Source organism: Malaclemys terrapin, chromosome 11, assembly GCF_027887155.1.
Source record: "Malaclemys terrapin pileata isolate rMalTer1 chromosome 11, rMalTer1.hap1, whole genome shotgun sequence".
NCBI lineage: Eukaryota > Metazoa > Chordata > Testudines > Emydidae > Malaclemys > Malaclemys terrapin.
Window position 1 is genome coordinate 34,784,495 of NC_071515.1, and position 72,089 is coordinate 34,856,583.

A 72,089-nucleotide genomic window follows, 5' to 3' on the forward strand; every position below is an offset into this window, starting at 1 on the left:
CTAAGTATAGCTCACAGCTTCAGCAGCACTTCCTTCCAAACAATTATAGCTAGAGTCCAGCATTAGATTTAAAAAAATTCTTAGTGTTTGACTTGCTCTTTAAGAAACTATTGGAAATGGCTATGATAGTATCAGGAAAAGAAAGATAGATGAAAACAATCATTTAAAGCTATTTAAATCTTGCAAGCAGGGAAATTCCTTGCCTGGGAAAATTTTTTAGATCTTCCAACTGATTACATGGTTTGTAATTTGAAATTGAAACTCATGTCAAATAATTTAATATTAATGGGGTAACCCACAGGATGAGCTAATTTTGCCCTTTTAATAGTATTTGTGTTCTTTTTTGCTCCTTTCATTTCTGATAGTAGAATCTCCTTCTCCATGGCTTCAGCCAAAAGTATCTGCCACAACTGCTTTCTTATTGTGCAATGACCTACTGTAAACTCTAAACTTAATTACTGGAGTCTTCAAGGTTTTGGCAAGTTCCATTGCACACCACTCACCTCTCCTATGAGGCTCTAGCATCATTAGATCAGAATGAAAGGGTAAGGAGCCCCTTGTCATGTTGACTCCCAAGAGTATGCTAAGTACCTTCTCCCCTCCCCGCCCCCAGCAAGCTAAATATAGCAGCTGCAGATAGAAGCTGGTCATATTAACAACTCAGAATAATATTTACTGTGCATTTAGCCCCCTTTTTTGTTCATAAATTGTTCATGAACCAAACCTAATTTCTGGCAATGTATTTGATAATCAAGTATTTGCTGAATGAAAAGTCTTTAGCCTGTGGATCATTCATAACTGCTCCCTTGGACAATTGTTTAATCCTTCTTGATGGTTGTGGTGTTAGTCACCTGAGTCACATTGTACTTTTTCTGCTCCTGACTGGATATCTGCAGTTTCTAAAATTAGAGAATAACAAATGACAAATAGTGCATAATCCACATCCGTTAAGTGTTTGTGGACAAATTCATGCAAAATCCATTAAACTTTCTGTATGTATTAACAATTCATGGTTCTCCAGATACTTACAGGTAATGCTTTATAAATAAATGAGCAAACAATAGGACACTGTAATTGGAACATCATGTGTGAAAGTATTCAAGTATTTTCTTTAGTCAATCAGCTCTGCTTGTAGTTAACTTCTGTTTTCCTACAAGCCCTCTTGAATATGAAAACATTCAACTCCTAGTTCAAACAAAGACTAATATTCTCAAGTGAAATTTACTGTAAAATATAAATCATGCTTCATAGATTATTGTATTTCACAGATTAATATTCATTTTAAACTCTTTGGAAGGACAGGCAAAGATGACCAATGACCAACTCAGTATCTAGGGGTTGAAATCAGCTAATTTAAAAGTGTTCTCGCAAGAGTAGTGTCATGAATTAATATTAATGCTTGGAAAATTTATCAGATAAGAGTGTCACCTAGTGAGCATTTAATTAAGAGAAACACAAAATGAATGGTATTATTGATTGTTGATCTAGCAAAATTTGTCACTTAATTCCTAGTGAATTAACTCATAGACTTTAAGGTCAGAAGGGACCATCATGATAATCTAATCTGAGTTCCTGCATATTACAGGCCATAAACTTCACCATCCACTCCTGTAATAGACCCATAACCTGGCTGAGTTACTGAAGTCTTCAAATCATGGTTTAATGACTTCAAGCTACAGAGAATGGACCATGTACACTAGTTTTAAACCTGCAACTGACTGTGCCCCATGAGGCAAAGGAAGGCAAAAAACCTGCTAATCTGCCTGCTGTAGCTATTTGTGTATTTTTGCAAAATCTACCTGCATGCACTCACAATTATATCTTTGATATCTTTCTACCAGCCTGGCTTTGATGCTGCTCCTGGAACTCGCCTATCTGCTTAGGCCAGAATTGATGCTACATTGGCAGCCAATCAGCATGCAAAGCAGGGAATAATACTGAAAGGAATTAGAATTGTGCAATAAAAAGCTAAAAGTGCTGGCTCATCAGGAAAAACTATTAGAACTAAATGGACATAACCTCTCCAACCAATGTACTCATGTTGTTTTAAGAAACAGAAACCAGGAGAAAGGACCACTCCAAAATATGATTAGTTAAAATAAAATTTTTAAAAATAAGTGTGTCACAAATATTTATTCCAAAAATATTGAACGACTATGTAAATTAGTGGGTAGAACAAAATATTTGCAATTCCAGAGTATTATAAGTGGATTTGTGTTAAAAACTGAGCTTTGCAGCATTATATTATGTTCTATAAATATAAAAGATAAATAATGTTTAAGAAAGACTAATTCTCTCTTATTCTGATGTAACATCCTTCATCTTAAAGGATCCCCACAGACCCAATTGTGGAACAGTTATTCATGTTGTGAAGTACATACTCACACAAGTATAGTAGTCCCATTTATTATTGATGCTAAAGGGTGGATATGCCTAAAGCCTTTTGGAAATGGGTTTGTTTGGCTTTTTCGGAAGATTTTTGTTCCTTCTGTACAGATTGGTATGAAAGATGCTTACAATCTTATGAGTCTATGACCACAAAAATGGACCACACGTCTGGAGTCTGTACCTACTCCGCACCTTCCCTGCCTCTTTTTGCTCAACTTGCTCCTACATTTCAGTAGCAGCCCTTGTTTAACCCCTTGTGCTCAGGAGTAGCAGTTCTGACCAGCTTTTATTTAGGCCATATAGCCAGGAAGTCAAGGGGATTTGCACAACCCTTTACCCCGTCTCCACTGCACTACACATGTGTCTAGCCATGATTTGGGCCTTACTGGGAAAAAAATTCTCTTTACAAATAACAAACATTTGTCTTGGCCCAGTGTATAAAGAATATCTAGTGATGTACAATTAAGAAATAATAATAGTAATACAAACTAGGCTATCTTACGTAGCCATGCTCTTTGCTTGCAGCAACAAATGTACTAAGATGTCAGAGTAGTCATTGTGACAAGTGATTGCATAAATTATAATTGTGACATAATTTGAAATTAGTTGTTTGCTGATAAATTCTGTTATTTGGCATGAAGACACTGATATAAGATAGTCGTATGTTCAGCCATACCAATAGCTAAAATAACTATAAATTCATAGCTAGGGAGCACATGTGCTAATAAGATTTCACTGCTGTTTACATTAAATTGATTAACTTTATAATTTGGGTGATGATTATACTTTTCCTTTTTTAGAATGATAGTAACTTCAGTAACTTACAGCTATAATTCCTAGAAGAGTGAAGGTTTAAAAGATGGAAACTGGCTCTCCCAGCAGATTATATTTCTTATATTACAAAAGAATAATTTATCTGAGCCTAAATTAGAGTACACTGTATTTGTATAACGGATGCCCTTTTTTCCCCTGGGAAAGCAATTGCAAAACCATAAATTGTTTGAGAAATAACATATAGTTTACCACTAACAGCAAAAATTGTAAGTGACAGTTAGCTACTGAACATACTACCTTCTCAGATTATAGTGGTTTTATTTACAATTAAGTTTTTACAGTTTATAGGCTCCATTTTGTGTAGTATATATTCACATTCCTGGCTTGATACTTTGGCATATTTTTTGCCTCCACTTCATCAGACTTATGATTCAAGATCTAGAAGTTACTGTCTGGAGATATGGATATGCCGGTCAATTTCTCTTGGGCAGAGAGTAGGGGAGATGTGCAAGGGGCAGAGGAAGAGTGAGGAGCAGCTGGAGGAAAAAGGCTCTTCCTGCCAAAAGGAGAAGCAGGGGTAGGGGGAAGAGGCAGTGGGGAAGGCACGTTCCTTTTTTTGTTTTTCTTCGGTGGGGCCATTTGTTTGTTCATTTGTTTTTGTGCTTCGATGGCGCTCCGGACGCTTTTTTTATTTTTTGTGCTTCAGCGGCGCTCCGGCCTTTTTTTTTTTTTTTTCTTTTTTGTGCTTTGGCAGTGCTCCGGCCAGTGTATTTTTTATTTTATTTTTTTTTATGCGCTTGGGGTGGCGGGAGCCACCTTATGATCGCGTTATATCCAAATTCGCATTATCATGGAGCGTGTTATAGCGGGGTTTCCCTGTACAGGGTAAATTCGTAAATCATTCAACCTCTATATTACTGATAGAGAGATATGCATAGCTATCTGCTCCCCCAGGTATTAATCACTCACTCTGGGTTCATTAATAAACAAAAGTGATTTTATTAAATATAAAAAGTAGAATTTATGTGATTTCAAGTAATAATAGCCAAAACAAAGTAAGTTACAAATCAAAATAAAACAAAACACGCAAGTCTAAGCCTAATACTTTAAGAAACTGATTACAGGTAATATCTCACCCTCAGAGATGTTCCAATAAGCTTCTTTCACAGACTGGACTCCTTCCTAGTATGGGCCCAATCCTTTCCCCGGTAAAGTCTTTGTTAGTTCCAGAAGACATCTTAGGTGGTAAGCAGGGGTTTTCTCATGACTGGCAGCCCAGTTTGTCCTGCTCTACCCCCTTTTATAGCTTTGGCACAAGGTGGAATCTTCTGTTTGTGCTTGTCTCCATCCCCGCCTCATCAATGGACAAGTACAAGGATTAAGATGGAATCCAGTATCATGTGACATGGTCACATGTCACTGTAAGACACCCCCCCCCCCCAGTTTCCATTCTTACTGGGTTGGCCCACAGGTACATAGGAAGGTTTGCAGGTAAATAAACCATTTACAAACAATTGTCCTAGTCAATGGGAGCCATCAAGATTAAACCACCATTAATGGCCCACACTTTGCATAATTACAATAGGACCTCAGAGTTTTACTTCATATTTCTAGCTTCAGATACAAGAATGATACATGCATACAAATAGGAGGAATATATTCAGTAGTTTTTAACCTTTGTTATGATAACTTACAAGAGACCTTTGCGTAAAGCATATTCCAGTTACATCATATTCACACTCATAAGCATATTTCCATGAAACATATGGAGTGCAATGTCACAAGCAGCCTCAGCAGTTAGAGTGAAAAACTGATTAGTTACTGGTTTTCTTGTTCAGTCGTTGACAACAAGTATGGCTACTGACAGGGTGTTTTTTCTGCATCCCATCCTCTTATCCGCCACAGAGTTCAGACAATGTCTAGCAATTTTTTATACATATATATATATATATATGAAAAGGATAAATGTTCCTGATGTTATACTAATTAGTCACGGAATAATTCTTGTTATTTATCACTATCGTGAAGTATCAAGAAAAGGTTTATTTTATCTTAGTCAGAGAGAAATATCCAGATGATACAGAGCTATATGTGGTATTTTTACATGGATTTGAACTATCTAATTTAGAAGTGATTTGCAGTTTTTCATAAGTAAATGTAGCACTCGTGGATCTAAGGGTTGTTTGTTATTTATACACTGAACTAATCCAACACAGTTAACCTTCCCCATACTGCTTTGCCAAACCCTTGATGTATGGGACCCATCTTCTGGTATGGAAGGGTAGTCCCTTCCCCATGCCTTCACTGCCCTTAGCATCTCTGCAAAGACTGCCATAGTGGTTCCAACTGTCATAAAATGTATGCAATGGAGTTGCTTATTCACACGGAGCTTAACTAAGAGACCACTACATTATTTCGTATAGACCACTGAGTAGCTGTCAGATGATAAGTTTTAGTCACTAATGACCTAGACTGCTTCCAAACCAGTGTGAAAAACTCCGTTTCCCATTACCACCTTCCTGAAATATTCATATCTTTCCACCTCTTAAAAAAGATCATAAAAATGTAATAGATGGTTTGTATATTAGTTGTATGGGGACATGTGGCAGGTGGAAGCAAAGATTGAGCAAGCGTGTATATTTTTGTTCTATACCAAATGAATCATGTTATACAAAAAAAATACTCATTCACATTCTGCTCATAATGTCCACAGCTGATATTTTTACTGAGCTGTAAATAAGTACTTAAGAAGAAGAACAGCATGGGGGGGGGGGGGAACCATAAAGGAATAATGTGGCTAGCATTGCCAGATCAGAGCTGTTCCACAGTTGCCTTCAGCCAAAATCCTGTTTCTTCTCAATGTTAAATTATTATTCCTTTTATTTTTTTAACAAAAAATTCTAAAAAAAATTGTTTTAAATTGACAATAAACTTCTGTTAGATTAAATCATGAAAGAAAGAGATAAACGCAAGGGGGGATGAAATCCTGGTCCCATTAAAGTCAGTGGCAAAACTTCCATCAACTTCAGTGGGGCCAGGATTTCACCAAAGATCCCTGGGATATGAAGTGCACTCTAAGGCTGAGATTTTTCTAAGCTACCGAGACTCCAGTTCATTCGGGTACTTAACACGTGTTTAAGTTTAAGAACATGAGTAGTCCCATTTAAATCAATCTACATATTACAGTAAAGATTAAAAACTGCAGCGTCAGACAAGAACTCCTTCAACAGTCACAAACATACAAAGTAAGATTTGCTATTCTGAAGCGGTACTTGAGGGAAAGTGATCAACTAACCTATGATTAAAGTAACCAGTGATGTTCCTTTAGAGTAAATTATCAAGTGTCAGATAAAAGGAACTGGTAGCCTCAGAGAATTGTGCTCTCTAGCTTTTGATATTCCTTATTGGCTCATTACTGTTAGGCAACTATTAGGAAAGGCTTATTTTAAACTTCAGACACATTTTTAAACTTCTAACATTGTTCTTTTCATCCAAGTCTAGTTTGAACTACATTGCATATATTGCAAAATAGCAGACACAATTATCTGTTGGTGCTAAGGGCAAAAGAGGCGTTTGTTTGAGTATGGGAGATAGAAGGTCTAGTAGGAAATGGATCAACAAACCATAAAACTACAACTTTATGTTACTGTTTAGAGGTTTCAACAATTGTTAATATAATTAAAAAAATAGGAACCGTCCATTAATAGAAATTGACAAGGAAGAGATGTTAGCGAGCCTGTCTTTAGACATGTTTTGTGAAATTGGAGAGTCATTCGCATTGTAGTTACTTATCTAGGGAGAAGTACTCAGAATTGTCTTGTATCTATGTGCAACAATGATTTTATTATTTATTCTTTTCTAACCCTCCGAGTGTTCTCTGAACCACCTGCAGCCCAAAGAATCCCCCGCTCCCCTTCTTACACCATCAGTCTAAACTCTGGCCAGAGTTCCTTAGAATTAGGGAAGCCGGGATATGACTCCATCTAAAATCTACCATTGCTGCTCCTGAGTTGGCGAAAGGCAAAGCACAAGGCACTCTCTTTCCCCAGAGGGTGAATATTCTGCCTTTGCAGCCCTCTCAGAAACTCTCTACCAACAAGAAAAGGAACAAGAGCTGTCTCTCAAACTTGGAGCCCTTTCTGGTAGTGCATTGCCTCCAGGCCTCATTCCAGACCTAGCAACAAGGCCTTGCAACCTAACAGTGATGATTATCCTTGTATGTTGTTGGTAAAATCTAACAATAATCAATAAACTAGCATTGCTATTGAGGAAAAAAGCCAGATATCATCAGATACAGAGTGATATAGGAGTAGAGCTGGGAGAATAATTAATTCTGTGTATAATAACTCTTTTTCTGTTAGTGAGTTGCTTGCAAACCAAATGTTTATTTTTAAATTAATTCCTTATTTGAAATTATTCATAAAATTCATTGCAAGTGTTCAAATGTCAAAACTGAGTTGCTTTGACTGGACACACAGATCATATGATATGTTCATGTTCACCGACATGATGAATTTAATTCTTAGGATCAGGTTTCTGATATGAATACTTCTGAATACAAAATTTAAAATTTGCATTCAGTGAATATTCAACAATATTTGCGTAAAAGTCATTGTTTCCATGAACATTATTATCAATAAACTCATTTACTAAAATATTTGCAAAAAACAAACACAGAACACGATGAAAGCAAATTCATTAAAAAACTTAAATAAATGTTAGAAGAAAATATTTTTCTCTACACAGATGTATTATCAGATTGCAAAATTAATGCTTACACTGTTGTTTTAAAAGAAAAGCTAATAGGCTAACGTTGAGTTGTCTAATACAACGTATACACAAAGGGATTTATTAAGCTTGCTATTCATGATTTGACATTGTATCACTATAATGTAAAGGGGGCAATTCTCAGAGGGCCTTGTTTATACCTGGGATTTGCAAATTGTACCTCAGCAACGAAGGTGTCACTATTTAAGTAATTTAGCTTACAATGCACTTGGACAATAGTTTCCCCACAATTTGTAAAATGAGAAAAATCTATTCTCTGTGGGAAAATCCATATTTTGCAAACATCTGCATGAATTGGTCCACAGTCTAGATAACACAGCAAATTAGGATTTATTTTTAATTTGCTTTGGTGTGCATCAAGAGGATATATTTGTCTCCACATGTTTTTAACCTTCTACCTCTTTAGGTGGATGATTATAACTAGCAATAAGAAGAGGTTCTATAAGTACATTAGGAGCAAGAGGAAGACAAAGGAAAGCATGGGTCTTCTACTTAGCAGGGAAGGAGAGCTAATAACCGAAGACATCAAGAAGGCTAAGGTGTTTAATGCCTATTTTGCTTCAGCCTTCACTAAAAAGGTAATTTGTCACCAGATGTTTAACACAATTAATATTAACGACAAGGAGGAAGAAACACAAGCCAAAATAGGGAAAGAACAAGTTACATACGTTACATGTATTCAAGTTGGCAGGGTCTGATGAAAGTCACTCTAGGTACTTAAGGAATTAGCTGAGCAATCTTTGAAATAATAGTGATCATTTTTGAGAACTCAAGGAGGTTGATTGAGTTCCCAGAGGGAAAGAGTGCAGACATAATATCTACCTTTAGAAAAGAGAAAAAAGGGGAATTATAGTCCAATCAGTCAATACCTGGAAAGATACTGGAACAAATTATGAAATAATCAATTTGCAAAAATGTAGAGGATAATAGGATTATAAGTAATAGCTAGCATGTATTTGTCAAGAAAAAGTCATACCAAACCAAACTCATTTCCTTCTTTGAGAGGGTTACTGGCCTAGGGGCTAGGGCAGAAGCTGTAAACTTGATACGCTCTTATTTTAATAAGACAAGGTGGGTGAGGTAATATCTTTTATAGGACCAACCTCTGTTGGGGATAGAGACAGACTTTTTACCTATAGAGAGCTCTTCTTCAGGTCTGGGAAAGATACTCATGGTGTCACAGCTAAATACGAAAGGATCAGGGGTTGTAGCGTATTACAAATTGAATATGAGTCAACAATGGTTCAGTTGTATTGCATCAGGTGTATTAACAGAAATGTCATATGTAAGACACAGAGGTAATTGTTCTGCTGTTCAGGCCTCAACTGGAGTACTATGTCCAATTTTGGGAATCACGCTTCAGGAAAGATGTGGACAAATTGGAGAGCGTTCAAGGGAGAGTAACACAAATGCTAAAAGGTTTAAAAAACATGACCTATGAGGAAAGATTAAAAAAACCTGGGCATGTTTAGTCTTAAGAAAAGATGACTGAGTAGGAACCTGATAACTATCTTTACGTCTGTTAAAAGGTCTTATAAAGGGTACAGTGATCAATTGTTCTCCATGTCCACTGAAGGCAGGACAAGCAATAAAGGACATAATCTGCAGCAAGGGAGATTTAGGTTAGATATTAGGAAAAATATCTAACTATAAGGAGAGTTAAGCTCTGGAATAGACTTCCAAGGGAGGTTGTGGAATCTCCATCACAGGAGATTTTAAAGAAGAGGTTAGACAAACATCTGTCAGGGATGGCCTGGGTATACTTGTTCCTGCCTCAACACAGGGGGCTGGACTAGATGACCTCTCCAGGTCCCTTCCCAGCCCTACATTTCCATTATTCTACTGTTCTATGCTACCTGATTCTGAAACCTGAGACTCAAGACCAAAAACTTTGTTAACTTTTGCTGAGCATTTGAAAAAAAAAAAAATGGGATTCTTTTCAAATGAACCTGGGATAATTGTATTGTTTTGCATCAAAATTATGTAAAATTCATGCTTTCACCTAATTCTGACTGGGGATGGACCCAAAACAAATCACTGAATCTCAATAGCCTACAACTCTGGGAATTCTGGATACAGGTTCAAACTATAGTCTTTGCTTTACAGCAGTATTTCTAGTATCAGACTTTACAGATTTAAATTTAAGAAATAAGAGGCCATGTAACATCTTGAAAAATTCTGAGATCCAAAACCCAGCCTGGGTCCACATCCCAGAAATGGTCATAGCTGCAAGATGTTGCTCTGCTGCATAGCCACTGAATACTGTTGGGGCCCTGGGTGGGGAATCCTTCTGTCGCAGTCAGCTTCATAACATCCATGTGACTGCTAAACTCCTCAGCCTTATAAATTGAAGACCATGACTCAGCTATGGTAACTGGGGTGCTAAGGAATGGCATTAGGGAGATACTACCTTTCAGGATCACCAGTGGAAGAAATTATTTAATCTGAGTTATAGTAAAATAGGTTGATTAGGAGATTGAAGGCCACCCTTGTTTGTGGTCTCCACTCATTTCCATCCCATCCACAGCAGGCCATCAGTTCACAGGATTGTTTGATTTTGTGTAGGACTTGGCTATGCAGATGCTTGGAGATTACATAACCCCTTGAACCTATAGCTAGGATTCAGGATTTGGTTTTTAGTCCTTGGACTCTCTGGACTACATTGCAAGGATACAATCTGCTTAAAATAAGGGGCAGCACACAGTTGTGTTGTCAAGGAACAGACCAAGTGCTTGCTCCAGGGGAAGTAATATGCATCAACCCTTCACCTGATGCAGATTACTGACCACTCACTTTCTACTCCCCTGCAGAACAGGGGAGTAGCAGTCCGATGGAGGCTGCTCTCCCGACCACCTTGTGCCCTGGATGGAGGGAGGGAAGGGGCATACTTAAACCTGCTTACTCCCCTGTATGGACACATAGAATGGGCTATTAACTTGGGCCTTGTCTACACTTCAGGGGAGATTCTATCTAAGCTACGGAATTTTAGTTACGTGAATAACGTAACTCAAATTGATGTAGCTTAGACCTACTTACCGCAGAGTCTACACTATGTGATGTTGATGCTCTCCCATTGACTCCCCTTACTCTTCTCGATCCGGTGGAGTACAGGAGTCAACAGGAGAGCGATCTGTGGTCAATTTAATGGGTCTTCACTAGACTGCTAAATCAACCACCAATGCATCAATTGCTGCTCGTCAATCCCCCGGTAAGTGTAGACAAGCCCAAACATTGTCTACACGTGCCTACTCTTGCGGTGGTGTGGAGGGTAAGTGTAGCTATCCACCACAGTGAAAGGCTCCAGCAGCGAGGAGGCAGCGGGATACTACACTGCTAAAAATAGCAGTATAGACATGGGAGGCACTGCTTGGTCAGGTAAAGAACCGTATAGGGTATATATCCTAGGGTTCAGGCATGTAGGACACTCTACTCTGCTCTATTTGCCTAATCAGTGTCTCCCTGTCTGCAGTGCTATTTACAGTTGTGTTACCTGGGCATGCAGTGTCTGTACTCCACATGCTGCTTAAGTGTAGATGCACCCTAGGAGTAGAAAGTCAGTACAGTTATTGTTTTAGTTGATAAAATATCAGCGGGTAGTCTTATGTTAAGGTCATACATGCAAAATAGCCATTCACATGAATAGTTCATGAACTGCCTCTAGAAATACAATGCAAAGGAAACACATTTTCATCAAACAAGCTTTTTTCTTTTCTTTTATTGGAAGAGTCATTTATGCTTAAAATATTGAATTTAATAGTTTTCCCATCAAGGAACAATAATTTTGCTTTTCTAGGACAAAAATTTTTGCAGAGCTTAAATTTGTCCCCTTAACACTTCAGAAACAAATAGTAAACAACAGCAACAAAACTTTAATTTTGTTTTTCTTTTTTAATTCATGGCTAGTTTGAAGTACTAAGAATGAAGGTGCTATTCAAAGCTGACTCTGCATTAACTAGTTTCTCAACCTATTCTTTTATATTTGGAAAATGCATAGCTGCCCCCTTGAAAGACTGCGAGAGCTGGAAAAGGTATGTAAACCAACACGTATTCTCTTCTCTTATCCTAGCCTTCCTTCTCCATGTACAGCCATGCCTTTTCACAATAAAATCTTCCCATCTCTTTGGAGTCGGCTGAGTTGTTGTTTCAGTCCTCGTGGGTACCACTCGGTGACAGCTGCAGTCCATTGATTGTTAGTAAGCCTAACTATATGACAGGTATAGTAAAATGTGATGAGCCAGTTTTCAACTATAACGTTCTGCACTCCACTCTGCTGTCTGATCACTTCACTGGGGACTCAGTCGTGGATTGAAATCCCCAGAATTCTTCTTCCCATCGCCCTCTCTGTGACGAACAGCTGTTGTTTAAGATAGAAGCTCCTCTATCTTAATCAGCACCCATGTTTTGCTGCCATACAACATTGTCAGCAGCAAACTCTGACTGCACTATGGACATAACTCTGTTCGACATGCCCCTTCACATCTCGGTCAAGAAAGGTGTGAAGCAAGGAGACATGGTGTCCCTGAAACTCTTCACAGCCTACCTCAAAATGGTAATGAGGTGGATGAACTGGAAGGGTGGAATCAGTGTCAACGGAGAGCAGTTAAACCACCTCAGATTCGCGGACGAGATCATGTTGATATCAAAATTTTGTATATAAAATAAAATATTAAATAATTATGCTTTTTTGCTTTAAAATTCACTTATTTCATTGTATTTTATGTTTACTACAATGCTGAAGACTCCCGTAGTGTTATTGTATGCCTTATTTAATTAATTAGTTTGCAGTAAGTAAGTATGTATTTTTTAAAGAATGCAAGAATTATCAGGACAGGATTGTTCCTAAGACACCCGATGATTATTTCACAGTTGTACTGGTGGACAGTCAACACTTATAAAGTTTTGGTGAGGGTGTTTTTGTGGATTGAGAGTCCATAATGAAACCTGTAATACTGGGATAAATATCCCTAACTCACAGGAGTGTTGTGAGGATTAATTAGTGAATGTTTGGAAGATGCTTTGAAGATGACAAGTGTGATATAAATGCTAATTATTTATTATTACTATCTTCCTAATATGGGACAAATTTGGCTGATGTGAAACAAGGGATTGATTTCACTGAATAGAGGTAGGCACAGTAAGATCAGGCCTTTGCAAACTTCATATACATAATTTTTCCCTTGAAACTGAGTTCCTCTCTGAAATACCCCAGATATCCTCCAATCCTGGGCCTCCGCACAGCTCTGCCTGTGCACCTGCCATCTCAAGGAATGAACCAAAGCCCAGTGAAGACAAAGGGAATTTTGCCATTGTCTTCAATGAGCTTCATATAAGGTCCCAAGAAATGGGCCTTGATGCAATGTTTTGAAAAAGCTGTTCCAAGCAAACACCCGCACTCTTGCTTAAGAGCATGATCATATTGATACGGACTGTCAGGTTTTGTCAGATCATATTCTCATCATATGCAATTCCTTCTACACAATATAATGATACTATGCAAATCTATTCGGATGTGATTCTATAGCCAGTCTGGCACATTAAATACATGTGGCTTTAGCATCAACATATTACACCCTATACAGTTCTGCTGTCATGCATCCGACGAAGTGGGCATTCACCCATGAAAGCTTATGCTCCAATACATCTGTTAGTCTTAAAGGTGCCACAGGACTCTCTGTTGCCCTATACAGTTGTTACTACTGTAGAAATACCCTTCATTAGCATGCCCTCATGAAAACAGAAATATGACAGAGATTCAGATGAGAATACATTGAGCTGGGAAGTATTCACTTTATTTCATGAACAGTGTTAGCATCGTACAAGGTATTAACATGTTATAAATGTATTAGCTTATGATCAAATAATTTATCAGACACAATAGCATATAGAAGCCATGAACAAAGGATGAATATAGGCAAACAACACAGGAATGCAGGGGCAAGATTAGAAAGGCAAAGGCACAAAATGAGCTCAAACTAGCTACAGGAATAAAGGGAAACAAGAAGACTTTTTATCAATACATTAGAAGCAAGAGGAAGACCAAAGACAGGGTAGGCCCACTGCTTAGTGAAGAGGGAGAAACAGTAACAGGAAACTTGGAAATGGCAGAGATGCTTAATGACTTCTTTGTTTCGGTCTTCATCGAGAAGTCTGAAGGAATGCCTAACATAGTGAATGCTAATGGGTAGGTTTAGCAGATAAAAGAAAAAAAGAAAAGTTAAAAATCACTTAGAAAAGTTAGATGCCTGCAAGTCACCAGGGCCTGATGAAATGCATCCTAGAATACTCAAGAAGCTAATGGAGGAGGTATCTGAGCCTCTAGCTATTATCTTTGGAAAATCATGGGAGACGGGAGAGATTCCAGAAGACTGGAAAAGGGCAAATATAGTGCCCATCTATAAAAAGGGAAATAAAAACAACCCAGGAAACTACAGACCAGTTAGTTTAACTTCTGTGCCAGGGAAGATAATGGAGCAAGTAATTAAGGAAATCATCTGCAAACACTTGGAAGGTGGTAAGGTGATAGGGAACAGCCAGCATGGATTTGTAAAGAACAAATCATGTCAAACCAATCTGATAGCTTTTTTTGATAGGATAGGATAATGAGTCTTGTGGATAAGGGAGAAGCTGTGGATGTGGTATACCTAGACTTTAGTAAGGCATTTGCTACGGTCTCGCATGATATTCTTATCGATAAACTAGGCAAATCCAATTTAGATGGGGCTACTATAAGGTGGGTGCATAACTGGCTGGATAACTGTACTCAGAGAATTGTTATTAATGGTTCCCAATCCTGCTGGAAAGGTATAACGAGTGGGGTTCCGCAGGGGTCTGTTTTGGGACCGGCTCTGTTCAATATCTTCATTAATGACTTAGAGATTGGCATAGAAAGTACGCTTATTAAGTTTGCAGATGATACCAAACTGGGAGGGATTGCAACTGCTTTGGAGGACAGGGTCATAATTCAAAATGATCTGGACAAATTGGAGAAATGGGCTGAGGTAAACAGGATGAAGTTTAACAAAGACAAATGTGAAGTGCTCCACTTAGGAAGAAAAAAATCAGTTTCACACATACAGAATGGGAAGAGACTGTCTAGGAAGGAGTACGGCAGAAAGGGATCTAGGGGTTATAGTGGACCACAAGCTAAATATGAGTCAACAGTGTGATGCTGTTGCAAAAAAAGCAAACATGATTCTGGGATGTATTAACAGGTGTGTTGTGAGCAAGACACGAGAAGTCATTCTTCCGCTCTACTCTGCTCTGGTTAGGCCTCAGCTGGAGTATTGTGTCCAGTTCTGGGCACCACATTTCAAGAAAGATGTGGAGAAGTTGGAAAGGGTCCAGAGAAGAGCAACAAGAATGATTAAAGGTCTTGAGAACATGACCTATGAAGGAAGGCTGAAAGAATTGGGTTTGTTTAGTTTGGAAAAGAGAAGACTGAGAGGGGACATGATAGCAGTTTTCAGGTATCTAAAAGGGTGTCATAAGGAGGAGGGAGAAAACTTGTTCCCCTTAGCCTCTAAGGATAGAACAAGAAGCAATGGGCTTAAACTGCAGCAAGGGAGGTTTAGGTTGGACATTAGGAAAAAGTTCCTAACTGTCAAGGTGGTTAAACACTGGAATAAATTGCCTAGGGAGGTTGTGGAATCTCCATCTCTGGAGATATTTAAGAGTAGGTTAGATAAATGTCTATCAGGGATGGTCTAGATAGTATTTGGTCCTGCCATGAGGGCAGGGGACTGGACTCGATGACCTCTTGAGGTCCCTTCCAGTCCTATAATCTATGAATCTATAAACAAAGAGGAAACCTTTGCTGGAGAGTACCAGTTTACACCTGCAAATTCTAGTGTACAGGCTGTAAGCAGAACCTGGTGTGGCATTTATACGTTGTGTAGGTATCACTGCAATGTAGTGCACCAGATCTGGTCCCTGGTGATCATCCCAATTAAGCAGGGAAACATTTATCAGGGGACATGTCAATGGATTCTACTCCATGTGTGCTATCAGGAAAAGATTATGGGACCAGCTTTAACCAGGAAAATCAGAGTTAAAGTTCCTACAGCAACCTGAACTCTACCTTAGATCTGAGAAAATGGTTTCTCAATATGGGTCAAACTGTGGGTTGGCTAGCATAGCAGTGTAAGGGGGTGCTTTGCTGAACTCCCACATTGATACCATGATGCAGAGATACTACATTCCCTTCCCAGGTAGGTGGGTATGATGGAGTGGCTGTGGGCACAGCTAAGCTGGTGTGCTGGGGATCATACACAGTGCAGTGTTCTCTGTCCCCAAAGCAACAAGAATACTGAAAAGGAGACACTGGCTCCTAAAGTCACATCCTCTTCTTGGGATACTCTAGAGGCAGTGCAACAGCATGCTGCCCCATATTTAGTGTGAATTGTAAACCCATGATCTAGCCCTATGGAATCACATTAGGCTTGGCAATGTCACACATTAGCCTTATACTGGTAAAAAAAACCTTGAAATTTGTGCAAGGATATCCAAGTATTAAAAAATCACTTTCCAGTGGTGCAAGCAGAACTGTATTCAGTCTCTGGAAGTTCTGATTCTCCAGCTTAACCTGCCAACCCTTATTTCCTTTGCTGACCATGGGCAGAGTTTGGAATTATGAGAGTGAGGATGGCACCATTTATTTCACCAGTCTGAAAATTTACTATGGAAATGTATCCTGGGCACAGCAGTGGTTTTAAGTTTTCCACTAATGAATTACGTTTTTCTTTAAGTACGTTTCTACTTTTTTCCCAAAGAAATCCTTCAAAATGTAAATTTTGTAAATTTATCACAGTGATTACTCCCTAATGTTAATGGATTATTTATGGTGACATTTAAGTGACATTCATAGTGTCTGCCCAGTGCTGCACTGACTCGCGGTCCCCTCCCTCCAGATCATGGATACAAGAGTTGCTACCTTGAGATTTTGTTCTGGCATTGGACAGCTGCACTCTTCCCTTTCCACCACACCACCAGAGAGACAGATGAAAACAGAATCTCTGCACTTCCTTCACAGCACTGCATCAAAATGCTTGTCAGAATCACACGCTCTGTGGCTATGTTGGTAATTACAAGCTCCACTGGTGATATTTCCATAGGACAGTTCAGTGCACAGGGTGAAATCTGCCCCTGTGCTGAGGGCCAGCTCAAGGTCTATACACTATGTAAGCCCTATTTTGAGTTCTTAATTTAGACTTCTGGGGCATGTAGGCATTGTTCTGGCCCTTGACTTGTGGTGAATTTCACCTTCAATGAGAAAAGCATTTCATTTAAGTTATAGGACCTGATTTTTAAAAGGCAGCTTCCTCTTGTGTATGTGCACACACTTTTGGTGAACTATCACCAATATGCACAGATAAATAGATTTCAAAACTTGAGCATGCGAGTGATGGAACTTGCACAGACTAAGTGCATTTGAACACATGAGTTTTTCATGTGAAAATTCTATGGTCTGTATATGCAGGTGATAATGCACAAAAGGCATGTGCAGGTGTGCATAGAGTTGCAGAAGTATTAGCCAGTGTTGTGTAAGCAGAACCCAGCTGTGCCACCACTGAAGGTCAGGAAATGGATACAGAAGAGGATATTCTTGTGGTAAAAGAACTGGATTGGGATGAAAGCAATCTGGGTTCAAATTCCCACTCTACCACACAGCCTGTGGGCAAGTCATTTAATTGCTCTGTGCTTCAATTCCTCAGTTATATAATAGGGATAATAAAATCACCCATCTCTGCCTTGTCTCTTTAGATGGCAAGCACTCCTCATGGGGGACTGTCCGCCAAAGGGCTCCAGATCTTGGCTGAGGCCACTACTCCCTACAGTAATACAAATATAAACTATCACTAGTAGCAAGGTACAGATAGACGCAGACCAGCTGTTTAGAGCTACATGAGCTTAAAAAGGCTGTTATTTCTATTTTTAAAATATTTCTTTTTAAGTAGATAAGGCTGAGAACATATTGTCTTTTAACAACATTCATTGCTTGTTATAATTTAAAAATACCTCAGGGAGTTCACAGTTAAGTTTCTAACACTACCTGCACAATAACATTTTACCATTGCCCAGAACCAGAAACACTCAGGTAGTAATTGTATCAGTTATTAGCTATCAGCCTATATAGGTGCTCATCATTCCCTGTACTTTACTGGTGTGGAAAGGTAGGGATGAGGATCTAGGAAGCCTCTTTCTGTAACAGAAGCAGCAGGGAAGTATATCTTCATGACGCTCAAGACAGCACCAGCTAAGAGGGCCAGCTAATGAACTGACTGATGCACAATGTCCCTGAGAAGCTGTGATCTGCTGGCTAGCATACAGTGTTCAGCCCCCAGCTGCTAGCACATATGTTGCTACCAGCCAATGCCCTAGTCTGTGGCTCATGTTGCTCTAGTTCAGAACAGCCAATAAGTGTGTCCTGTGACATATCTACTCAGCTCGCTCTATGGAGCCCTGCCCAGGGCTAGCAGGACTCCTATGGCAGCCTTGCTGCGTTATCCACAGCTGGATTTAGCCAATGTACTTTTAGCCCATTACAATTTGGTAAAATATGCACAAATACAATAATTGTGAACTCAACTGCCTCATTTGTGAGGGAAAATAAAGTACTTACCATTATAAATCAGGCAGTGGGATGCAGTTTCCTGATGTGAGCATGTACACTTGAGGTTTTTATGAGTGTAGCGTTTGCAGCGATAAGTTTTATTGGCCTATTTGTAACTTTATTAATGTATTGGCTGTGATGTTTTTTACCTCATCATCAAACCAGGAAGACTTGTCATTCTTTTGGTGGGTTAGCTTTTTTCATTTGTATTGTTAAGTCACAGCAAACACTGGTTGAGGCATATTCAAATAAAATCACTCCTAATAAATATGCTGATGAATTGAATCAGTCTAAATATTTGGACCTGATCATTCCTCTATTGAATTAATTGCTAAATTTATTATGAGATTTCTTTATTCTACTACTTCCTCATATCAAGGTATCCTCTGAGAACAGATGTATTAAAATAATTCAGAGACTTTCCAAACTCTTGACTGCACCCACATTGTTCTATGTATTTTTACATTATGCAGCATTTATATGATGAGGAATATAGCTGATCAGTAGCTGTGCCATTAATAGATCACTGTCTGTGATATCTGCTGATGCTGCGAGGTCACTTTGTCACCAAATTATGAGCATTATCTGTCACTTTTATGGTTTTAGTTTAAAAAACTGACAGTGAAAGGGCAACTGCACTGAAATATTTGTCTCCATTGCTCTTTAACCTAATAATACACTCTTCTGAAACACGGAAGAGCTACATGACTTTTAAAGCCTGGGCTTATATGAACTGAGGCTGTTGAATTACTGCCAATCTGGGAAAGATGAATTATCTGAATTAAGAGATGGACAGCTTCACTGAAACTATCTGAGTTCATTACATATAACCTTTTTCAGCTGTCATACTAGAGACCAGACAGTCTTTTTCACTCTGCTTGGATTCCAAATGAGATGTCTGAGATTAAAGGCCTGTGTTGAGGAAGAGACTATTAGCATGAATAGCAGAGACATTGATGAGGATATACAATATAGTATCCAGAACAGCTATTGTTCTTGAAGCTCACAAAGTGGCTAACAGAGGGGCTATTTTTAAAAAGAAGCTACAGAGGATCTTTCTCACATGGGGGTTTGGGGAAGGAGCTTGTGATTCTAATTAAGGTCAGATGAGTATAGCCTGAGTGACCAAATGTTCTATAGGGGAAATCATGGCTTTCTAACCAGTTTAGAGTTCTTTGAAAATGTTAATGAGAGAAGGTACTGAGGGCACAGTGCCTATATTTACTTAGATTTAAAAAGCTTTCAACAGAGACCACTAACAGAGACTGTTAAGGAAAATAACCATGGTTTAGCAGCAAAATCATGCTGTAGATTAAAAACTGGTGGAGGAATGGGAAACGTATGATCATGGATCCGAGTTGTAGACCCCAGCATGCAGCATGGCCCAGCTGTGCACTGGGAATCTTTGTGGGAGCAGAGAGGGAGGAAAGAAATGGTAAATAATCAAGGGAACAAACACTAAACAGCACTCTTCCCATTTTTCAGTGCAAGTATGCTGCTAATTCACTTCAGGGGCTGAGTGCTTGCAAAACAGTCTCTAAAACTTCTGCAGAACATCTGTGCTAGGGATGGGTGGACATGGAGCATTTATTACCACTTGCGAAGAGTTTACTGCACATTACTTTTGCCAAAAGTTAAATTACAAGGGGTAAGACATGCAGGACAATTGTATGTGAAGAAATGTCATTATACCTCATTGTACTGTTGGCCAAGGTCCTGAAGAATCCAGTTCATGTTTACTCACATTATGTATTGTATGAGGTTTTGGATGATGGATCGATCCTTCCACAGGGTCCTATGGATAAGACAAGCAAAACATGCCATTCCACTGGGTTTGCATGTGAATTTTACAGGGATTAAATGAACAAAGATGCTCAGAATGTAATTTCCCCTCTACTGATTGGATATCATTGAATGAACTCATCAAATCTTTCTTTCGCCAATGCATGACTAGTTTTCTCTCATTTGTGTACTACAGTTCAGTGTGCACTGCAAAACAGTGGCCAGATTAAGATACAAAAAGAGACAGACCATAAACTTGCATATTTAATATGTAAAATTAAATTAATGAAAATTAAAAGAAAGAAGGCAAAAATTGTGGAAAAAAGGCAAAAGATTCATCAGTTATTGCAGTCCCCAGAGCAAAAGTGACATGTTTGCTGGCAATTTTTAATATAATATCCCTATTTACTCTGTTATTCATTTAACCCAGACTGTGACTGTTACTTCCCAAGCTATATTGTTGTCTGAAATACAGGCATTTTAAAAAGAAACACAAACACCTTTCACAAATAATATATGCATTGTGCCTTTTTGCTAATTGACAAATCACTATTGTGCCTATCTTTTATTTCTATTTTGTATCAATTTACTCATTCCACGATAACCATTTTATCATGATACACTGTTTACTTTACTAGATAAAACAATACAATGATTAAAATTAAAAGATATAGAAGTATGAAAAAGGCTGAGGGCCTGTTATATGTCATCACATCTTATCTTTGAAAAGAAATAACATTAGACTCGGTTGGTAGTAGAGCTAGTAAAACATTTTTGGACTGAACACTTTTCCACCAGAAAATGCTGATTTGATTAAATCTAAACATTGTGCGGAAATATGTTGATTCCATCAAAACTTTTGACAGAAACCAAACAGGCAGGCAGGTTGGTCTAGTTCCCTGCCAGCCCTAGTTTCCCATGCAGCACCTTCCTAGGCTGCCCAACTCCCTGGACAGCTGCCTTTCGGGTTTTCCTGAATCCCCAAGCTGACAGCTCCCTGGAGAATTGCACAGCACAGGGAGGCAGCCGCTGAGGGAGCCAAAATGGAATTTTTCAGAATTTTTACTCCCATAAAAAATGTAGAATTTTTTACTTTATCCTGATTTCGGACAAAACAATTTAAAAAAATAATTTCTACAGGAGGGAAATTCCATTTTCTGGGCAGCTCTAGTCAGTAGTTGGTTGGGAGACGTGCCAAAAAAAACCCAACCAACCCGACAACCCCTCGTACAACAGGACATAGTGTTGGTGCTTCAACACATAAGAACATCAGAACGGCCATACTGGGTCAGACCAATGGTCCATCTAGCCCAGTATCCTGTCTTCCAACAGTGGCCAGTGCCCCGGTGCTTCAGAGGGAGTGAACAGAACAGATAATCATCAAGTAATCCATCCCCTGTCACCAGTTCCCAGCTTCTGGCAAACAGAAGCTAGGGACACTTCAGTACGTGGTTTTGCACCCCTGCCCATCCTGGACCTATCCTCCATGAACTTATCTAGTTCTTTTTTGAACCCTGTTATAATCTTGGCCTTCACAACATCCTCTGGCAAAGAGTTCCACAGGTTGACTGTGCATTGTGTGAATAAATACTTCCTTTTGGTTTTTTTAAACCTGCTGCCTATTAATTTCATTTGGTGACCCCTAGTTCTTGTCTTATGAGAAGGAGTAAATAACGCTTCCTTATTTACTTTCTCCACACCAGTCATGATTTTATAGACCGCTATTATATCCCCCCATTAGTCGAGCCCTTTTCCTTTGGGTCAGTGCTACCCGAGGGCCAAACATGGAGCTACATCAAGGGATGCTGTACTTCTGGATTTTCTGATTGTTAGATTAAGTTGAGGCCCTGATAACTTGTAGTTATTAACAATCTGATGGTGCTTTTTGCAGGAGTAAGAGAGTTATCCCTGCTATAGTTAAACAAATTTCAAATGGGGTAAGTTGGAACTGCTGATTGCATGTCAATAGAAACAAATTTGGTTTTATATTGATCAGTGTTATTGCTCAGTGAGCATTATTCTCTGTGATGTAGATGGGAGGTTATATATATGACTGAAAATATCTGCTTAAACATCCAAATTTATTAAAATAAAAAAAATATAGAAACACATGAAAGAGCAAATGGCTAGTAATCTATAATCAGTTCAACTGATAACGTTTCCTTAATCAATTCACTCACCTGCAAGCTGTGTTCAGAGAGGGATTCATTATACCTCTTAAATTATAAGCAACAACAAAAGACTTGTAAAAATCACTTAGGGCAGGTCCGCCATAGAAGCGCTACATTGGCGCAGCTGTACCGATGCAGCTGTGCCGCTGTAGCGTATCTGGTGAAGATGAACTATGACAATGGGAGAGCATCTCCTGTCAGCATAATTACTCCACCTCAGAAAGAGGCAGAAGCTATGTAGGCAGAAGAGCGTCTCCTGCCGACACAGCACCGGTGTGAACAACGCTTAGGTCGCTGTAACTTGTGTCACTTGTGGGTGGTCTTTTTCACCCTCAGCTCCTTCATCTTTGCTCTGCACTGCAGTTTGTCCCTGTTATGCCCCTTCTCCGGCAAGCTGCTTGCAATCTGCTCGTAGATATTGAAATTCCTACGGCTGGAACGCAGCTGGCACTGCATAGCCTCCTCTCCCCAAACACTGATCAGGTCCAGTAGCTTGGCATTGCTCCAAACAGGGGATTGTTTGCTACGTGGAGCAGCCAGGGTCACCTGGCCAGATGAGTGCTCGCAACAGGAAAGGGAGTTTCAAACTTCCCGGGGCTTTACAGAGGGAGAGGCGGATGTCCATTTACCTGGCATCAAAGCAGCGGAGGTGCTGGCCAGAGTGGTCACTTTTGGAACTGTGGGATATCCTCCAGTGGCCAAAAGGTGTTTATACAGGAAGAACGTGTCTTCACTTTCACATCACCACAAAAAGAACAGCGGAAAGAACTATATGCCTCTTGTGAAGGTGGTTTTCTTTTTGCATTGAAACTTTTGAGTTTCACCACAAAAAGTCATTAACAACTGTAGATGCTCCCACTGTTTTTGCACAAAAAAGGAATATTTTGTGCTTTAAATGGCAAGTGTAGATATGCCCTTAGTGCCATCAATAGAACGCTTTCAAATCTGTTCCCAGCAAGTTTTCCAAAACCCTCACTAAAACAATAGCTAACCTCGAATATGGGAGCAAAGACTAAGACTTCTGAGAGAAATTTCCAGAATGGGTGTTGCCAAAAATCAGGGGTCCAGGAGAAGAAGGAGCTAGTATTTTTCTGAGATTTTTCTAATCTCCCAAAGGGCTTAATTTCAACTGGGTCTGAGATTTGGATTTCGGTTTTTCTCCGTTCTGCTTTTTTCCAAATTGGGTTCCAGTCCCTAAAACAACTATATCTATGGTATTAGTGATGGCTTTTTCACATGCTTTGAACAAAAGAAGTAAAAATACCAATATAAATTCCTAAGGTTCCATTGCTATGAATACAAACAGGGTTGTGTATTTATGTCAAGTGTACTTTTTCATTCAGTTAGTCAATAGAGTATAAATTCTGTTACAGATGAGTTTAGCCATTAGGTTGCTCACAAACTGACTTCATCTTACTGTTTTCCATAATATTTAATGAAAATAGTAACTCCGTATAATTCTGCTTAATCCAAAATGCACATGCTTTTCTTTGCCCTTTGACAAGGTTGGCAATCCAAACAATCGATTATTAGCACCAGCGAATGTTTTCACCAAAAGTATGTCACAGCATAAATAATGTTACAGGGATTTTGCACACAACAAGGACATATTTAGGTGGTGGCACCAATTCAGATATTTCTTTGTGGGGGGCTGTGTGTGGGGGGGGAGAATTCCAATCGCCACCATCCCACCCTCCAGCATGGACCCTGTTCCAGTTTCTCCTCATCTCTCCTCCTCCACCCCACAGGGACCCCTTGGTCAGGGAGTCTCACGCTCTCTTACCCACACAATGTGTGAACCACCAGGAGTTGAGTTCTCAGCAGAATCCACTGCACTTTGCTATACAGGAACAGACTTTCTCTGTGCCAGGTTACCTTGGGTTACCTATGTGCCTCAGATTGGATGGAGGGGCAGTCAGACCAAATTTGAATGACATTGTGACCCTGTGCACTCAGTCACAAAGCCACTCACTGACATTTGGCCTGGCCTATATGGAGAGGTGGGCTGGTCAAACTTGAGTGGCATTACGAGTGCACACCAGAGCAATGCTCTGGACCACTCTAGCAGCAGTTGTACTGATTTAGTATGGGGCCACTGCTTAAAAGTGGTTGGGCCACGTCCCCTCGGCTCTGTAGCCTATAGAATTTAGAGCATGTGCAAAAACCTTGAGGTCAGGGGTGGGGTCCAGCCCCGTTAAATGTCACCACTGGTTTCAGGGCAAAAACTCAATATATTGTGTCTGTCATTAAAATTACATTATTTTTCACATGTTGTGAACCTAAAAAACAGAGATTAAATCAGGTTTGGATAACAGGATGCCATTAAACGCTGAGCTGTAAAATGACCTACAGCTTTTTCAAGACATTAAGATGTTGGCAACCAACCAAATTCCTGCACAGACACAGCAAGGAATGTAAATGAGGCATCTTTTATTCATGAAAATTTCCAGTGATCAGAACTTGATCCCTTCCCTGGCTCAATGAGAACAATGTAATAGGTATTTTTAAGTTAATCTGGCAAACTGCTTACTGCGTGAACTACGGTATAACCCTTCATCTGGATACACAGAGGGAAAAGGAAATATTCTGATCAGCAAATTTACTACACCCTTTTCACAGTTCATAACAATGATGTAATTAACAGCAGCAACACATGAGGTTCAGACATTTTGAAATTTCCAATCAGACATGTTTTGGTTTGGTAGCCTGTTTGTTCAAATATTTTGTTTTTTTTCTACCCTGGATTTAAATAAACCTCTCTATCGCATACAAAGTATGATACAATTTTGGAACCAACTTGGATGCTCAAAAACATAGATTTAATACCCATTGAAGACAACATGGGCTTTACAAAGGCCAGAATTTGATTCTTAGACATTTTTATTTTAAGTAACACCGGCAATTTGAAATCTAGGCAGATTAAAAAATGTACTGTCCTGAATCTCCCTTCCAATTTTTGTGGTTTTACTCCAGCTCTTTCTTTTTTTCTAAGAATATTCATCCAGTTCTCTAGGTCTGATGGAAGAAGAGTTTCCATTATGGCTGGGCAGTGTGGTTCATCTTTTATAAAATCAAACCATTATATGAACCTTTAACACCACGAAGTCTGAAACAGAAACTTTCCAAAAATTCCTCTGGAGCCTTTGCAATATGGGTCAAATGGTTTTACCAATATTTATTCTTTCCTTTTGAATATCTCACTGTTTGTAGTAACTTAAAATTACTTCGGAAATAATTTTTCTACCAATGTGACTTCAGTAGTGATTCTTTTGATTTCAAACCCACTTTAGTTTGTCACATAAGGCATTGATCCGCAGTAATTAATAAATGTGCAGTTTTTCACACAGGAAGTGCTTGATCTGCAAGTCATTTTCTGAGTTCCCTTATCTGTAGCAGGGACACTGGGCTGCTCATCAGGGCACTGTGCCTAGACCTCACTGATGGGGCCCTACCTTCCTCACGTTTTGATCTTTTATAACTATCTCCCTCTGACTAGTAAAAAGAAGAACAGGAGTACTTGTGGCACCTTAGAGACTAACAAATTTATTAGAGCATAAGCTTTCGTGGACTACAGCCCACTTCTTCGGATGCATATAGAATGGAACATATAATGAGGAGATATATATACACACATACAGAGAGCATAAACAGGTGGGAGTTGTCTTACTAACTCTGAGAGGCCAATTAATTAAGAGAAAAAAAAAAAAAAAAAAAAACTTTTGAAGTGATAATCAAGCTAGCCGAGTACAGACAGTGTGATAAGAAGTGTGAGAGTACTTACAAGGGGAGATAGTCAACGTTTGTAATGGCTCAGCCATTCCCAGTCCTTATTCAAACCGGAGTTAATTGTGTCTAGTTTGCATATCAATTCTAGCTCTGCAGTCTCTCTTTGGAGTCTGTTTTTGAAGTTTTTCTGTTGTAATATAGCCACCCGCAGGTCTGTCACTGAATGACCAGACAGGTTAAAGTGTTCTCCCACTGGTTTTTGAGTATTTTGATTCCTGATGTCAGATTGGTGTCCATTAATTCTTTTGTGTAGAGACTGTCCGGTTTGGCCAATGTACATGGCAGAGGGGCAATGCCAGCAATGCCCCTCTGCCATGTACATTGGCCAAACCGGACAGTCTCTACGCAAAAGAATTAATGGACACCAATCTGACATCAGGAATCAAAATACTCAAAAACCAGTGGGAGAACACTTTAACCTGTCTGGTCATTCAGTGACAGACCTGCGGGTGGCTATATTACAACAGAAAAACTTCAAAAACAGACTCCAAAGAGAGACTGCAGAGCTAGAATTGATATGCAAACTAGACACAATTAACTCCGGTTTGAATAAGGACTGGGAATGGCTGAGCCATTACAAACGTTGACTATCTCCCCTTGTAAGTACTCTCACACTTCTTATCACACTGTCTGTACTCGGCTAGCTTGATTATCACTTCAAAAGTTTTTTTTTTTTTTTTTTTTTCTCTTAATTAATTGGCCTCTCAGAGTTAGTAAGACAACTCCCACCTGTTTATGCTCTCTGTATGTGTGTATATATATCTCCTCATTATATGTTCCATTCTATATGCATCCGAAGAAGTGGGCTGTAGTCCACGAAAGCTTATGCTCTAATAAATTTGTTAGTCTCTAAGGTGCCACAAGTACTCCTGTTCTTCTTTTTGCGGATACAGACTAACACGGCTGTTACTCTGAAACTTGTCATTATGCAAGGCCTCTGACTAGTAGATGTCATAATGCTCTGGAGAGTAGTTGCTAGCAAATTCCTGAAGCCCTGTTAATGGGATTCATCACCAATTTAACAGGAGGAAAATATTTCAAATCTATCAATTCAATATTGTTTCAATATAATCATTTTTAGAAATATTGGGAGGAATAAAGCTCTGTTTTGGGCAAGCACTTGTGTGTGTGTGCACAGAAAATGATAGGGTAGGGTTGATCCACTATATGTGCCACAGATTTTTCATCTGTGAATGACCCTAAGAGGGGAATTGTCTTTGATATGGCCTTGTTCTTTATCAGGATACTACGTGGGGGGAGGTAATAGATTTGAATTAACTTTCAAGTTGTCTTTATAGTCACCTTTTCTCTTCTGTAATTTTTTTAAAAGGCTGATTGAAAGGGATTGAACTTGAGGAAACCTTTATGGAAGCAGACTGTGTTGGTAAGCAATCTCCCTGTTCTCCATCGTCCATGTGGAGGGTGAGTGGTACTGACCGAGTTAATGGAAACCAGAGGAGGAATATTGGCCCCATCAAAGTCAAAGGGGAGTTTTGCCATTGACTTCAATGGGCCAGGATCTCAGTCTAGGTCTTGTGAATATGACTTGTCTGAGGAAGTAGGCCAAAAAATAAAGTATTGAGGTGTGTACACACACACACACACACACACAGAGTGCGTCCTCAGAGTGAAGAGAGTTAAGTTTTGTTTGCTGTTGACCTGAGCTGAGGTGGGTTTGTAAAAGCTGAAGTATATAATGTAGTAATTTATATTAACTAATGACCACAGGGAGAAATCTTAAAAGCTCTGTCACTTCTCCTACTCTTCCAAAAACTAAAATACAATAAGAAGTCTCTTGGCTATTAAAAATGGACTGAACACTACTAACCCATGGCAAAATATGCATGTACATATTATATCCATGTGCTAGGTAGGAACTGTGTCTAGCCCATCTCTAATAACTAGTTTGCTTTGTAAAGTGAATACATAATTGTTATTCATTTCAGTTTCAAAATACCAGTACAACCCCATATGCTGCTCTAGAGTATGCTCTTAACAATACAAAAATAGCTACATGATAATATATTTCAAGAAGTTCCCATATATTGAACTGTTAATTAAATACAGATCAGGGTCTGTTTACACATCCTCTTAAGAATTATCTTCCCTGTGGGTTCAGAGATCACAGCAGGTCATCCTGTTCAGCTAAGTCTCTCATGCAACATTAAACAGTGTCATTAATACAACTAAAGTCTTCCACTTCCTTTCAAGTGCGCTGGAGACCAAGATTGTCTAAAAGCAATATGATCACTTTATGCATTAGTAGTATCCTAAAACAACATTTAGCATCTCTTCGTGCCTTGTTGAAATATTCTCCCCTTCCTGATGCTATATCTTCATCCATGTATAAAAAGAGAGTACTTTTATGTAGTCAGTCAAGTTATTTTGGGGGGAGGGATAGCTCAGTGGTTTGAGCATTGGCCTGCTAAACCTAGGGTTGTGAGTTCAGTTCTTGAAGGGACCATTTAGGGAGCTGGGGCAAAAATCTGTCTGGGGACAGGTCCTGCTTTGAGCAGGGGGTTGGATTAGTATGACCTCCTGAGGTCCCTTCTAATCCTGGTATTCTATGATTTTAAAAACACAAGTTATGTCAAACAGAATAGCAAATTGACTACACAGATGGCATTAGAATCATGGAAAATGATTAAGTATGTGACAATCTAAATATCTGCAGAACTGAAAGGACCATTTGTGTAAAAGGGTGGGTTTTATTTTTAACTGACTTTGAAGCAATATTGTTGTAGCCATGTTGGTCCCAGGCTATGAGAGAGTCAAGGTGGGTAAGGTAATATCTTTTATTGAACCAAATTCTGTTGGTAAAAGAAACATGTTTTCAAGCACCACAGAGCTGTTCTGCGGGTCTCTTTCACCAACAGGATGTGGGCCCAATAAACAATATTACCTCACCCACCTTGTCTCTCTCACTGTTCTAACACAGTTTCATCTCTCTCAAGACTCGCAGGCAAGCAGCTAGGTCAAGAGGCATTCATAAGTCTATATCAGTTCCATCTAAGTCATTTGTGGAATGTTAGAAATCCAGCATCAGGACTTTTGGTTCAGACCAAGATCAAACAGTCTAGGAGGGTACTAACATTGGCATAAGGACTGAAATGGTGGCTGTACCCTCCCTGAATATTCTGCCTAAGTTTATGATTTCCAGTGGTTTTTATTACAGCTTGAGCCTCTGAAGTGCTGAGTGCCATCAACTCCTATGGAAGCTAAGTCAACAGTAGATGTTGAGCGGACTTTGCATCCTATAGGCAATCCTCAGCACCTAGCAGGATCAAGCCATGAAACGACTTGCATGCTGTGTACTCATGGAACACCCTCAAGTAAGCCATTATAGATCTGAGATACACAATCCCATAGACGGAACTGGCAGATAGTCTCCTGCTGGCTCATTTTTGCAGATGATAGCTCATGATATCTTGATTGTGAGGGTGACACTTGGATTTTTCACAAGCAACTTCCTGTAACCAAGCACTATTCTCCTGAGATGTGTTCATTTTTTTAGTCTCTGACTATTCTGAGCAAACATATTTATTTTGAAATATGGGGTGGGGATGGGGTTTTTTTGGAAGACTTAAGCCATCTAACTGTACACGCCTTCTTTCCCACCTCTGATACACATGCCTTGCCATGACCACAACCACCATGAACTATGCACCACAACCTTATTTCTGCTTCCTTTTCAGACTTCTGTACACACCCCTTATGAGGGTGTGTAGTACCGTTAGGTGGCTTAACGGACAGATGCCAGATACAATCTGACAGAAAAATATCGCTCGAAATGGCGAAGGTTTAAGGGATGCAGACCTCTTGTGTAAACTCCCACATGATCCTGTGTGGTGGTAAGTGCCATCTGCTTCAAGGCAACAGAACCACATCAGTTCCTCTGCATTCAGAGTATTGTATGCCCATTGTAGCTGGGACATTTAAAAACACTGAAACAAATACAATTGCCCCATAATCTATTAACAACTATTTTACAATACCCAAAAGTGTGCTTGGCACCCCCCAATATAAACAAGACTCAACAAGAGAGTTGCAAGACAATGGAGAGGGATTGGAGGATGGAAGAGAGCTGTGCCCTCAATAAGATCATGCAATTAGGAAAAGAGTTTATATTTTCAAATTAGGTAAACAGATAATATGAATAAATAGGAGCCTAAATGGCTCTTTTCTCATAGTCATGGAAGGGATGGAAGTTTCTAATAACACTATAAAGAGAATTCAATTGTGACTCATTGTGTGAGATCTTAGTTCCAATTTCAAAATGAAGAACTGGGGCAGATACTAGTCTTAATTTGGTGACAGATTTTTAAAACAGTTCTCCCAGGAGCGCCTGAAAGCTCTCCTAGAATATCGTTACTCTGCACTGGAAATGTCCAGTCAATAACCATAATATGGAATAAAGATCTGATGAGCATTAGAGGAATACAAGTAATACAAGCCAGTGCACAAAGTGTATTTAGACCAACAAGAGTATTACACAATGTCATGTCAAGCAAGAATGCAGAAGTATAACATCCCTTGTATGTCTCTGTTACAGAAAGGATTGTAGAATAACCACAGAATACAAAATATTGTTACCTACATCCCTCTGAACAAGCAACTTTTATCAGACACTCACATTTATTTCCCCTACACTGCATGAAAAGGCAGTTATTTTCTCCCCCACTCTTTTCAGATAAAACCACACAAAATTCGTTAATAATGCTCCTTCCTCTTTGGTTTCAATAATAAACTCTCAGGGTCCTGCAGATCAAAGGAAAGCCCAGTTGTGCTTTTTACTCTTATCATAGTAACCTCATTGACACTGAATATTCTGGATTAGCCCTCGTAGTACAAGTGCCAAATGGTGGAGCCCATGAAATGTGTGTCTTGAAATGATATGCAAGGGAAATTGTGTCTCCAGACCCTAAGATATGTTTCTTCCCCCTACCGCTTTTAATGCTTAAAATGTGTGTAATTTAAAAAGGGAAATAATGAGAATGTGCATATGAATTTTGTGGGAAATGATGGAGAGGAACATGACAGAAATGCCTTTATATATAAAAAAATAATAGTACGGTGAAAGTGTCAAATCAATAGTCCTAGATATGGAAATGATATCCTTTATTTATTCATGCAACAGAGAGTGCATACTTCCCCTAGTGTGTCTCAACACTGACCTAAAAAGACTACTTCTAGTTAGAGGGCAGCCATGTTCATTTATTCTTTGGCATCTCTGTTAAGACTGCTAGCCACGGTGCCAACTGATAAAATAATCCTTTAACAAACAATTGAGTATGACTTGGGTAGTGACTAACCCTTTCAGATTTCTGACAGACCATTAAACAAACAGGGGTTTTAGTTTGCAACAGGATATGCATTATAACTTTCATGCAGGGGTTCAAATTCATCACTGGTAAAACTCCATTTCAGTCAGTAAAGTTGCACCGGTAATAGAATTTCAAAATGTTGAAGAGTTTTACCTATTGGAGTTGTCAGGTGTATTCATTCTGAAGTATTCTTCCAGTAATCTGTTAGTCCCTAATGGCAGTCTGATATCAAGTAAAGTGTGTAGCGAGGAAGAGTGGCCTCCCTCGGACGTGGAGGGAACGCTTTAAGCCGCTTGGTGGGCGGAGCCAGGAGAACCATGCCCTGCACACTGGAAGCAGAGGGGCAGGACAGGAAGCTGAAGTATAAAAGGCTGGCCAAGTAGCTCAGTTAGGAGGGAGATGCTGAAGGAGACAAACGCTTCTTCCCTGCTGCTGGAGTGGGATGCCAAGGAGAACTGCTGCTGCCCCAGGTACCATTCTGTGCTTCCAGAGAGTCCTGACACTCCCGATGCTGTGGAGCTGCTACCGCTACCCAGGGCTGCCCAGAAGGGGGAGCAAGTGGGGCAATTTGCCCCAGGCCCTGGGCCCTGCAGGGGCCCCCACGAGAATATAGTATTCTATAGTATTGCAACTTTTTTTCAATGAAAGGGGCCCCTGAAATTGCTTTGCCCCAGGCCCCCTGAATCCTCTGGGCAGCCCTGCTGCTACCCTTGGTGGTGTATCCCGGGGAGACTGAGGATGATCCCTGAACACAGGCACACCCAAGGGGGAAAGTAGGAAGCAGCCCAGGGAATCCAGGCAACAGTCTGGTTGAGAGCAGGCCCGAAACAAGGTCAGTGTGTTGCGGGCAAATCCCTGCTGACCCAGTGGCGGACAATTCCATCACTGTTAGGGCCCTGGGCTGGGACGTGGTGGAGTTGGATGGGACCGTGTCGCCCCTGCCACCCTATCCCTGGAGTGGCAGTACTCCACCTCTTTAGGCCAGGAGGCCTGTGCACCTCACTCACCCCTAACTGAGCCCCAGAGACTGGGCTTGGAGCTACAGCTCTGCTGGGTTGCAGACCAGAGCCCAGATTGTTTGCGGCCCTGCCCCGCTTGAAGGCTGGGACCCATTGAGAACCACTAATTCCCCCCTTTTCCCTTTACTTGGAGAAGGCTCTTGCAGACCCAAACTATGAGGAGGCATGGCCTCCCTCAGATGTGGAGGGATGGCCCCACCAGTCTACAAAAGGAAAAGCAGCTTTTATGATCACACAAAAAAATCAAGTACTAGACTCTAGTCTGACCTGCACCATGCGCATTATCAACATGTACCTTAAAGTTACTCTACCTAGCATTTCAGATTAGAATGTGGCCTTACGAGCCACATTTCCAAAGTCTTACTGTAGCGCGGCAGTTACCCCGCTCCAGTGGAGAAGGCCAGGCTGATTGGGGAAGCAGCCTCAACTGGGGCCACACCTAATTAGGCCATAGCAGACCCTGTTAAAAGGGCTAATGGAGGAGCTAGGTGAGAGTCTCACTCCAGCCTGGGAGTGAGAAGGACCTAGCTGCCTGGGAGAAAAGGGTACTGGAAGCAGAGCAGTGCTGGGGAAAGGCAAGAGGAGCTAGGGAGCTCCAGCTTGGCAACTCCCCCAGCTGATGCCTTATTTAAGGCCCAAGAAGGTAGTGGGGCTGCAGAGGAGCAGCCCGGGAATAGGCAGAGGCAGCTGGTCCAACCCCCTGGCCAATGATAAGGGGCAATTACAGATGGCAGTTTGCCCCAGTGAGAGGGGGCTAGATGACAACTGGCAGTAGCCACTGACACAAGGTGGGTATAGGGGATTGGGGTCTCCCCTAGAGCGTGCAGACTGCTGTGGGGCAGAACCCCAGAGTAAGGGGCACCAGTGTCCAGGAGGGACACCGGGCCGGAGGCAGGCGAGACACTGGACAGCAGGGGGCACTCCGAGGCTGGAGATCGAGCTAATTCCCAGACTGACCAGCAGGAGGCACTGTGCTGGTGAGTCTTCGCTCACTCTGCTACCAGGGCCGGCTCCAGCATTTCTGCCACCCCAAGCAAAAAAAAAAAAAGTCGCGATCGCGATCGGCGGGGCTGGGGGTGGGGGAAAGCCACGATCGGTGGCGGCAGGTCCTTCGCTCCTACAGGGAGTGAGGGACCTGCCGCCCCCGAATTGCCACAGGTGCCGCCCCTCTCCCTTGGCCGCCCCAAGCACCTGCTTGTTAAGCTGGTGCCTGGAGCCGTCCCTGTCTGCTACACTTACCTAGGATTTTAACTGCAGTACTTGCATTTAGTTTAATGGGTGTTGCAAGGCTAACACAGAACATCCTACAATAGATAGATGAAATCTGTTTGATGCTGAAAATATAAGGCCTACGTTTCTGTAAGCAGGACAGATCATATTCTTTCAATAATGGATATCTACCTCAGTATCCAGCAGGTTAAGTCTAAATAGGGGGTAGATCCACTAAAATTGTGAGGTCTCCCCTGAGAGATTCTTCCACTTGGTCTAGGCTGCTCCTGTCAGACAATATTGTTCTCATCCTGCTAAATTAGGTAGCCAAATTTGCCCAGTCCAACCCAGTAGGTGCTGCACCCCCACCTGCTGCTCGGCCTCTGATTCACTCATGAGTCTTTGCCATCTTTCACTGTTGGACTGGAATCCCATGGATCCATTCATCCTGCTTGAATCCTCCCCTTAAAACCAGTTTGAGATAGACGGCAATGACATTCTAATCTCCATGAGCATAACTGTAAAAACATCCTAAATACTGGCTGAAAAGTAATTCTCTTCAGAACATTAATAGCGCATCCCAAAGCAAAAGTGTCTCCAGCATGATGCTTTTTCACAGTTAAAGGGCAGTAACTGAAATAAAGCCAAAGGAGGAGAGCACAACATCTGCAAAGCAGGAAGCTTATTAAATACATTTGCTTTCAAAATCAAGTCAAGTACTTTCTAAATTCTAATTAATGCCTGGTCTAAATGCACCCTCATACCTAATGTTTCCTTTTCTTAATCTGAACCATATGATGCTTCATCACACTAATCAAATAAATGAGACTTGTCACCAAATATAGAGTTTCCAAACAAAATGTACCTCCTCCTGGGTTTATTTTCCTCTTTAACCACAGTGGGCAAGAGAATCTCTTTCCTGCAAAAGTTTTGGGGGAGGTATATGCAAGCCCTTTTTTTCCTCCCGGATTTTCTATCCGCTTGTCAGATATGTATTCTACAGTCCTCTGGAATTAGCATTATGTATTATAACTTCCATAATCTAGTCTTAAAAACTAAAGTAATAATTTTAAGAATTATATTTTTTTAAGGCTGAGGAATTTGCTTTTTGTAACACCAAAGCACAGAATAAGGGGCTGATACCTCACCTATTCAGGGATAAATCAGAAGTTACTGGTGATATCAATGGAACTTCATGAGGGCAAAACCAGAAAAGTGAAAAACAGAATCAGCTTCTAAACGTGAAAATAATTTTTTAATGGTTTGAAAATAAAAACCAGTCCAAAACCCACCCAACCAAAACCAAAACGAAACAAAATGAAAATCCAAATGAAATTGCAATGAAAAGTGGAATTTTTTTACGATTCAAGTTTTCTATTTTCTGATGAACTTTGATGACAAGAATTCTCATCTGAATGAAGAACAGTTATGAACTTGATTGCTACAGAACTGTAATAGCAATGTGTTTTTTCTTGAATCCTAATCTTGTTCAAAGCACCCAACCTGAGTAGTCTCAGGCTTTGTACAGGTTCCCCCAAATCCAGCCTGCTTTCATTGTGGCAACTGAATGGGACCGTGTAGTAGTTCCGGGGTGGGGCTCGTGCCTTCCTGGGGCGCCTGAAAGCCAGGCCGCCCCGCTACAAAGCGAATAACAGTTCAGGGCCCCGACCTTTGGGTAGGGGCTAAGCACCCAATTGACAGTTCAGGGCTCAGGCCCTTTGTGCAGGGGCTGAGCAGACAATTCACAGTTCTGAGCTCAGGCCCTTTGTGCAGGGGCTGAGCAGACAATTCACAGTTCTGGGCTCAGGCCCTTTGTGCAGGGGCTGAGCAGACAATTAACAGTTCTGGGCTCAGGCCCTTTGTGCAGGGGCTGAGCAGACAATTAACAGTTCTGGGCTCAGGCCCTTTGTGCAGGGGCTGAGCAGACAATTAACAGTTCTGGGCTCAGGCCCTTTGTGCAGGGGCTGAGCAGACAATTAACAGTTCTGGGCTCAGGCCCTTTGTGCAGGGGCTGAGCACACAATTAACAGTTCTGGGCTCAGGCCCTTTGTGCAGGGGCTGAGCACACAATCAGCAGCTCCGGCCCTGGGTCAGGGCGGGGCAGCACACCAATAGTCAGTCAGTGGCCCAGGCCTTGTAGCAGGGGCTGGGTCAGTTTGGGTTAGCCCAGGCCCTAGGTCAGGGCAGGGCAGCCAACGGATAGTCTGTCAGGGGCCCAGGCCCCTTGGACAAGGAGGAGGAGAGACTGCCACCCGGCGCGGGGTGGCAGGGGGGAACACAGGCCCACCCACTCCACTGTGTTCCAGCCCGGGGCCCTATCCGCAGCAGTCCATCTGCCGCGCAGTCAGTGGGGATCCTGACCGCAACACACTGACATGGGTTCGGGGTCTGCTATCCCCGGGCCACTTCCCATCTCCTCCTCCATGGGTACCTGCTCCTCCTGAGTTCCGTCTGCTGGGTCACAGATCATGGGCTCCTCCAGGCCCCGAGCACCAGGTAGGTCTGTCGCTCCCTCTGGGCCCTCGGCGGGGGGAAGCTCAGACTGCTCCTCAGGATACCGGGCTCTCGGCAGGCTCGGCCAGTCCTCCTCAGGGTACCGGGCTCTCGGCAGGCTCGGCCAGTCCTCCTCTGGATACCGGGCTCTCGGCCGGCTCGGCCAGTCCTCCTCTGGATACCGGGCTCTCGGCAGGCTCAGGTCCGCGGGAGCTCGGGCACCAGCGTCTGTCCTCTCCCGCTGCCGGCCAGCTACTGAGCGCTGGGGCCTGGCCTTTATACTTCCTGTCCCGCCCCTTGACTTCCGGGGGGCGGGGACAGGCCGTGGTGGCTCCGCCCACTCTGGCAGCTTTTCTGGCTCATCGCTTCCTGGGGCGCCTGGAAGCCAGGCCGCCCCGCTACAGACCTCTATCCTGAAAACACCTACACACATCACTCATTTCACATGTGTGTAATCCCACCCTGAAGACACTTGGGTATGTCTACACTGCAAAGAAAAACACACGGCATTGAGTATGAGCCCAGGTCAATTGACTTGTGCTTGCCAGTTTGGGGCTGTGGGGCTAAAAATTCTAGTGTAGACATTCCTGCTTGGACTGGTGCCCAGACTCCAAGGCCATCCCCCCTCGCTGGGTTTCAAAGTTCGAACTCCAGGCTGAGCCCAAACATCTATTCTGCTAGTTTTTGCCCCACAACCTGAGCCCCATGATCCTGAGTCAGTTGACCCGGGCTCTGAGACTCAACACCACAGGTTTTTCTTAGCAGTGTAGATGTACCCTTAGGCACATGATTAGGGCATGAATGTACACTGAGAAGCAGATTTCTATTTTTCTGCCACTAAAATGTTGCAGCAAATTGTATTTTCTACTAATGTGCAGTTACATGTGTCCCATAAAAGGATTTCAGACTGTATAACTGTACAAGTATTGATTATTCAATGAATAAATGTTGGTCTTGCATTGATGTACATTATTGGATGCTGCTATTTGGCAATTCCTCACATTCAAATCCTGTATGACATTCAGGTACACTACACATTATTTTTATCCTCCATTAACAGGATAGATATTCATCACTGATGTTTGAAAACCTACAGGTCCAATTAATATTTCAGTCCTAGGATATATTCCACCTGTAAACTACAAGTAATAGAAAGTTAGTAAAATCAAATATTATAAAATGGCTATAAACAACTGGGAATGACCCTGTCTAGGCCCTGAATCTCCTGTCAATTATGTCAGTGTTAAGCTGGAGTTAACTCTGTCATAGTCAACAGAATTATACTGGTGTGAGAGAAGAAGCAGGTTCTCAGTGTTCAAATTAATTTGCTGATAGTGTATGTATTATTAAAAGTGCCTGTAAAATAGATAAACATGAAAGGAAATGTTCTAAATGTTGTATTTCATCCAGCTCAGCAGAGATTTTATCATGCTTTTGTTTTTGTCCTTATTCGCAATTACTGTGAATAATATATGTACTATTTTTACTGAAGAGAAAAAAACACAAGCCAAGCAGAAGGATCCATTCATGTTCAGAATGCAATGGTCTTCATTATATTCCAGTTTGTTCATAAGTGATTGATTGAGAGTTAGCAGATGGTGTTTTCTTTCACCCGCTCGCCTTCGTCTTATTTAATTATTTCAACTTCGTTTATGTACTGGCTCTATGATGCCTAATAAACATTTATATTTGCATGATAGTCACTTTCTATGGTATCCAAGTCCAGCATTAATAATCTACCTACACTCAACTATCTTAGACTGACTGCTTAAGCCACATGCTGGAGACCACACAGAACTTTTTCCATGATAGTTGCACTTGGACATGTTCCCATTCAATGGGTAAAACAGCATCAGGCTAGGAAACCTTAGCATCCGTGGAGTGAAAGTATGACTGGTAAGTAAAATCTAATACTTAAAGGCCCTATCCAGCAGAAACAGCTGCCACTACTAATGGCACATAGGGACTGTGTAGGCTGCCTAGCTAAGCTGTGGAGGGTTCTCCTTTTCCTAAGAGGGTAATTTTGTTATTCTCAATATGTGTCCAGCCAGGGACGGGGTCATGCAGATTTGTACAGAGTTAAGAGTGCCTATCCATTCACTTTGGATGTCTTTGACATAGCAAATTAAAACACACTCTATTATGAATAAATTGCAGCAATTTCATACCAGCCAGCAAAACCAGGCAAATGAAAGATTGGAACAATCTTTCCTCTCCTCACCAACTCTATAACTCCCTCCCATTTTCAAACACTCAGGAAAAAAATGAGCTTTGTAGTATGCCTTGAATGTCATGGTATTTAGGATTTTACAGTCCGAGGCCAAGAATGAGTTCCAAAGTTGAGGAGCTCCCATGGACAATATCCTGCCAGCTCCAGCACCCCTCCTGTTGTTAACAGCAGCACAATGGCTTATGGTGAGAGGCAGTCCATCGGGTAGATCCATCCTAGAAGATCAGGCAGCACCTCAGGAAATATCTATTCATGGGGGAGCCTCCATAAGCAGCAAACAACAACTGACTAACAATTGGGGTGCCTCCAAGCAGTAAAAGACTAACAATGAGGGATGGAGAGGGTCTCCCTGCATTACTTCAATCTATAAATACAGGGTTAATTCCTTTCCCCATAAAGGACCCAGGGAGGGGAGTGTCTCCCATCCTGGAAAGGGAGTTATTCCTGAGATCTATCCAGCATAAACGGATGCAGAATACAATGAGTTTATCCCTCCTCCCCATTTGACCCCCCTGAGAAGTTTGGCAGCTCTGTGGTATATAGAAGACATATGTGAAGATTTTGTCCTCTACAGTTAGTTAAATTCTCTCCTGAAAATGTATCCTCTCTAGCAGATCCGGGCAACAAATTTTGGCCAAACCATTTTTTCTGCAAAAAGTGCAGATTTGTCGATACTGAAACATTTCACAAATTCATGGCAGTTACATCAAATTATTTGTGTCGAAATCAAAACAAAATATTCCAAAAACATCAAGATGTTCCATTTGGATATTTTGTTTAAAAATGTCCTTCAATTTTATTTAAAAATAATTTTAACATGTTTTTAAATGCTCAGAATTGAAATTACACTTTTCATTTTAGGTTGAATGAAAGATTTTATTTGACCTGAAATGATTTTTTTGTTTCATTTTCAGGTTTGAATTCACCAAAAATCTTTTTTAAAAGTTGTTTTCAGTTTGACCCGAAATAATTTTTCTTATTCGATATTTTGGAATTGCCAGTGAACCAAAATAGCTGTGATTCGCATAGCTCTAATCTGTAACTTTCTAAAATATATTCTGCAGTATCAGGCCTTCACCTGCCAGTTAGCTCTAGGGCAACCAGCAGGTACAGTAGTAGGACAGGTAATTAATTACTAAACTTCTCAGGGGAAATAATTGCTGTAGTAGAATGTATTACACTAGTAATACGAGAGGTATTTTGAAGAAACTACTTCTGCTAATTTACTATGGCCAAACTCTAGTTCATGTTGTTCACTATATTTGTTTACTCCTCATCTCTTTTCTGTTGTGGTTTCTAGTACTAGCAGTGCTGCTAGGCTGCACTTTTCTCTGTAGTCAGGATACAAGGGCTGGAAAAGTAGCTGATCGCTATGAAGGGTGTGCTCATTCCCCACCCTCCGGGCCAGCCACAGACCAGTCCTGTGATGCATTTTTCTTGCAAGCTCACAAGTGAAACTCTAACACCCTAAGATTGTTTTTAGCTTTTTTTTGTTTCTATAATGAAGGTGTCTGTTTAATCCTGCCCTGCAACAACAATGTATGTACGTACAGGTGCAAGGGCAGTTGCTCATTTGATCAACTAAACTACAGATTTAGTGATGGACATCACATACTTGAGGGCACAATTAAGCCCTTAATTTTGTTTTAAATTGAAATGAAGAGGAGGTTTTTTCTTTTGTGTTTGCACTGGTGCTTTTACAAAATGAGTTGAATAGCCCAAGTGAGTGTAATTATGATGGAATTGTAGAAAGATCTAAACTGGCTGAAGCAAATGCAAATATTTGTCTTCAGGTGCCATCTATGAAATTATATCTAATGTTAAAGTACAGTGGATAAACTGTGATGTTTTTCCCTTTAAAGTTAAGATTCTTGGTGCCATCCAAGCTGCCCTCAGCATAGGATCTGAGATGAGGCTTTAAGCCACTTCCGCAATGTACATCCCCAATCTTGGGGGTATCCAGAGCCTATAAGGCCCCTGACATACATTAGAGCACCTGAGCATAGCTCTAACCTATACCTGGCCCTAGGAGTCATTATGTAGCTGGTGACTAGCGGAGCAAAAGGCATCTTGACCACTCTTCACCTTCCCCGACACACATCTCTTATACTGATGAGAAGTGGTGTAGAGCTTGGATACACCAGCTCTATGGTAGCTCTACACCAGCCAGGGATTCCTGCAGAATCCCCCATTGCTGTTTTGGGCCAACTTTTGGGTTTCTTTGTGCCATGGCAGTGCTAAGGGACCAGAATGGGGCCAAAGATCATTCACATGGTGCTTAAATATTAAGCTTATGGGTTTCATAGGTGATTGTTGATGCAGTCCTTAGGTACCATGTATGTAAGGAAAACCCAACTAATTGGCTTGATTGACATCTCACCTATACCAGTGTTACACTGTGTAAATCCTATTACTTGAATAGTTTTACTCCTAATTGACAGTGGTGTAATTGAGAGTAGAATCAGGCTCCAGATTTTGAATATAGATGATTCTATTATTTCTTCTGAGGTGCCACAGGGCTTAAATCTTTGCACCATCCAGGAGTCTTCTATGAATACAGTATGCCATCTGTGCTTGGATCTCATTCCTTAAAGACAAGTTTCAGAGTGGTAGCTGTGTTAGTCTGTATCAGCAAAAACAACGAGGAGTCCTTGTAGCACCTTAGATACTAACTAATTTATTTGGGCATAAGAGGGTGGGCTAGAACCCACTTCATCAGATGCATGGAGTGGAAAATACCATAGCAGGTATATATACATTGTGACAGGTTGGATCACAGAAACCCCTTTGGGGACTGCCACCTGATGTGCTTTTACTATCTCTGAGTCTATTTTCCCTGCCAGCTTAGGACTTCAGTGCCCTGCCTGGTTTGAGCCAGATACACTTACCTGCTACAAACGCAGACCCATGTCTGAACTATCCCCTCCTCTCTCCTATGCAAAATCCAGTTCCAAGATGGAGTTTTGGAGACACATGGGCAAGTCACATGTCCATGCATGACTCAATTTTTACAGGCAGCAGCCATTGCCCACATGCTACCTTGAATGTCTCCAGGAAGACTTCTTATGGGGATTGGAGACTTCCAAGCTCCATTGTCAGTTAAGTGTTTCTTGATTGGGCACTTAATTTGCACATTCCTTTCTCAAGAAGCTGACCAAATGCTTTACTAAGGCTACTTAAAATCAAACAAGTACACAGTCAATATTCATAACTTTGAATACAGAAATGATACATGCATACAAATAGGAGGAATATATTCAGTAGATCATAACCTTTGCAGAGATATGTTACATGGCATATGTAGCATAAAACATATTCCAGTTATGTCATATATACATTCATAAGCATATTTCCATAAAACCTTATGGGGTCCAACATCACATACATAGTACATGAGAAGATGGGAGTTGTTTTACCAAGTGGGGGGTCAGTCTAACGAGACAACTCCTTAAAGAAACATTTAGCCCATTCCTGGGGCTGAACAGTTTGTGACTGAGTTTTGCTTTTCCTTATTGATCAGCCTCAGACCCAACGATGCAGTAGAGAGCTCTGCAGCTTCCAGTAGTTGTTACCTATCTTTGGAAACGTAGATTTATTATTTTTTTGAGTCACAATGTATTGTTTTGACACAAGAGCATTGACCGTTGTGACACATGAATGCAGGAGATTCTCAAACCAAAAGAAGAAAAAGCAACTGAGCATCCAGAAAGAGACCCTGCACACCAGAGCCTATTCTTCAGCTCGTGCTGCTTGTGCTTCTAGTATATTTCTGAGTAATCCTCTCCCCGTTCACCCCAGGAATACTAATGGCCAAACAAAACTTTTGTTCCGCTAATGCTCAAACTCTTATTTAGAAAAGGAATTATCTTCCATCTCTTATTCATAAAGAAACTTGAAACCTTACTTCTGCAATTGGCGCACAGACAGCATGAAGCTACGAAGATACAGAAATACACCACCAAGCAGTCTGTACAATTATCAGGAAACCAACATCCCTGATTCTTTCAAAAATGAGCTGTCCTGACTCTCATGCATAGCATCTTGAATTACATCACACTACAGGGCATGACCTGATGCAATATAGTGTAATGCCCCAGTAACATAAGAACAACTAAAGGTCAGGAGTTTCAATTTGAATAAGAATCTAAAAGTTAAGATAGGTATCTAAAGTTTCTTTGAATTACTCACACCAGCCACTTGAATCTGTAAAACAAAGTTGACAAATCTCATTAAAACAGAGATCACAATATTGATATGGTAAACTATTGAACTGAATAGGATTTTATGTTGCCTAAGTGTCTGAGTTTGGATGTATGCCCTAGAGAGATTCATTTTAGGTCTAGTTACAGTGAATAATAAAATACCTTACATTTCTATGACCTTTTCTTTCTTTTTGTTCCCCTCTGACTCATTCAGCTTCCCAGAGTTATATTCTTCTGGTTTCCTCTAGCTTAAATTTTCCAAAGTCTTGGATACCTTCTGGTTTCTTTGATGTGTCTGGCTTATTAAAATACCACACAACTGTGGTCTCATCCCAAATTTGTTCAAGATTGTAGTCAGTGCTGTGACTAAATAGTCTAATTTCCTGGCTGCCTGTTTCACCTTTGCATTTTATCACCCCAAATATTCCTGGGAAGTTTGATCCACACAAATGGGGATTTAGAAATTATAGAATCGTAAGACCGGAAGGGACCTCGAGAAGTCATCTAGTCCTGTCCCCTGCACTCATGGCAGGACTATTATCCAGTCCCTCTCTGACAGGGGTTTGTCTAACCTTCCAGTCCCATTTAGCAAACCACTCCTCTGTTCTCTGGATGAGTGACCGCTTTTGGAAGAAGTCCTTTGGGGATGTTAATTAACATCTTTTCAAATGTTTAGTGGCCCTGACTGAGACTGTTAACTTAGCAGACAACTCATTATCTGCTTTGCTTCCCAATCTTAAGTGATGAGGCTCTCATAACTCTTAACATTAATTCTGCTCTTTATCATATATGAATTATTGACACATTTAAACAACCCCTCACAATCCCATATACAGTATAGTAAAAAAAAAAAAAAACTTTGAAAAATAATAAATTCAAGGGACAGGAAAAAAAGAAGATTAAATCATCTAGTCCTATCTTCCGGTAATGCAGGATTTTCCACTGTAGTATATTGTCCAGACTAGTTTTCAATTTGCTAACTGATAGGGATTCAAATGCTGGGACTGTCTTCCACAGTCCTTATAGATGGCATTGTGGAAGAAGATTTCCCAGACGTTCAGGAGAAATATTCCTTTCCTTAACTTATCCCTTTACTCCTAGTTGTACCCACTTCATCAGCCTAAATAATTTCTCCTTTTCTTTGGTGTTTACTCTCTTCACATTTGTACTGAACTGTTCATACAGGGATAAATATTTCATAAATGCAGGAGAGTGATGGAGGCTTCCCTATGCCCTGGGAATCCCTAACTAGCACTCATACACTCTTGGGACTGTTGGCAAGCACAGTAATTTGGAGCAGTCTTCAGGCTGCTCTAAATTACTTTTGGAGGCCAGACTGGTGCATAGCCAACCCAGAATCATAGCAGCACAAAGGTGGCTTAAAGCCATCTATGCAACTTCCCTTCTGAGTTGTGCTGCAAGGTCCTTCGCCACATCTGAGGATCTCTGAAATTTTAAGACTATAGTAATATAGATTGTTTTGGTATTTACTGTTGCAAAATCGGAAAGAAAAAAAAACGGAAAAGATGAGAGGTTCCAGAGAAGCAATAGTCTACATAGTTATAAATGCCATGAGCTTAAAAATCATTTTAATTATTAGCTATGTAGGGTATATTTTTCTCTTTGCATGTCAGCGTTAACAGGGGATAGGCACATGGGCTAAGTAGAATGTACCTCATTGCATTAACACGTATGTCCTTGTTTGCTTTTGCTCTTCTAGAAATATTACCAACTGTTTAAAAAAAAAATTCTGAAATGGTATAATCAAAAGAATTAGTTGTGATTCCAATATGCTGAATAATGTTTGCTTGGTTTACGATCTCATTCAGTACAAGCGAAAATGAATATAGGCTAACACACAGTAAAGTGCTAATGTCAGAATCATAACATTATTGAGAAGGAGACAATGATCACGTATGTACAAAGCAGCATACAATGAATGTGAGCATGTAACCCATCACATAAAGGCCTAGGTTTCACAAATAATGGCATACATTTCAAACTCTTATATTCAATCACTTTCCGCTGCATATGCTGCTAACCCCCTCCAGAATCAATGACAACATTGTTACTTTATTAGTTAATATCCTTCAAAGGGGGAAAACTATGAGAACTTTAAAAAAGACTAAAAATGAACATAGAATTATTTACATTGAATATACCACACATATTCACATAGTTGTGTTTGCATAAATTAATAGTCTCCGTAGTCAAAATAGCCACAGGTGGCCCCATCTATAACTACTCTGCCCATGGAGAATTAACCTGTCAAATACCCCCATTTTCACTGTTACCTGTTTCTTGCCCCATTCCAATCTCATTTGCCTATTTATCCACTGGAAATTTTGCATCATAATCCTAGATTGCAAGCTCTCTGGGAAGGGACTAACTTTGATTTATTCATTTATATAGAGCCTAGCAGAATGGGGCCATGACCTCTGATTGAGATCTCTAGATGCAACTACCATATTAGAAGTAAATGCACACAAAATTATATTAAAAAGAACATGATTAGACTTCAAAGTCAAGCACTCAAAAAATTAGGCAATACCAGAATTAAGGTTTCCTGTGCCTATTTAAAGGAAGTGTCGAGCAATTTTAAATATAGGTGGCCCTACTAGCTCAGCCTATAATAATAACAACATATAAGCCAGGAAACATGTGCCTAAATCTCAAGCTAACTCTTATGATGTTTTGGGACAGAACTGCATCTATCAATATGTAAGGAGCCATCTGCTCTTATTCTACCCAACCTTCCTCTCCTAGAATAAATCATAGAATATGAGGGTTGGAAGGGACCTCAGAAGGTCAGCTTCTGCTTAAAGCAGGACTAATCCCCAGACAGATTTTTACCCCAATTCCCTAAATGGCCCCCTCAAGGATTGAACTCACAACCCTGGGTTTAGCAGGCCAATGCTCAAACCACTGAGCTATCCCTCCCTCCTACCTGATGAATGGAAAGGTGAGGCTGTCTACTTTCCAGGGATCCAACACCTTTTTTCTTTTTGCCTACAGGTAGTTTTTTCCGGGTAGAACCAGCTCATCTCCCGCTACTACACCTCAACCCGCTGGTACTGTATGTACTCACATAAATTAATATTTTAAAGAAGGAAAATATATCGGTGATTCTCATCGTACCAACTTGTATAGCTATAGCTGTAGGGCTCTATTCTCCCCTCAGTGGGCAAGGGAAAACAACTTTATTGTGTATCTTTAATATTAATGTATTGTATATTATTTGTAGTATGCCAGAGCCAAGATTGATACTCCATGGTGTTAGGCAAGGCACAAACACACAGTAAGAAACACTTCCTGCCCTGAAACAGCCACAAATTCGGAGGGGAAACAGAAGCACAGAAAGGTGAAATGACTTGCCCAAAGTCACACAACAGGTCATTGGACAAGGTCTGGAATAGAAACCCAGCTCTCCTGGTGCCTACTCCTTGCCCACTAGACCATACTGCCGCCTAGCTTTTATTACTTTATATGGGCAGTTCACGCTATCATACAAGGATTTCTAGGAATAGCAATTCCATCAGGCAACACCAGCAGTGGGGAGGGAGCTTTTTAGGAGTAGTCGGGCCAGATACCACTCCTTCTCCAGAAAGACCACTGTGCAGCTGGTGGGGAGAGGACAGGGGAGGTGTATGTGACCTACTGAAGAACCAGTGTGGGAAGTAGCTAATCATTGACCTCTGAAGAGCTTGGAATGTTGGGAACCCCCTTCCCAGAAGCCATTAACAGTGAATGGGTTGGAAGGGAGTTAGTTTTGCATAAGACTGGGTGTTTATTTCTAAGATAGGTTAGATAAACATATACTAATGTGTAAAATATCTGTTTAATTTTAAATGTATATTCTAGTCCAAACCATACTCTAAAGATACATTTTATACATAGTTTTTGGAGAGTTTGGATCCAGATTGTTGGATCCAAATTTAATTGGGTGATTGACAATTGATTTCCAGTGCTTTTCAGGCCAGGGCCTATCTTGTGATTTAAGTCTTTTTTTTTTGTCATCTTGTATTCTAGGAATAATGGTTCATTACACATTGGGTTACAATACCACCTATAACTATTTCTTGAAGTTAACATTCACTTTAACTTTTCAGAATTTGATCATCTGCAAAAACTATTTATTGAATTATATACACTTTTGAACATTAACTAATCCACAGAATTTGAAGGGGACTGTGGAATTTCATCTCTATAGATGATGTGCAAATAATATGCTTCTTTTATTGGGCACATTTATAAACATTTCTAAAAAATCAGCTTTGTTATTTCCTTCTCCTTTCACTTCTGCCCACTGAAATGTAAAGCTCTGTTTCCACTCCCAGTAAAGAAGGTAGGGCTGGCTAGCAATCAGCCTGACAGAAGGAGAGCAGTGCAGCGGAAAATTGGATAACAGGATAAAAAACTCAAGGACCACATCAAAACCCATCAAAACTGGCTTCTCCTGTCAAACAACAGACAAGTGACAAGTACAAATAAAAGGTATTATTTATATTTCAATGTTTGTAATGATATCATAATTACACTTCTACTTCCTGTAGGCAGTCACTTAACTTTTTAGCCTTGACCTTGCAATAGCAAACCAAATGTTGTGGGATTTAAAGGAAATCTACATAAAAAAGGATTTACAATCAGCCATCTGGGAACTCCTATAAATATCTTCAAAATAACCATTTTTTATTTCTGTGAGAAATTTTTTAAAATATTTTATTTCAAAATTTACTTTTGCCAAAATAAATAACCAGGCTAGACAAAAATTTCTTGTGCTGAACAATTAAAGAATTTTTTTGAAATCCTGCCTTTTATTGACCATCGATGCTCATAACTCTGAACATTTCCAGCCAAAAATACTTGTGGACAGATAAAATATTAAGCTCATCAGCAAAAGGTGTTTTAGATGACTAAAAGCCATGATTGTTAACAACCTTTTGACCTCTCGGACTCTAGAACAATTCATTAACCATTTATTACCACATCTATTAATCATTCATTAACCCTTTATAAACTATGTAAAAAAGGACCCTAAGCCCTGGGGCTTAAATCTGAGCCCACTGAAGTCAATGGTAAAGCCCCCATAGAACCAGAGGGTTAGAAGGGACCACAAGTGTCATCCAGACTAACCCCCTGCCAAGATGCAGAATTTGCTGGGTCTAAACCATCCAAGACAGATGGCTATCCAGCCTCTTTTTGAAAACTTCTAGTGAAGAAGCTTCCACGACTTCCCTAAGCAGTCTGTTCCACTGTCCTACTGTTCTTAAAATAACCAAGGGGACAGGAATCCTTACCCAGCAAGGTCACATTCTCATAGTTCTCCTGCATGACGGCTCTGTAGAGGGCTCTTTGAGCAGGGACCAGCAGAGCCCACTCTTCCTTGGTGAAATGTACAGTCACCTCCTCAAAGATCACCAGCTCCTGAATTGATCAGTCACTATTTCTCTTCACCAACCAGTCCTTCATTCCAGTGAAGTAGGTCCTGATCCTGCAAACACATTTGTACCTAACTTTACCCTTTTGAATAATGTCTCAGGGGCACAGGCTCAGTGTTCTGGAACAGCTCTGAATCAAACCCAGGCAGGACCATCTTCAGTGCGACACCCCCTCAGGATGCACACTCTCTAGGGTAAGCCTCCTTGGCTTCAGTACCTCCTGGGACGGACCTCGGAGTTTTCAGCACCCTTGTTCCATGCCGTGGGCTCCCCACAGGGAGTCCACCTGAATAGGACACTTGGGGAAAGCCTTACACCCTCCCCCTCAAAAAAGGGGAGTCATGCACCGCAACTTCCGCAGTCTGCAGTGACTCTGAGCCAGCATAGTAAAGCAGAAGGGTTTACTGGTTATCTGGAACAAAGTGCAGGCATGTTCTTTGTTAGCTCAGAAAACAAGAAGTTACAGCAGCGTCCATCTTGGTCAGATGCAGAGCCAAAAGTCCTGGCTCTCTCTTCGACCCCAAAACAGGAGACTGAGACATGCTTCCAACAACCCATACTCAGTCACTCCCAGTTGCCCCTCCTCCATCCTTTGTTGTGTTTCCTGGGCAAAACTGGTCACCTGGCCTCCACCTCGTCATAGCTGGCTGGCTTCTTGCAGAGGAGGGCCCCCCAACCAACCATCAGTTGCTAATTTATGAAATGTCCAGCCATTGTCTGAGCCCAGGCATCTAGATGACAGTCACACCTCGTTTCCTAGGGTTCGTTGCAAAGATCAAACACCCTTGTCCCACCACCTAACTAATCATGCAAAACATAGGGGAAACTGAGGCACACACACAGTATTCATAAAAAACATTAAGAAAATCCCCCACAAGTGCTCACACTGAATTCAGTGAGTTTACTCATGTGCATGGAGCATGTGAGATGCAACAGGGTTTGCAGGATCAAGGCCTTAAAGACAAACTCAGTGTAAAAGAGCTTCTTCCTCTAGTGAAGTACCTTCACTGTGTGGCCAAAGAGCTGTATTTCAAACACACCTCTAAAGAATTATGCATCATTTATACTTTTGTCTTCTGACTTTTAACTCTCAGCTTTAACATTTACTTATGAAAATGAAGAATTAGCATTTATTTGCATTATTATTTTTAGGAAAGCAGCAAGGTCTATTGGGTTGAGCACAGATATGAGATCTGCAACTCCTGAGTTCTCAGCCCAGCCTTGCTATTATTTTCCTGTATCGTGCATCTCCTTTATTGGTGTAGTTCCAGTAGGGAGTCAAGCCCATATATTTGAACTATATTGGGTACTACTAGATTGATGGGGAGAGGAACAAGACACTATCAGCAGGTGAGGGATCTTACCCAATGGTACAGAGAAAAACAGGAAAAAGAATATCAACGTAGGGCATCACCATTAACATATTAAAAACTAAAATGCATGTTTATTTTATATAAGTACATTTTACCCCATCATATTTATCATTGTGTTATATGAAAACATGCTGCAAAACAATATCTTGGAAAATATAATGCTTGGATAGGAAAGGTTGGCATATGATCTAAAAACTGTGTTACCTTATGATTTTTTATATATATATATATATATATATATATATATATATATATATATATATATATATATATAGTTAGTGGATCAGGATCATACATTGGACAAAGGCAGGCAATATAAATTATCTGCCAAGCGTGCAAGGCTGTGGATAATTCATTACTCACACATCTCAAGTTGAAATACTAATTTAAAGTCATGTGTGTCAGATTAATTGTAATCTTGTTTCATCGTGACAAGATGAATATCTCAAGGTACATAATATATTATGGACATAGGTCACACCAAATGAATGTCTAAAATAGATTAACATTAAGTACATGCAATGTGTCATGTTTATAAATTAAAAAAGGATAAATGGTATTAACACTTAACAGATTGTTCATTATACTTCATCTATGCTTAGGTGTAAATATATTAACAAATACTCTTCCCTATGTATAGGTTCTCTTAAAATGACTCACACAGAAGATTTAGTAATTTAATCTGAGACTTGGAAGCTACAATTCCTGGAACTTCTGAAGAGAACCATCATACAGTACTATAGGATAAACAAAGCTGCTAATTTGTAGCAGTTTTCTTGGCTTATCCCTTCTTACTGATAGGCATTTAAAAATTAAAATATCTGCCAAGTTACAACATTTGTTAAATAATTATGAGTGCAATTGTTTCAGTTAAGAGCAGTCATTACATAACATAAGAATGGCCATACTGGGTCAGACCATAGGTCCATCTTCCAACAGTGGCCAATGCCAGGTGCTTCAGAGGGAATGAACAGAACAGGTAATCATCAAGTGATCCATCCCCTGTCACCCATTCTCAGCTTCTGGCAAACAGAAGCTACAGATACCATGCCTGCCTATAGTGGCTATATAGATGGACCTATCCTCCATGAATTTATCTAGTTCTTTTTCGAAACCTGTTATAGTTCTGGCCTTCACAACATCCTCTGGCAAAGAGTTCCACAGGTTGACTGTGCATTGACTGGGCACAGCATAGCAAAGAAAAGCAACAGACCAAATCAACAACTTGTATAAATTACTGTAACTTTACTCAAGTCAAGTGAGCAATGGTGATTTGCATCAGTTGAAGCTCTGGTCCAATGAGTCGTCAATGAAGGCCAGTCCCAAGAGGTGCTCAATGTCTACTGCAATATGCTGATCACTCTTAAGTCTCTCTGTAGGTGCAGTAGCTTATATGTGCTCAGAACCTTGTAGGGTTTGACTTTTAGGAGTTAGTTTCTTTAGGTGTAAAACCAATGAAAGGGATTTGTTTGTTACAGCAATATTGGCTTTTATCTCAAAGGCTACATACATTTCTCTCTCCTTTGTCACTAATCTACAAAAATGAGAACTTGATTTCTAAAAGGGAAAAGCAGGCATTTCTACATTCACTAACATTCAGAAATGAGATTTTCTGTTGTGAATTTGTGCTGATTTTATAAGTAACACTTGCAAATAAAAAGATATCAATTCTTGCATTTCTTTACCTGCACATTAAAATAAAAACAAAAAAACCTGTTACATTCACAGATTTTGCTGTTAGCAAATTCCTCGGCTTCATGTTATCATTTAGTCAGCTGCAAAAGCTACTTTAATGTACATAGCAGGAGAGTCCATGCAGTATTCATGTAGGCTGAGATTTTCATAGCAGCCTAAAGGAGTTAGACTGGTACAACTCCTTGTGTGGATGCAATTGTAGCGATATAAAGGTAACATTCTTATTTCCCTTCCCATACAAGAAAGTCAACGGGATCTGGGCTTCTAACTATTTCAATAAAGACTCGAGTCCCCAGCTGAAATAGTTACACTGGTAAAAAAACTGTGTTTAGACCGGGCCTAAAACACTTGCTTAACTTAAAGCAGATGTGTAGTTCCACTGTGTTCAAAGGGTCTGTTCATGTGCTTAAACTGAAGCTTGTGCATAAATCTTAACAGATCTAACCTGGTTATTGGAAATAATAATCACCTCAGGCTGATAGCAATGGTGATACTGATTTTGTCAGATAAACTGAGTTTTTCCCTTCCAAAGCACAAATTCAATTGATTAAATGACTAATAAGAAGAACAAAAATACTGGCTTTTTTCCACTGAATTATCAACATTTCTATTAATTCCATTTTCCTCATCATGATAATACACCGACCATATCGTTTGGGATAAAGAAAGAATGACAAGAAATATGTACATGAATGAAGTTTTTCCAGCAGTACCTAATGCAGTAATAAATCTCTTTCTGCAAAAAAACCTGCAGTAGCACCACACTCTCTAATTACTGTCATTTACAGAGAACAATATATATTCCCTTGCATTTGCCATAAAAATGTCATTCCTCCTACAAATAAGACCAATTTTCTGGAGATTTTTGTTTCAATGCAAAATTAATATCCAAATTAGCATCATTTGGAATTATTTAATAGATTTACATTATCTTTCATCTTGATGCTTTTTGACCCTGTTTCGTTATTTGCCCTGATATTTGTTACCCTGTTCAGTACTTCTCAAATGGGAATCAGCAGCAGCGGCATTAATAATGATTCATGCCTCATGTCACCAGGTTGTCTTCATTACCAGCTAATGTAAGAAATATTTTAAAATCCTGTGATTTTTTGTGGGAGTGTGTGCACACTAATTGGAGCAAATTAAAACTTTAATTGTGAGGGACGAAAAGGAGTGAAAGTGAGAGAAATCTGTGACAGGGCTCTTTGCTTATTACAGGGTATATGCATTAACACTAATGGCTTTCACCACTAAAGAACTAGCATTCTGTTCAAAGCTGAAATGCAAAGCAAAGATGAAAACAGATCCAAGTTCAGAACTCTGGGCCTTATGCCAGCTTTACCCTGGTGTAACTGCACTGTAAACAGTAGTTACATCAGCATAAAGCTGGAGCAATGAGGTGGAGAATCAAGTTATATTGGCTGAAAGTCCCTACTAATATCTAAAAATACTAATACTAAAAATCAAGTGCACATATACAAAATGAGGACTAGCTGGCTCGGCAGTATAACTGCAGAAAATGATCTAGGGGTTTTAGTGTATCATAAAATGAATATGAGTCAACAATGTGAAGCATTTGCAAAAAAGACAAATATCATTCTGGGCTGTATTATCAGGAATGTTATATATAAGATACAGCTGGAGTACATTGTCCAATTCCGGGCACCACACTTTAGGAAAAGATGTGGAAAATTAGAGAGAGTTCAAAGGAGAGCAACAAAAATGATAAAAGATTTAGAAAACCTGACCCATGAAGAAAGGTTTAAAAAATGGGCATAATTATCTTGTGAACAGCAGACTGAAAGGTGACGTGATAACTATCTTCAAATACATTAAGGGCTGAGATAAAGAGGAGAGTGATCAATTATTCTCCATGTCTACTGAGGGTAGAACAAGAAGTAATGGGCTTAATCTGCAGCAAGGGAGATTTAGGTTAGATATTAGGAAAAACTTAACTATAAGGATAGTTAAGTACTAGAATAGGCATCCAAGGGAGGTTGTGGAATCCCCGTTACTGGAGGTTTTAAAAAATAGATTAGACAAACAACTGTCACGGAGGGTCACTTGGTTTTGCCTCAGCATTGGTGGCTGGACTAAATGACCTCTTGAAGTCCTTTCCAGCCATACTTTTCTATTAAAAATATGGCTTTGGGGACTATTCTCACTAGAAGTACAATAAGGGCATTTGAATCATCATCCAATAATTCTCTTTTGTAAGCATAATACCTTCTAGGTTCATATGGAATCCAACTTGTGTAGCTCCCAGGAGCTGACCTGAGAAATGCTCCTCTAGTTCTCCTGACGCTTTGTGGGCAGTTTACCTGGTTTTGGAGATTGATGCCCCACAAAGAGTGGTTGAGGCCTTTAAAGCAGCAGCAGCTGGAACACTCTCTGTTACTCAAGAAGTTCATATTAGAATCACATGATGGGACTTCATGAAAGGCCAACAAAACATCATGAATCCATAGCATCAGCATTGGGTAGAGGTAAAGTTGATGCTCATGCTCATAGAAAGGAGATTGCAAGAAAAAAGATACAACATGGAATTTCTCCATCATCCCATTCATATGCCTTTTCAGTTCAATACTCCCATAAATGTTTACTCTGCTCTTCAGTTCTTAATTTTAAGAATCTTCTATCTCAGACTAGGTAGAGTGAGTAAGGATACTGATGTAGGTTCAGGCATCAATGTTTGACCAGCGTCAGCAGGATGGTGAGAAAAGATCTCTCAAACTAGAGACAACTTGTTTCTTGGTGAATTGTCAGTGTCTGCCTCTGCTTCTCTTGACTGAAGTGAGGTATTGTAGTATCCTGTTCTTCACATGCTTAAAATCTATAGATAGGTTTTACCAATGGGATATTCTCACAATGTGTGGGGTGAAAGAAGCCGATACCAGGTGTAGTGCTCAGCAGAAATGTTTGTACAATACATGTCCTTATTTTTTAGGGAGTTCTTAGCTGCTGACATTTCAAGATGAGAAAGCCATTACACCTACTTGTTGTATTGGGAAGATTTTAAACTACACGGAGCAGATGCTAAAACAGATGGACACCGTTTTTTGGAGAAGGGAAGAAAAAACATCCAATTAGAAAATGTCACGCCATTGTTTTCTCTTCCTTCCAGCTGACTGAGCTAGAAAAGGGATTTTTCCTTATGTCACAGTTTAGGAAAAATATTAAATTCTGACACTGCTTCAGTCAATACTTTACCTATGGGCCAAATCCTGGCTCTGTTCCATCCTTCCTTCCATCCCACTCTCAGAAGGCTGGTTTAAACAATTAGCTGGGGATTCATATTGGGTAAGTCTACACTGCAGCTGGGAATATGCTTCCCAGGGTGAGTAGGTAGACACACACTAGTTCTGCTGAAGTTAGTGCACTAAAAATAGCAGGGTAGCTGGTGGTAGCTTGGGCAATGGCTCAGGCTACCCACTGGAGTACATACCCAGTGAGTCGGGGCAGCCCTGAGGTATTACTAACTTGCATTGCTAATTAAACTAGTTCCTGGCTCCCCTAAGATTGGAGAACTGGTCTGGTGGAATAAGCACAAGATGGGAACGAGTTCTAAGAAAAGATGACCCTGTGTCTTAGACAAAGGACTGGGCCCTGATGATTTGAATTCTGCTCTCACCACTGCCATAGACTTCCTGTAAAAGTTTGGGTAAATTGCTTAATTATTCTGTGACTTTGTTCCCCATCTGCAAGATGGGATAGTATACTACCCTGCCTCAAAGAATGTTGTCAGGATAAATTCATTAATTTTGGAGGCATCCAGATAAATATTTCTTATCCTCTTTTTCAGTTCTTGCCATCCTATCTTCCCCTTCTAACAACCGTCACTTTTTTATTCCTTCTTCTTTCCCTTTTTCTTTTCCCTGTGCCTCAACCACCAAAAAACAGTTTAGAAATAGTTTCCGTGTGATTAATTAATTTAAAAGAAAGAAAAGAGAGGCTTAAAAAGCACAATTTTCCCAATTATGTCCTTGTGGTGGGGCAGCTGCCCCACACAGGGAGAAGAAGTGGTTAAAAGCAGCACCAGGGAGGCTGCGCAGAACCCACTAACCAGGAAAGGGCTTATTGAACCCACCAATAGTGGGAAGGCTTGCTGGAGCAGCTAATCAGGGCCAGCAAGGGCCATATATAAAGGGCTGCTCAGCAGCACAGAAGGGAATCTCTCTCTGGAAGGCAAGGAAGGGGGACTGGCTGCCTGAAGAAGCACCATAGATAGAGCAGTGCTGGGCAGGGGCAGCAGAGTGCGAGGATGAGCTGCTAGCTGACCACTGCCAGGCTGGGGCCTTGTTACATAGGTTGAGAGGGTGCTAGGGCTATGGGGGAAGTGGCCCAGGGAAAATAGGCAGCAAGTTGGAGGAGGGCACTAGGTGGCTGCTGGCCATAGGGTCCCTGGGTCGGGACCCAGAGTAGTGGGTGGGCCTGGATCCCCCCTGCTTGCACCCCAATTGACAATGAGGAGAGTGACTGGCATCCAGAGTGCAGTTTGCCCCTGAGGTGAGGGGCTGGACTCTGGACTGCAGTTGGCCTTTGAGGCAAGTGGCGGGACTAAGGACTGCCAGTCCCCCGGAAGCGGGGAGATACCAGAATGTGGGGGGGTACAGCTGGAGGACCATGCCCAGAAGAAGACACTGCGGTCTGGGGGGTGACGGCAGGTGTGACACCACTAGCTGAAGGCAGACTGGATGGGCCGAGAGCTAATTCCCAGGACAGCTAGCAGGAGGCGCTGCGGTGGTGAGTCCCGTTTTGTTACGTCCTTCAGCAATGCTAACCATGCTGCTGATAGTACTAGTGAAGAGGGTAGACTCCTCTGACAATCCTACTAAAACAGTCCTGAAACATGTCTGCAATATGTCCCTCTTGGCAGCACTGGTAGCTCCTATTGTACCTTGGGGTGAAATTCTGGCTCCACTGAAGTCAGTGGTAAAACTCCCATTGACATCAATGAGCCGGGTTTTCACCCTACACGTACAGTTGAGATCTGAGATATTTAGCCATTTGTCAAGAAATCAGGGACAATATTTTATTTTGCAGCACCAGTGGATTAAATCCCTTTAAAACAGTTGTGAACACACAGCAAATAATATTAATATGACTAAGTTATTTTCTTATGAAAATATGGTCAAGTTATGTCACTAACATATCAGCAGAAGACTGAGCAGTAACTCTAGCCTCTTTATAGCAGAGCAATTTTATGCCAATTTGGAAATTGTTCAAATAAATGAACCAGCATGTTGAGTATATAACAATACGCTGTAGAAAAGGATTCTATCTGATATGTGCCTTTTTCTTTTATAATTACTGTATACACAAGGTGATTTTTACTATATTAATATATTTAATTCTATACATAAATATAACTTACCTACTACTTCTCTTTCATATTTCTATTTATCTTATTCTTAATTTTTGTTCTTTTAGAATAAGACCCATATTTCACCTGTTCATTCTCACATAAAAATTCTACAGTAAAATTGCTGAGCACCTTTTTAATGTGTGTTTTTTATGATGCAATAACCAAGTCTAAATTTTAGATACCTCCATTAAAGAAGCTAAGGTTGTCGGTGATGACGGTGCTGGGATTCGTTGAGCTGGTGCTTGTGGAATTCGGCTCACTGGTTGGATCATTAGCTTCCCTGACTGCTGTCAGGTGGTGCAATGAGGACACTGATCCAGGCAGGCGTCCTTGGACTGTTCCTCCACGATAGGCAGTTCAGAGTCCATATGGGAGAATACAAGTGCTTGGAGACCACAGAGCAATTGGTTACCCAAGGGCTCTGTGCTTTTGCCAACCCTGTTCAACCTTTACATCAATGACTTACCAACAACGGAGTCACGAAAGTTCATTTACACAGATGACATCTGTTGCGGCACCAGGCCCGGACGTTTCACGAGCTTGATGCCACCTTAAACCAGGACATGATAAAGTTAGCTGACTACTGTAAGACTTGGCACCTCCAGCCAAGCGTCATAAAAACAGTCTCCAGTTTGTTCCATCTTCATCACACTAGCGCAGAGAACTGAATGTTTATCTGAATGGTCAGAAGATGAAGTATGAAGTAGAACCAGTCTATCTAGGTGTGACCTTAGACCACACACTGAGTTACCATGCCCACCTGAAGAAGACAGCAGCTAAAGTTAAGACACGCAACAATCTTCTTAGCAAACTGGCAGGTTCATCATGGGGTGCTTGTGCCCCAACTTTGCGGACATCAGCTCTTGCCACCTGGTATTCGGCGGTGGAGTACTGAGCACCAGTTTGGAGTCAATAATCACACACCAAACTGGTGGATACACAGTTACATGCCTCCATGCGTATCATCTCTGGCACCCTGCATCCAACTCCACTCCCATGGCTTCCAGTTCCGAGGAATATTGCTCCTCCTCATATCAGATGAGAGGTAGCCACTGGCAAGTTACTGGAGAAAGTACGCGCCAACTCAAGCCTGCCACTGCATAATGACCTTTTTAAACCACCAGCTGCACGTTTGCTGTCATGTCGCCCATTATAGTCTCATCCACCACACCAGGATGCTAGGGCGGAAACACTCTGACGAGAGGAATGGATATCTGTTATAATCCCCAACCAGTCCCTCATCACCGACCCCACAATTTTTCAGCCTGGTTTTGACCTGCCCCATTGCTGGTCGTCCCTGTTGTACAGGTTCCGGACCAGGCAAGGTCTCTGCACAGCTAACCAGTATCACTGGGGCCTTCATGACAGCCCTTTGTGCAGCTGCGGCAGAGCACAGACGATGACGCACACTGTCGATGAATGCCTGCTGCCTAGGTTCAGTGGTGGCCTAGAAGAACTGCATCACGCCACTGAAGATGCCATCGCTTGGCTAGATGACAATGCACATGCTAAATAAAAATTAAAGAAGCTGAAAATGCTCACAGACTCTTTAACCTTATTCTGCTCACCTTTACTTTAGTGTGTACCTGTGGCATATTTAGACTATATGTACCAAATGCATGCCTGATTTGACTTGAGAAGAGTCATACCAAGCATATATTTGGCCCTATATGTAGACTATTTTTGTATTGTCATATAATGTAAGAGAAAAACAATAATCAGTTATCTTTGAACTATCTCAAATATTGTTCAGAATTTATCCTTCTCACAGGATAGCTGCTGCCTGTTAAAACAACACATCTTTGTGCGTGTGTGTGTGTGAGAGAGAGAAGGAGAGAGAGAGAGAGTGCCTTTCATTCCAGTAATAGTAACAATAAACAGTTAAAGACTGTGGAGAAATCAGTACATTTTAGGAACAGGTCACTGACAGATGGACTGAAATAATGCTCTGAGTGTTCCAAGGAAACCCATAAGAACTATATGGAATGACATACCAATTCTTTTAAAGTGCCTATATCAGAAACTCCCACAGCTAATGCTGCTCAAACAGCTGTAGATTATTAGGAAGAAGCTTGAACTGAACTAAAGAGCCCTCCTTAGGGTCATTCCATATCACAGTACTGTTAACTAAAACCTGATGAAGCTGGTGCAATGTTTACTACAAAGGAACAATATTTTACTGTTATTTGATGCGTGATATAAGCTACTGGGAATTCTGTCTCTTATATTGGTTCCTATTAAGAAATTAATTTTACATTTCAACCTTATAATGATCTCTTGAGACTAAACAAACACTGTTTTCACACATTTATAGGGCTTCTACGAGTTTTTAAAATACACTAAATTGAGGCATATTGAACATGACTCAGAAGACATCGTTCAAAATAATATTTTCAAAATCTCTGGGAAGCCATTTGATGTTCTCCAGGATTATTTGTATTTTTGAATTTTCTGAAATGTAAAAATGTGAGCATGGGATGTATCATCAAATGATTCTGGAATTAAACTGATGAGTCATCAAGAATGGGTTGTTAATGTTAAATAGTGTAGTCCGGGGTAAAAATGTCAAAAGTCTCTAAGGGATTTAGGATGCTAATCTCATTTTCAAAAGTGATTTAGGCATTTTGTCAAAAGTCAATGAATAATAATAATTTTACCCAGGTCTATGTTAGTGTATTTAGCTGCAGAACTGCCACCCAGCAAAATAAAACTATTTTTAATTCTGTTCTCTTGTGAATGTTTATTATCAAAGCACATCTTGTTTTGTCAATGCAATAAACTAAGGGATCCTCTGAGAAGCAGAAATAAATAATAAACAGTGCACTAATAGCAACATGGGAAACAATGTAATAGGGCAGAGGTTCCCAAACTGGGGTTCATGAACCCCTGGAGCTTCATGAAATGTTATAGGGGGTTCTCAGGAAAAAATTTCCTAATGGCAAACAGAGGTGTGCTTAGGGACCCCGGCACAGGGCCAGCAGCCTGGAGTCCCTGGACTTCCAAGAGCTAAGCAGATCAAAGCAAGCATATCTATCACACTGAGGAGATTTAAACTTCAAGACTCCTTATAAGAAATGGAAAGAGAGGTGGATATTTTTTGCTGTTTTAAAAATTAAATAGGCAGCTAATATTGTTTTAAAAATTATTATGAAGAAGAAGTTTAAGCTTTGTTGTGACGTGCGTTGTTTGCCTGGACTGCTCAAGCCCTGAAAGCTTGTGTAGGAGGAACTCTTTAAGTTGGCTTCTTAAATACCTTCATACTGCTTCACATCTGATACTCCTTGATGAAACATAGGAACCTTGTCTTCTAACAGGTTTATTCAAAGTGATACAAGCTACAAAAGTGAGATCTTGGAAGAGTGTTGCCGTTTTCATAATGTAATAAAAATACTGTAATGATAAATAATAATAAATAGTGTGTAATAAGCATGTCATAAAAACAAAGGTTATATTTCCAAGATCACTGCTTTTATAACTTATACTCAGGTAAAGGAGAAAATCCCTGGAAATATTCATTTTTAGGACGGGGTTTGCAAGACTTGACATTTTAGTGAAAGGGGTTCACAGGTTGTTAAAGTTTGGGAACCACTGTAATAGGGTAATGAGGAGATTCCTAACCATACCATAAATGAAATGCAAATAATTTTATGAAAGAAAAATGCCATTCTAGGGTATTATTGGGAAGGAAGTATAGGAAGGGAATGTTACATTTCCCATCAAGTACTTAAAATTGTCAACACTCAAAAAGTTTTCAGTGTTCCTGTTTATCTGATTGTACTTGCATGTATTACTGATACAGGCAATTACAAAAATTCATACATGCATGCTCTCCATTGATAGATAATGTATACTTTAGATTATTAAACATATATATTATAGGTTTGAGACAATCAACATTGGGAATTAACTTTCAGATACTTCTATGATGTTATGGAAAGCCTACCAACCTGCGCATATAACTCAAGTCTATCTTGGAATAAAATACCTTTTTATAGCTCACTGTTCAAGTCATAATATTAAGCGAATCAGTCAAGAGAGGATATATGGGACCATCCCTACAAAACATCTTATTTATCTTTATATGAACAATACTTAGTTTTCAGTGGAAAGCAAGGGAATTACATTAAAAGTAAAGGGGTATCAGACAAAAGAGGTAAATAAAAATAATCATGGGGCAAAAAGTAAAGGGTTTGGTTCTCACTTACACTAACGTGTATGTGGAGCACCTGCTATTATAAGGTTGTGGGTGGGGCTGCGGAAACCAGATGTCATCTTCCATTTTGAAAGTTGGACTTCTAGACAGTAGGGGGCAGAACAGAGTGTGGCAGGCTGAAGCTTATAGAAGGATCTCATTATACTGTGTGTTGTTCTTAAGGCATGAGCCTTAAGAAGAACAACGCAGCACAAGTTACTCTTATGCCACTTTTTGCAGTACCAGAGCAATCTGTGTAAATCGGACCCTAAATGTCTACGTACTGATGTAAAAAACTTAAAACCAAAAATAGATTAACTAGATTGCTTGGCAACGGAAGAGGATCTTGGCATAATGGACATTTCTGAAATAATGGAATTCTGTAACACCTGGACTAAAACCAATGGGTTACTATAAAACCTGGACTACAATCAATGAGATACTGGGTATACCAGGAAATAAACTATAGGAAGGACAGATAAGTAAGTCTCAGAGGTTGGAAGGTAGAACTATAGCTAAGACTTTCCATAGCATATACCAATAAATTCATAAAATGCCCCAAACTGGTGTTTGAAAAATCTGGTAAGTGCTTCCCCTATTCTTTTTTTTTTTAATACTTACAATATTATTTCACTCTTTCTCCCATGTATCATTGCCCTCCTGATGGTCTAGTATTCAGTAAAGTATTTATAATCTGAAATGCTTATCTTATCTCAAGGAGTGATGAGCTCTGAACGAGATCAAAAATAACCTTTTAAAAACCCTCTGGGTCATTACACACCGTCTAATTTACTGGAACATAGCACTTCAAATGTCATGAATAGAAGAAGGTTTATGGGTTTGTCAGGGACAATTGTGCTAAGGTAGTATGGTTGGTTTTATTCCCTTTTTTGTGCCCAATGTGACAAGAATCTGATCCAATTTGGATAGAGTATCTGATTCAAAATTTTCAGCAGATGGAAGGGTGTTTGAGTACCCACAAGAAACAGATTATTTCGGTTATCAGTAAATAGCTTGAAAATGCATCTATTTCTACACACTCACTGATTTCTTTGTCCTTATAGCAGCAGCATCAGTAAATCCCATGGGTTCTTTTCAAACCTAAATGTTAGCTGACTTCAGTGACAGTTTTGCCCACACAGGGACTGCAGGATGAGACCTTCAGCTTTCATGTTATACTATTTACTGTTGGGCACATCTTGAATGTTTTCTTGTACCAAGCATACATTTTGCTGCATCACCACTGCAGCTTTGTCATACAGAGAGCAGAGCTGCCAGTTAGTGAGGTTCTGGATCAGTGTCTCCTTCCTGTTTATTAAACTGACCTTGATTCCCTTGGGGATGGAATGCACCAGTCACTTTCACTCATATAGTCAGAGCTATTGCACAGTGGTAAGAATAAGAAAAGCTGAGGTGGCAGGAACCCTTTTAGAATAGCATTCTAGTCTGCACTCAGCCTCTTTTCCCCTTTCTCCAACTTGTCACGTTGTGTTTTGCAGTTCATTAGTTGTTGTTACATGTCTTTTCATTCTCTGATTCTCATGCTAAATACCACAGAGTAAAGAATCAGAGAGAGAGAAAGAATGTGCACTGCAAACGGAGCCTGCCTCAGCTGTTTTGGATATACCTGAGAAACCATGTCATACACACACCTTCCCCAGCTCCACCCTGTGGTCACATCACTAGCGGAACTCAGCTGCTTCCTGTGGTGGCATCTTCGTTTAACAGCATTGAACTTGTTTACTCTGTTTAAATGATGAGAGGAAATTTTCTGTTTAAGCTGGGAGGTGGAGTAATGTTAGGAGTTGCTAGACCCACATCTACGCATTTTATATGTCAAATTATAGCTGTGCCGAAGCCTATAAGGCTGGGATGTGGATCTGGACTTGAATTTCCTGCAAGCTGCAGGTGGGGAGTTGGATCCAGAGGTCTGATTTGACCCATTATAGATAGAGGGGCCATCCAGATTAGAGCTTCACCCAAATTTAGGGATTTGGATCCAGGGTTCTGATTTGGGCCATCTCTCCACAGAAGAATTAGAAGTTGGTTTCTTTCCTTCTTTAATGGAACTGTGTCTTACTCATCTGAGGTTCTGGCGTGGTAGTCTGCAATGTCAGGAAGGTTTGCATCCGGATGTATACAGGACATAGGGCATTTATAGTCTCTGAATGGACAATGAATGTTCTGCTGCCTCTGTGATTCCTTTCAAAGAAAAGGAGGGGAAAAACACAAGACAGCTCTGAGTACAGCACTCAAGGGGTTAACAAACATTGCATTATGATGATGTTTTGGTGCCTCTGTTTCCAGAGATTCATCATTCAACAATAAAAATGTGCTGGAAGCTGAGATTTTTTAAAAAACATAGTAAGTGCAAGATGCACACAGTGTGGTCATCTCTCTGCCCTGTGGCTGCCTGACTGACCGCTCATTGTCTCATTAGCGGTGCTAGCACTTCAAGCCCCGATGTGACATTTGTGACTGAGATACAGTACGTATAGAACTACACTAGTATTCAGCATCTCTAGCACGGCTGTACATTTAGTATTTGGCCAAATAAAAACAGAAACAGCAAAAATATATTTGCTCCCTGTCAATTTTGTATTCTGATGTTGAAGGGGTTGTTTCCTCTTGGATATTACCTGTTTTCCAATGTTCCTCTATGAGGTAGCTTGTTCTGTGTATTTTTAAATACACTGTTATAGCTTTATCTGTACTCAAGCCAAAGCTTTTTTTAGCAGGGGAACCAGATTGAGACCACATGTTATTGCACGTAACTGAGTTCCCACAGATGCAACAGAAATGGAAAATTGGGAAGAAATCCAGCTTTATATTAATCCCATCCCATTTTGCATCCTACATGTTTCCCTTTACAATGAGCCAGAGCTGCTGGTGTCATTTTCTGCTTGGTTTCTTCATTAGGATGGAAAGGTTCAGGCACACCAGAGAGGTTATCTTACCTGTCAATTTTTATTGTAACATCTGGTAGATTTGGGAGTATTTTGTCTCTCTTAGTCGGTAGCACCATGACCTTCAGAAGAAAGTTCAAGAAACCTTGCAGTTATGTGATAACCTGACTGTAAAGAAATTTTCTTCCTAACCCCATCAGTTACCAGTTGGCTTATGTCCTGCAGCATGAGGGCTTATATCCCATCTAGAACTCTTTGGGTATTTTTAACCCTTATTATTATTATTATTATTATTATTATACCTCTGGATAGTCTTTTTTTTAACCACATAAATGCCAAACCCTGAATCCTGTAAAGCTCTTGACCTCCCTGGTCTCCTGTAACAGTGAGTTCCACAGATTTGTGCTTTGTGTGAGAAAATTTCTCAAACTTTTGCAGGGTAAAAATGTTTGTAAAATGTCACATGCATTCATTTTCACTGTAGACAGCTTTAACCAGTTTCAGATGTAACACATCTCTAACTTTATTTTTTACAGTACATTGGGTCAGTCGTGACAAGTTACCCTATTTGGATGAAGCGTTTTCCTTTCAGTGCTGCCTTAGCTAGAAAATCACCATTAAAATTTATGAAAGCTTCTTGAACCTGATTATTTCACTGCTGTGATAATAAAATGTGAGTTTAATCCATTCATTGTAGTGTGCGGTGATGATACTGCTTGCAATACATGAGTCTTGAATATAGAGCACCTAAATCTTTAAGAACTGTCTTTATCCAAGTAAAATGATAGCTGCTTTTCTATGTGTTTGAAGAACCAGTAATAGCCAAAGAGAGCTATATACAGTAGTATCTCAGAGTTACGAACACCGCAGGAATGGAGGTTATTCATAACTCTGAAATGGTTGTAACTCTGAGCAAAACATTATGGTGGTTTTTTCAAAAATGTACAACTTAACACTGACCAAACACAGCTTTGAAACTTTACTATGCAGAACAAAATTGCAGTTTTTAACCATCTTAATTTAAATGAAACAAGCACAAAAACAGTTTTCTTACCTTGTCAAATCTTTTTTTAAACGTTCCCTTTTTTTTTAGTAGTTTTCATTTAACACAGTACTGTACTGTATTTGCCTTTGTTTTTGTCTTTGCTGCTGCCTGATTGAGTACTTCTAGTACCAAATGAGGTGTGTGGTTGACTGTTCAGTTTGTAACTGGTGTTCGTAACTCTGAGGCTCTACTATATTGTCTTAGTTGATAGGCTGGTTCTGTTAACAAAGCTTTCAGCCATAATTTTTTAATTTATTTTAATTTACTTTTTTAGATTTATTATAAATTGCATGGGGGAAGTGTGTCACAGTCTGACCAAAGAAGTTTAAAACCCTTAGGATTTTTGGTTAACCATGTTTTATTAATCATTATGAGCCTTAATTCAGATGCTCCAGATGTTAGTGCTAAAGCTAGAAAGGTTGCTAGCATCTGTGCTACTTCTCTGATGTAAGAAGGCTCATACCTGAGCTATGTGAATGTCAAAATGTTCATGTTAATGAGCATGTCACAAGAAGATTTTTTGTATGAATTTGTACCTTTAAATTTCATTTTATGCAAAATTCCTATGAAATGGCTCATTTAAATTGAAAACAAAGATGCAGAAACACGATTTTCTCCTTGTTTTAATAGGAACCCATTTTCATTCAAAGGGAGACCCTGTATTTGCTTGTAACCCCGCTTCCCCCATCTGTAATGTTGCATTAGTTTTGTGTTTTTATTATGTACTTGTGGCACCTTAGAGACTAACAAATTTATTAGAGCATAAGCTTTCGTGGACTACAGCCCACTTCTTCGGATGCATATAGAATGGAACATATAATGAGGAGATATATATACACACATACAGAGAGCATAAACAGGTGGGAGTTGTCTTACCAACTCTGAGAGGCCAATTAATTAAGAGGAAAAAAAAAAAAAAAAAAAAAAACTTTTGAAGTGATAATCAAGCTAGCCAAGTACAGACAGTGTGATAAGAAGTGTGAGAGTACTTACAAGGGGAGATAGTCAACGTTTGTAATGGCTCAGCCATTCCCAGTCCTTATTCAAGCCGGAGTTGATTGTGTCTAGTTTGCATATCAATTCTAGCTCTGTAGTCTCTCTTTGGAGTCTGTTTTTGAAGTTTTTCTGTTGTAATATAGCCACCCGCAGGTCTGTCACTGAATGACCAGACAGGTTAAAGTGTTCTCCCACTGGTTTTTGAGTATTTTGATTCCTGATGTCAGATTTGTGTCCATTAATTCTTTTGCGTAGAGACTGTCCGGTTTGGCCAATGTACATGGCAGAGGGGCATTGCTGGCACATGATGGCATAGATCACATTGGTAGATGTGCAGGTGAACGAGCCCCCCCCAGACTAACACGGCTGTTACTCTGAAACTTGTTTTTATTATGAATACTTTGCCTACCTACTGTAGAAAGAGAACTCAAAATAATTGTGAAAAAATCTATTCTCAGTGAGGTAGGTGGAAATTGGTAACAATGGTGACTTTGGTGTAAATCTGGTAACTCTAGTGTCTGCAGATCTTGTGGTTTGGGGGGATTTCTCCAAAATCAGAGGGGACAGTACATTGCAGAGAAAGTCCACAGTGTGTGAGGTCTGAGTACAGCTGCTGATAAAAGCTCATCAGAAAGAATGCCAGATACAAGAGTTCCACAGTGGCATTTTATTTTTAGTTTGTCTATTCGTATTGTTTACATTAAAATACATCATCATTTGTACTCTTTTAGAAAAACACACAAAGATGGACTAATGTCTACAAAAGATTTCCTGTCCTAGAAAGTCCATTTCCTAGATCCACTCACACTCAGTTGAGCCTGCTGCTCCAGAAAGGGTCTGGGTGAATACCTTGTGGCGTACCCAGAAGGTCTGTAAATTGGCTTCTGTTGAATGAAGGAGCGAGTCCCAGAGCCAAAGTCTCTTCACTGGGCTTAATGATGGCAAAGTATTCTCTCCAATTGAAAAAGAGGGGACTGTTTGCTCAAGCACTTCATCTGGTCACTACTACATCATTTATTTAAAGAGGAGCAGACCAGTTCCTAAAGAAGCCAGAACTTAAACCAGTTAGAGCTTTATAAGTCAAACCTTAAGCTTTACTTGGAAACCCTTTGGAAGCCTGTACAAATAATGGAGCACAATTGTAAATGCACCTCCTGCATAAGATACCACTTAGCAAGTGGGGACTATGTTCTGCACTAGCTAAAGATTCTGAGTGCTCTTTACATCTGCCCATATATAGAGTCTAGCCTCAAGTTGACAAAGACACACTGTGAGGTCCACATCGGAAAGGAAAGGCTTGTAACTTTCAAGCACAGATGAAAAGAACACTTGGCAGCTGTTGTCTGGGCAGCCACAAGTACCCAAGGGTTCAACAAGAACTTGAATAAAAAATGGCAAGCGTTCCTCCCATACTGAGGGAACTGCTCTAATCCTCACCATTTCCTCTCCTGTCAACAAGCATTAACTCTTTCTGATCTGGGCTGATCAATCGTGAGATGGGTAAAGAAGGAAGGACAAAGGTCTAAGAAGTGGGAGAGGGAGCCTATAGTATCATATCACTGAAGTCAGTAGAACTGACTGAGAACTAGGAAGCACTTTCCACACACAAAAATTCAAAGGAAATTTAAATGTTGGCTATTTTATCCAAAGTTTTTACGGGAAGGGTCATGTCTGTGTATGTTGTTTTGTTTAAAAAAAATAAATAAAAACAAAACAAAACACCACCACCACCAGTTTTTGGTTATTTTCCATTTTTAAAAACAGAAAAAAATGAAAGAAGCAAAACTTTTCACTTAGAAAACAGGCCATTTTTCTTTGACAAACAATGTTCTGAATAAAAAATGTCAACTTGCTTAAAGACGGGGTAAGTCCAGAGAGAGACAGAAAGTGGGAAGACTTTGGGAAGGCAGATAGGCCAATGATCATACAAATACAAACATCAGAGGCTTATTGGGAGGTATGAGAGGTAGTGGAAAATGAATTGAGGAAAAGGAGAAGGCTCTGATTGGTATGGGAAGATAAAGAAGAAAAGCGAGGTGAGGCAAAAGAGAAAGGAGCCCCTAACAGGAGCATACAAAAGATTTTGCAGTAAGCTTCAGGAAAGCCCATAATTTTAGGGCTTAGCCAAGATGAACTTCTAAGCCTTTTGAAGTTTTGCCATCAGTGGGTCATAATACTTCAATGATTTATCTTTCTTTAGTTTATAAAATGCAGTTATATAATTATAGGAAAGGGTTGGGACATGTAAAACAAGATTTGTAAATCCCTCTGCTTTTGACAGTGCATTTATATGTAAGATTATAGATTATTTTAATCTGTAAACAATGCTGGTTGCATAGGAAACAAGATGTAATGATGGAAAACCCCAGAGTTTGGTCAAAGAAGAAATATAAACATGTTTAAGGCAAGCCTCTTCCCATCAGCTAAAACTTCAGGATCAAGTCTCTGCCAAAGCACTCTTTTCCAGGAATATGAAATAGAGATTGCCACAATTTGGCTTTGAATGCTTTTAACCTCATTTTTACAACTGGATTGGATAACCAGACTGAGATTGCAGCTCTGTTTTTGTACAACAGCCTATTTCTGATTAATGACAGATAGAAAGTATTAACATATAAACCTACCTTTCAAACAGCTTCCCAAACTGTTAGCAATTTAAATTTGTTTCTGCTTAATGTGGAAATGCCTTAACTTCATAGTCCAGGTTTATTACCTCACTCAGCCAGTTTTTGGATCGTCTGTTGCTGTTAGAACTAGTGAGGATCCCAACCCAACTCAGACAGAAATACCACTGTGCCTAGGGGAAGTTCAGATTCAGATCCAAACATTTAGCTTGGAGCCACCTTTCTATCTTAGTACTTAGATGGTCTCCATTACTGTCCCATAAAGTAATTGAGATTTAGGCTGCTAATGCTTAAGTCACTTTTGAAAATAGGACTTAAGAATCTAAATCACTTAGGCCTTGCAATGCTGAGCAGAGGCTGCCTAAATATCAAGCCCTAACTGACTCAGGAAGTCTATGGAGGAACAGATACTTGAGCCAAGGTTTCCTACATCCTAGGCCTCTGGATGGATCCATCCTTCCTCTCTTTGTCAACCTGATGAGGATGGATAAATATTACCTCTCTTCGTGATACTAACCCTAGGGCTCTATAGCTACCTGTGACTCTCTGGCACTCTGGGTGAGTGTGTTAGGCTACAGCTACACTGTGATAAAAGACCAGCAGCATGGTCACAACTGGCTCAGGCCAGCTGACTCAGGCTTTGAGACCCCCTGACCGGGGGGAAGGTCTCACAGCCCAGGCTCCAGCCTGAGCTCAAATTTCTACACTGCTATTTTTAGCCCCACAGCCCAAGCCAGCTGACCCAGGCTCTGAGACTCGGTGCCGTGTGTGTTTTATCACAGGGTAGCTATACCCTTAAAGTGTCATGGATTTGACTGGTGCTTCTCATGTTCTGTCTGGTCCAAGACGGAGTAACAGAGTTCTGACCACAAGAGCGTTCACTCTGCTGCCTGCCACTTGTGGGGTAGGAGATGGCATGCCTGGCAAACAGGACCATAATCACTGGGATTCCTCCCAGTCCCTGCCAACAAATAGGAAGTGAGGGGGTGGAGTCAGAAAGTGGAGAAATAGCCTTCCTCGTCTTTACCGCCAGTATCCAAAAGGAGCAGTAGGAGATGGAGAGAAGAGAAGTATGTGTAATGGAGTGCAGAAAGACAAGCTAATCACAGCAGGACATCCTGTCCTGGCATTGCAATGCTTTTGTCATAATGCTGGTGCAGTCATATACTGAAAGCTACTCTGTCTCCTCCCTGCCCTCCAGCATTGCCCTATGCAGAACTACCAGGCAAGATCTGCCATCAATGCTGAGTAGTTTCTAAAGAGTTTAAAAACTACTCATTTTATTAAGCCCATATGTGCATTATGGCAAGTATGGTAAACCAATGAAACTAATACATTCATTGAAATAAGTTGCTGCTGGTATGAAAGGATCTTCCTCCACAGATGGAACTAAAAACCACTGCAGACCCACCCATTTCAACAATGAATTGGGTTAACGGCAAGCAGGCAGATGCTCAAAGGCACATATATGAGGAGGTTAATCTATACCATATTGTATCACTTCATAAGACATTCATAGCAAACATTGTCTCAAGGGCAGAGTTTTTTCTAAAAAGCTAGGTGACAAAATAGGAGTCTGTCCCCTTCAATATCTTTGCAAAATCAAATGGTAGAAGTAATGCCATTTTGTAGAGGAAGAGGAGCTGCTAGCCAAATAAACTTGAACTGTGCTAAAGAAACTGTGGTAGCTGTAGCTTACATAAAGTGCAGCTATATAGATATATATATTATGATCTGTTATAGGGCTCACCACTAAATATGTGTCCTGGGGGTGTGTAGTAGGTCCTAGCCGGGGCTCGACCCTTCCGGGCAGGAGGGGAGCCACACCGACTCACTACTCTGGGAATAAGCAGTCAGTTAGTCCTGAAACTCCGGCTCTTTGGTGCAGAGTCGGAGCAACCACAGTTAAAGCTCAGGAGCCCAGGCCCTGGATCAGGGCGGGGCAAACACAGTTAGCTCAGACCCTTGCTTGCTGGGCTGAGCGGGCAAATAGTTCAGAGCCCAGGCCCTGGATCAGGGCGGGGCAAACACAGTTAGGCTCAGGTCCTTATGGCAGGGGCTGAGCGGGTAAATAGTTCAAAGCCCAGGCCCTGGATCAGGGCGGGGCAAACACAGTTAGGCTCAGGCCCTTGTTGCAGGGGCTGAGCGAGCAAACAGTTCAAAGCCCAGGCCCTGGATCAGGGCGGGGCAAACACAGTTAAGCTCAGGCCCTTGTTGCAGGGGCTGAGCGAGCAAATAGTTCAGAGCCCAGGCCCTGGATCAGGGCGGGGCAAACACAGTTAGCTCAGGCCCTTGTTGCAGGGGCTGAGCGAGCAAATAGTTCAGCGCCCGGGCCCTGGATCAGGGCGGGGCAAACACAGTTAGCTCAGGCCCTTGTTGCAGGGGCTGAGCGAGCAAATAGTTCAGCGCCCAGGCCCTGGATCAGGGCGGGGCAAACACAGTTAGCTCAGGCCCTTGTTGCAGGGGCTGAGCGAGCAAATAGTTCAAAGCCCAGGCCCTGGATCAGGGCGGGGCAAACACAGTTAACTCAGGCCCTTGTTGCAGGGGCTGAGCGAGCAAGCAGTTCAAAGCCCAGGCCCTGGATCAGGGCGGGGCAAACACAGTTAAGCTCAGGCCCTTGTTGCAGGGGCTGAGCAGGCAAATAGTTCAAGGCCCAGGCTTCTGTAGCCGAGCGTTGGGTGAGGGGGAAGCCTGCCACCCGTACGGAGGGTGGCAGGGGGGAACGCAGGCCCACCCACTCCACTGCGTTCCAGCCCGGGGCCCTAACAGCGGTTGCTGCCGCTGCTGGTCAGTGGGGTATCCAGACCGCAACACACTGACATAGGCTCACACTCAGTTGCAGCCGGACCGGGGTCGGCTATCCCCGGGCTACTTCCGTGATCCCCCTCCCAGCCTACCTCGGTCGTTGCGCCGGGATCGGGCCAGTCCACCTGCATGGGCTCCTCTCTGCCCGGGCTCGGCGGCAAGTCTGGTAGCTCTGCCGGGAAGTCCGGCCAATGGTCCTCAGGCGGCTCCTCTGGATAGCAGCAGGGGCTGAGGGGTTCGGGTCCAGTCTCACCCTCAGGGTTCGCGGGGTTCGGTTCCCAGGGGTTCTCCCAGTGGCGGGCGTGAACGGGCTCCGGCGGCTCCTCCTCGTAGCGGGCCCGGGGTAGCTCAGGCCAGCTAGGGTCTTCGACGGTCTCCTGGCCGGGAGCTCCCGGCCGCACGTCTGCTCCCTGTGGTGGCTGGCCGCCAACTGAGCTCTGGCGGCCGGCCTTTATACTTCCTGTCCCGCCCCTTGACTTCCGGGGGGCGGGGACAGGCGGTGGTGGTCCCACCCACTCTGGTGCCGGCACGTGGGCTCCCTCTTCTGGGCAGGAGGGGAGCCACACCGACTCACTACACACCCCCCCCCTTAAGACTGGCTCCCGCCTGTCGGGGCCATGTCCTGCCATCTCCCCCATGCGGGATAGGAAGTCCGCATTCGTATGGTCCTTACCTGCTCGATGCTGGACCGTAAATGCGTAGGGTTGTAAGGCGAGGTACCACCGCATAATGCGGGCATTATTATCTTTCATCCGCATTAGCCACCGGAGGGGGGCGTGGTCTGTGACGAGGGTGAACGGGGCCCCAAGGAGGTAGAAGCGCAGGGCATCGCAGGCCCACTTCACCGCGAGGGCCTCTTTTTCCACCACGGCGTA